This window comes from Episyrphus balteatus, chromosome 4 (genome assembly GCF_945859705.1).
Source record: "Episyrphus balteatus chromosome 4, idEpiBalt1.1, whole genome shotgun sequence".
Classification (NCBI taxonomy): domain Eukaryota; kingdom Metazoa; phylum Arthropoda; class Insecta; order Diptera; family Syrphidae; genus Episyrphus; species Episyrphus balteatus.
The window spans coordinates 39,410,270-39,482,358 of NC_079137.1; the positions used below are offsets into that span (position 1 = coordinate 39,410,270).

The following is a 72,089-nucleotide window of genomic DNA, read 5'->3' on the forward strand; positions in this document are numbered from 1 at the left end:
ATATCTGCTCCCGAATGTAACAAAAAAAAGTTTCGATTGGAATAATTCAGCAACCAGACCTTCAAGAAACTTTTGATTTTCCGTTGTATGTACCTATTATTTTTAGGCAAGGGGTATCCCTTGTATTTTTTTCGAAAATGTGAAAATATTAAATTTCTAATTTTTTCACCCGAATGCATAGGCCTGTTCATTGTGATCTCATATCTGTAAACCAAAACTTGTTTCGAGACTCCCGTAGTAAGAAGAAAAATTTTTCGATTTCAAATAATCCAGCATCCAAAATTTTGCTCCCGGGACCTACACCTCTAATTCATGCATTATTATTTAAAAAATAAAAAAAGTAATTTGCAATCACTTGACACGATGGAGAATAACATGTATGAAATATGCTTTTCTCTCGATATTTATTTAATTCACTTTTCTGAATAAAAGCCCTTATAAATTAATTTCAATAATAACAGTTGCAAACAATTGCTACATATTATGACAATTCAATTATACTTTTACCTTCGTCATAGTCCATTGAATTTTTGCAAAAAGCAAACTGACCTAAACGGAATATCATAAAAGTACCTACTTATTTTCCGTTCGTGCAACATTGTTGTACTTTAACTTTGAGGGCATATTGTGCAAAATCTACTAACCTATGACTATCTTAATCAACACCGTCTTATAAAATTACATAATATATGTTTACTATTGCATACACAATCTTCGTTCCGCTTTCAATATTATAATAAATATGTTGAGCGTTTCACTTTTTTTCTTTGCTCTAGGTAATAACTTAGTTTACCAACTTTATCAAGCAAACTAACAATTATGCACGCATTCTTACATTTTACAGTCAATATTTATATCAATCAAGTTCATAAGGGTTAAGATGATAATTAAATCATACAGCAAAAACCAGTCCTATTACGAGATAAAATATGTCTTTCAATGTAAATTTCGATGTTATAAATTGAAATATTCAAAAAAAAAATATTCTTTATTGTGTGACATTTCAATACCAGAAAATATTTTCAAGATCAATCTCGAAAAAAACATATTGATGAGATCAAAAATCAAACTATCTGATCTTATATCTCAAATTTACATGTCTTAATTTACGTTCCAATGGAAAATGAAAAATGACTCCCCTTTTTGTGAATAGATGCAGAGATATACATGTGAACATTTGAAACAAAAGAGATATTACATTACATTTTCATCACTTAATAGATAAAACAAAAAAAAAATGATTAACTCAAAATAAATTCTAGATACATCTAAAAAATTGATTGGGATAGAACTGTACACCATCAGAGGATACATGAATTGTCCCTCCAAAAAAAAAAAAAAAAAAAAAAAAAAAAACAAATATGAGAAAAGCTTTATAAGTTCACCAGGTCCGGATGTATAAAAGGAAATGGGGAGCACTTCCATTTTTTGTTGTAACTCACTGATTCGAAGTCATAGTTTTTGCTTTACCAACGAACAATGGACAGAATAACAGGAGACTAAAGAGTAAGAAAAAGAAAGTAAATAATAATTTAAAAAAAAAAAAAAAACAAAACCGACTTCCATGGATCAAAACCAAAGTTATGAGGTAACAAGGACAAAAAAACAAATACAGACGAATTGAATACCTCTTCCTTTTTGGAAGTCGGTAAAAAAAAAACGTTTAGTTGGAAATATCTCAAGAAGTCCACGAGACTTTTAATTTTCAGTTCTGAATAGAGCTTAAACAGACCTACCCAAGTAACAATTTGGCTTGCATAAGGTCCAGTTAGCTATAGTTTGTAAAGGCTTAGTTTAAGACTTGATTACGCAAGTCAACCATTTTGGAAAGAAAGGAGGTCTCCTTAAGACTTCCCAGAAGTGTTTAAAGGAAGTCTTGTAAAATTTAGTTAAAGAAGGCCTTCTTAAGAGCTTTTTGTACCGTTCTTAAGAAGCCTCGTATTTTCAAGTGACAGAAGGAATATAAAAGCTTTGTTCTTTGAAGTATGCAATGTTTTTATAGTTTAAGTATGCAATATTTTGTTTCTTCTTGTAATATTTCTAATGCATTCGAAAAAAACATTGCATTTCAATTGGAGGTATCAAGTAGCTCCCTATTTTTCACTCATCTTTAATGTTCGAGCACTGTCTACTGGTAGAGTACTAATTAAAAAATTAGTGTACATCTTATAACAACCTCTACAAGGCCTCTACGAAGCTATAGCCTAAAATGTTTCATTGTTTTGTAAAAAATCCCTGCATAAGGTCGTTTTACGCTGTTCGTCCCAAGCTTTTAGCTTGTGGATTGCCTGTTGGGGAAGGTCTTGAGGAAATTCGGTACTGTGCGCCAAAATGATTTGCATAAGACTTGTCCTTCTTCTTACACAAGCCAAAAATATAAATTATACAAGTTAAATTGTTACTTGGGTATCTTTTTATGTTTCACTCTTTGGATTTGGAGGAAATTCTTAAAAATGTATTTTTTTTTGCATTTGGCTTTGAATTGTAAGAAAAAGGAAGAACAAAAATGCTTGGATGCAAATAACTTAGCAACTTCTTTTTTTGTACTTGTACTTGTCTTATCATTGATTTCAATCTTTTCGAGTTGTCCAAATATCCTTGCCGTCAATCGAACCTTAATTGTTTAATTGATTTAATTGGCACAGCCTATAGCCACCGCAAAAGCAAGACGCTTAAAATGATACCTCATTTCTTAAATTATAGTAAGTAGAATAGAAGTTATGAGGGCACAAATGAACATGCATAGGGTAAGGTGGTATAAGAGTGCGCATTTTAGACAAAACACCAAATAAAACAATAACAAAAAGAATTTAACTACTTTTTGTATATATAGTTTTTAGTTTATAATCAAAGCAACGAAAAAAACTTAAAACTGGTGACAAAAATGTATTAATTCAAAAGTTATATACAAAATACCACGTTAGGTCATTTGCGCACTCTTATACATCCTATTGTGTAAGAGTGCGCAGCTTAGTTTGTAAGAGTGCGCAGCTGCGTACAGTTGTAAATTCGCACAAAAGTCGCAAATTAAACTGCCTATCTTTAAATAAACAGAGTATTTTTCAACCCATCACTCCTTGCATGAGGATCAATCAATTTAGTCTTCGATTAATGGTTCCGAGAAAATTTCAATATTTCCTAGTTACTTTCATTAGCTTGTTTTTTGTAAAACTTGTATTTGGTTTCTTTTTGGTTAGAATTGCTTTTTCTAGCTGCTGTTTGCTAGTATATGGACAAATGCCAGTTATTTTGAAGCCTTGGATAGCATTTACTGCTCTTTTAACCCGCGCACTCTTATACATCATCATGGTGCGCACTCTTACACGTCCAGACATGTAATCGAAGAATATACATATATGTATTTCACAATGCACTTTATGACCAATCTTCCGTGTTTCTCAAATGTTTCTTTTTGTCGACTTTTCAATGTCCCATACTTTGTTTATTGTTATTTTTTGTTGTTAAGCGGAAAATTTAATTTGTTTGGCAAGAAAAATTGGAAAAAAAAGTGCTAAAAAACTTAAACTTAACTAGCACCTCTGTTTACCAACACATTTGCATGAAATTTTGACAGCAGATCAAACTCATTTAGATCTTTCCAAAATAAGTGCATTCAGTCTTATATTCCCTTTCAAACCGTAGAAAATCGCTTTGCGCACTCTTATCAACCGCGCACTCTTATACCATCCTACCCTACTCTACTACCTGTCAAATACATAATTCTTCTACTTTCTACACCGTAATACATAGTATAAAAAAAACAAAACTGAAGTAAGAACTTTTAAAATTCTAGTCTTCGAGAAATATCCCCTTCTCAAATAAAAACCAATCCACGGGCCTGTTTTTTTCAATATATACATATTATTGTTGAATTAATTAATATTAATTAAATGTATTATTGATGTGGTGTTTCCTTTGTATTTATTATCATTTGGATATTTTTATAAATTTAATTTAAATAAATATTTTAATTTGGAATGTGTTGAGCTGTGGCCTGCTATGCTATACTATATTGCTGCTGACAGATAAACAAAAGCCATGTTAAGCTACGAGTTTTAGCATCGAAATTGACACAGTGGTAATTTATGACCAGCACTTTGTTTTCCTAAAAGACATAGCGTGTGGTTAATTTATTAATTCACATCGAACCTCACAATAAAGGAGCAGCAGCTGAGTGAAAAAATCATTTAGTTAAAACAAAGCAAAAAAACAAAAAAAAAAAAGAGTGTGTGTACACATGTACACGCGACTGAAGTTATACTTCTCATTCAGTATATGTATGTAAATGAATTTCATTTGATATTTTTAATTTCTATTATTAAATTAATTAATCCACACTTCGTTTTTTTATATTTTTATCAAGTGAACAATAAATTAATTCTTTCATCCTCCTTACGTCCATGTAGTTTTCAATTTATTCTGTGTGTGCGGTTCAGAACGTACGGTTTAACGAAAGTAAATGAATTTCGCATAAAATGTGCGATATGGTAATTTTATGAGAATTGTGTGTGCTTCAGCACAAGTAGTAGCAATATGGAACTTGCAGGGTTGCTACAAAGCTCAAAAGTGAGCTGAGCTCAGCTCACAGCTCAGCTCAAATTTTGAGCTATGTACCATAGCTCAGCTCATTTGAGCTGAGCTGAAAGTGAGCTGAGCTGAAAGTGAGCTGAGCTGAAAGTGAGCTGAGCTGAAAGTGAGCTGAGCTGAAAGTGAGCTGAGCTGATGGTTGAGCTGAGCTGTTGGGTGAGCTGAGCTGTTGGTGAGCTGAGCTGAGCTGTTGGGTGAGCTAAGGTAAAGTGAGCTGAGCTGAGCTGTGATGGGTGAGAGGATACATTGATTTTTATTTGGAAAGTATAATGAAATATGGTGATATTTTAAACTTTTATAAAGCACCATAGCTTAAGATGTTTGGTTCTAGTTATTAATGAAATTATTTTAACCCATGGATATTTTTATAAATAAAACAGATAATTTTTCGTGATCTTTTCTCTTGGGTTTTTTAATAGTAAATATATTTCTATTTTTTTTAGTAAAATATTTCTTTTTTTATCATAAAAAAAATTCAGGTACAATCCGATTTTTCGACTTTTTTCAAAATTCCGAGAAAATCGTGTTTGAAAGTTGGGGTAAATTTTTTTTTCGAAAAATCCCCGAATCTTTGAACGCTCCTGGAAGCTAAGCCGCTTGAGAGCAATTTTTGGGAGTGATGCCAAATGATAGCTTGTGTCATGGGCCTACGCTTTGCACATTGTCAGATTTTTTAAAAATCGCCTTGCATGTTAAACCGTTACATCATGCCTATTTTTTCAGAATCGGGCTTAACTTTTTTTTACCTTTAAATTCTCCTGGTTTGAGAACGCGTGTACCTACAGGGATGGAAGTTGTACCCAAATGTAGTTTAGAGTCCCCGCTACCTTTTGGCATCAAAAATTTTTTTTTCATTTTTTTCAAAAATCTGAGATATAGGCGTTGGAAGTTGGGGCGCTCACTTTCAGCTCAGCTCAAATGAGCTAAGCTATGGTACCTAGCTCAAATTTGAGCTTAGCTGTGAGCTGAGCTGTGAGCTGAGCTGAAATGTTAGCTTTGCAACCCTGGCAACTTGCCACATGTAACTTGCCACATGCAACTTGCCACACGCAACTTGCCACATGCAACTTGCCACATGCAACTTGCCACATGCAACTTTCCACACACAACTTGCCACATGCAACTTGCCACATGAAACATGTAACTTGCTACGTGTTGTGTGTTTTATGTTTGCCGTACTGCGGCGTACTGCATTTTTAAATACTAAAGTACTGCGTACTCTAAAGGTGAAACGACAGCCCTGCTACCCAGGGTGATCGCGTCATAATCCCTTTGACATTCTTGTCAAAAAGTAAATTTTCATACCCACCCTCCCATAAGAAGTATAACTTCAAAAACTGCACGTTGTCTCACCAATTGGGTTATTAATCGTCAGGGCGAAGGACATGTAACCTCATGTGACATTAATTTAATTAAATTTTGCATGCAACTTTTCTTTTCAAGATAGGAACGTTTAGGTATAGGCCTGCTCCTTCCATTCATTGAACAAAACACAGCTGATGGAAGGCAACAAGAAAAAAATTAAAATATCTAAAAAAAGTCAAGATAAAAATGTATCTGAGTTGAATAAATCTCGTGCAGAATACAAAATCAGGGGGACTCGTAACACATAGCTTAAGTACGATTACAGGTTTTGAAATTAAATCGAACACGCCTTTCAAGTTGCAACTGAAAAATATTTTTCCATATCAAAGTGTAGCTATCTGCATTTTGGTGTGTGCGCAGCAGCAGTTGCGACAAATGATTGCGCAGTGCAACAAATTCTGCCCGAGGAATTATTGTAAGTAGGTATATTTGGTAAAGGCTTTTGTTGTGTTTCTTTTTTCAGAGATTGCGCTCAACAGTTTTGAAATTTAAATAAATAGAATTATTTTCATAGACTTTTTTGGACCATTTTTTGTTGTTTTTGTTTTTTTGCCTTTTTGGAACTCTCAGACCCACAGATGAATGTTTGTGTGATATGTTACTAATGGGGTTATGTCAAATTGAAAGACAAGGCGAATGGTGGTGTGTGCTAGCGGTTGCGACGGGATTTGGGATATCAAGCTGTCAGTTGGACAAGGTGTTTGGTTTTGGAGGTTTTATGAATTAATTTCGACACTCGCTGAGGTGTTTTATTTTTGGGTGTGATTAGGTTACTTTTTTTTCTCTTTTTTATTTTTAAAAAGTTAATGGACATAAGTTGGAAGGTTTCGTTTTTTTTTTTTTTTTTTTGTTTTCTTTAAATGTGCTCATGATTTGTCAGAACAATGGACTTTAGAATGGTAGTGATTCATAGGTAATGGAACTCTTTAACTAATGATCTGTCAAGAGTTATATAGTTCGGTGAAGTCTTTTGAAGTTGAAACTTTGTGGTTGAATGGAATTCCATAGTTAGTTGAGTTTTGAGCCTGTCACATTTAGAACTAAAGTAAAAATATTGCAATTTTGCAGGTTAAAGCCACCATTTTTATAAGTTGTATATTATACTTGCTTGTGTTTTGGTCAGGTATATGAAATTATTTCGATTAACAACCCTCAACAACACAATTTTTTTATAGTCTCAAGGCCACCTACACACACAACCAATCTGTACAGTGTAGACTTAGTACTTTTCTCATACCTATTTCATGTTGGTCAGCATGAAGAAAAAAAAAAAACAAATTAAAAACAAGTGTCGATAACCCTATGAAGTGTTCAATTTTACTATAGCAACCCTGTGCCATTTGTTCATGAAATAATGTTGCCTAGATTTGTGCGTAGGAATAATTTATATTCGGACTCGATAAGGATACGACAAATTTATTCTCAACACATGGCAACATTGTTCCATGCCTGATAAGATTACAACCAAAATGCACAGTGACGTATACACATGCCAAAAAATTGTCAATGTGCTTCTATACCGTAATCCGCTTCAACAAAAACCGAAAAAAAATTGCAGGATAGCAAGTTAACATTAATATTCAATAAGAAACATTAATATTCGATAAGCAAATAGAAAAAGATTTTTATTAAAAAAATGTTCCACATACACCCCAGTGACCCAATATTTCAGAATTTTAGAATAGTAATCATAACTTTAAGAGATTCAATTTTGGTGTATGACTAAACTGACGGGAAAAAAAAACACAACGTAATATGAAATTATGATGATCATAGGTAATATTTGGTTCTACGTTAAAAAAAAAATTTACATGAAACATATTTAATAATTTAAATTTTGTATTAATATTAGAACTATCTCGTGGTGCACTGTTAAGTGCAATGTTAAATGAATTTTTTTTTTTTTTTGTTAAGAAAAACTAAAAATGCAGGCTAACTGAAATTGCTTTGTATTTTACATCTGTTTAGTCAAAATCGTTAGATAACACTGGTCAACAAAATTTAACTTTTTTTTTGCCACCAGAACCAAAATATACTTTTATAGTAGTTTTTGGGGTGTTGAATCCGAATCTGAAGTCAGAAAAACTTGATTGGCCTCCGTTTTTGAAATATTACCGTTATAAAATGCTAAAAACCGTCATTTTGACTGTTTTTAAAATTCTGTTTTTATGTGGGGTTATTCATTATAAACAAATTTGTAACGGTTATTTTAAGAACAGATATTCTTCTTTCAAAAACTTTAAATTTTACCGATATCTCTTTTATTGCTCGAGATATCTTAAGTTTCATTTAATAAGCCAAAGAGAAACTAAACTTAATCTAAAATTTAAGTCACTGGTCACAGAATTTTGCCACAAGAACCAAAATATATTTTTCTGAATATTTTCGAGTTGCTGAACTCAAATCCGCAATCGGAAAAATTCTATTAGACTCCGTTCTTGAAATATAATCGTTATAAAAAAAAAACCATTTTTTTTGTATTTTCTAACGGTAATATTTCAAGAACGAAGGTTAATAGAATTTTTCTGATTGTGGATTCGAGTTCAGCAACTTAAAAACCTTCAGAAAAATTTATTCTGATTGTTGTGGCAAAAAAAAGTTTAATTTGGTTGTCCAGTTTTGTTTCTGATTCAAAGACGTCTACTTAAATTTTAAAAATCTCTGACAATAAAAGAGATAGCGAAAAGATTTAAACATTTTTTGAAAGAACTAGCTCTTATAGGCATCGTTACAAATTTATTCATAATGAATTACTCCACATAAAAACATAACCTCGAAAACAGCCAAAATTTCGTTTTTTGACATTTTCTAACGGTAATATTTCAAAAACTAAGGCCAATCAAAATTTTCTGACTTTAGATTCGGATTTCGCACCCCAAAAACTACTAGAAAAGTGTATTTTGGTTCTTGTGGCTAAAACCTTGTTGACCAGTGTAATTTATATTTTAAAATGTCACATCAAAAAATTTTGTTTTTGTTATTTTGTACTTTTGTTTACTTTTTATACCTTTTTTTGCCTTTGTGTTTCGATGTAGTTCTAGCTTTCGCATTCTGGTGTTAGATATGACATGTGCTTTAGACCGCAATGGAATGTCCAGAATTCGTCTTTGTCTTGATCCTAAGCTCAGAGCACAGGGTCTTATTTCAGAGAGAGTGCCCTCATAAATCTAAAAAGCTGCTTCACAATAAAAAAGTTAAAAATAAAATACAAAAAAAAAGAGATGTTAATAAAAAAAAATATCTATGCAATATTTAATACAATGAGAGAAAAAAGAACAGAATAAAAAATAACGCTTTGAATCAAATTTAAATTGGAACAATTTGGGTCGAATATGTTCGATGTACTTTTTGTACAGTTAAATTTAGAATGAGTGTGTTTTTTTTTTACTGTTTTCTGAGAAATTAGTATTTTGTGTTTTTTCTTCATCAGAAATATATTTAAAACTTATAAATCTTTAACAAAATGTAGCAGACATGAATTTTAAAACCTATCTAAAGTCTCGTATTCTTTTCCTTTTTGTACCCTCTGAAAATATTTTTTTCAGTTTCTTGAAAAGAAAAGCCCTATGATCAAGAATCGTAAAGCTTAGTATTTAAAACACTCTATGTATCCCTTTAGATTTTTGAACTTAGATTATCGGAAGTAGGTACCTAGGGTTCAAGAAAAACTTAATTTTCATTATTTTTGAAGTGAAAACTTCTTTAGTATCGTAGTGATTTAAAACAAGATGAAACGAAAACGCGACACGACTTCAACTTGTTATAACTTTTTTGTTTTAATAGATAGATGAATGAAATTTGTACTGTAGATAGGTAATTAAATAAATTATCATTGTACAAAATTTCAATTAATTTCATATTCAAAATTCGGAGATAACGGTAAAAAGATGGTCTTTTCCAACACACGTTATATCTTTTGATCTAGTGCACATACAAATTTGATTTAACATGCATTTAATAGCGTGAGAAGATAAAAACACGTGTTTTTGCAAGAAAAATGATTTTTTAAGGTTTCACTTCTACCACGTGTTAATTGCACACATGATTTTTTTTTAAAGAATCTAAACCTTAGCAAAAATTGGTTTTCACTTAAAACTATGGGTCTTCTTCAACACCTCAAAGCCAACTTAGCAGATAAAGTCAATATAAGCTTAAAGATTTAAATGTAACATTTCCGGTTATTTAGTCTCTAAACTTATAACGGACTTATCTAAACTTTTTTTTTTCATTTACAATAAGGTGCGACTCTTTTCTTTTGTCGGGGGAGTTGAACATTTTGGGATCGCCTATGTCCATAAATATCCAACAAATTGAGATCACCATTGTTAATGGATGTTTGCATTTACACTTTGAATTGCGAAAAAATCAATTCAAACAAACAAAAAGATAAACCGCCTCAATAACACAACAAATCCGATAAGAAATTTCTGTCTCGCTATACAGAATGTGTAGTGAATGTACTCTGGGGCAAAGTTAAAATAAGTCGATGGATATGTCGCTCTGAGAAAATAATGATTATTTACTTTGTAATGAGATAAAGATATGAATTGCGTTCGATTTGTAACCTCATCCTTTTAATAATAATGTGACAAAAGGCAAATATTTGCACGCTAATATTTATTAACCCATAATCTACGAGTAAAATAATAATAATAAATGATTAAGTTTCTCAGAGAAAATAAATGTTTTAAATCAGATCATGTTGCAAAGTCAATATGTACTTCGGGCAAAAAACACTCAAACAGGCACGTTACAAAATACAGACACTGTATTGGAGTTGATAAGGAACAAGATTTACTTATGGATGCAATTCCATGACTAAATAAAAAAGGCCTTGAGATTTATCGTCTATCGGTCAGTGTAAGTAAAGTAAATATTGTAGCCAACGGCACAGTTATAAATAATAAATTCGCAATACAATTTTTTGTGAGCGGTGCATTTGTTTCAAAATCCAGAGCACTTTAGACCTTCAGAGATCAAATTACAAGTTCGCCTACATAAACAATTTTGCAAAACAATGCAAGACTGTATAGTAAGATTCTTTGTATTTTTTTTTTTTTAGGTTCTAGGTTACGTCAGAATTTATGTTACGAATGCGAAAAAAGTAAAAAATTGCTTGCGAAGAACAGCTGTGTGCATTGAGTTAGTTTAGGCTTGACAATTATTATCAAAAGAACCATGTTGAAATCTTTATTTAACGATCAGGATACCCAATTGCATTTCTAACACCTAACAAAAAAAAAGAGTGTGTGTGTACACATGTACACGCGACTGAAGTTATACTTCTCATTCAGTATATGTAAATGAATTTCATTTGATATTTTTAATTTCTATTATGAAGTAATTATTCCACACTTAGTTTTTTTTACATTTTTATCAAGTGAACAATAAATTAATTCTTTCATCCTCCTTGCGTCCATGTAGTTTTCAATTTATTCTGTGAAATTTACTCGTGTTGTGCGGTTCAGAACGTACGGTATATGGTTAACGAAAGTAAATGAATTGCGCATAAAATGTGCGATATGGTAATTTTATGAGAATTGTGTGTGCTTCAGCACTAGTAGTAGCAATATGGAACTTGCAGGGTTGCTACAAAGCTCAAAAGTTAGCTGAGCTCAGCTCACAGCTCAGCTCAAATTTTGAGCTAGCTCACTTTTGAGCTATGTACCATAGCTCAGCTCATTTGAACTGAGCTGAAAGTGAGCTAAGCTGATGGTTGAGCTGAGCTGTGATAGGTGAGGCGATACATTGATTTTTATTTGGAAAGTATAATGAAATATGAAGATATTTTAAACTTTAATAAAACGGGAAACCGAAGAAGTTACGAATACCAGAGTTACGGGCGACAGAGTTACGGCCGTCAAAGTTACGCGAAACCGAAGTTACGAAAAACTAGAGTTACGAATTCTAAAGTTATGTTAAGCTATGACATGTGATTTTTGGGTTGGCAACAATTGCGAGGAACGATATGGAATTATGGAAATACAAACAAGAGATTAACATTTTTCTCATTGGTCAGAACTAAATGAGTTAAGCGAAAATGGGTGTTATTTAATCTTGTAAAATTTTGATTGCATAGGTATAGATATACAAAGTGGGTATTACAAAATACGCTATGAATAATTATATTAATTAATAGAAAAAAAAATACGTAGGTGCAATATTAGTTGGACAAATAAGAAGTTAATTTCAATTATGTAACCCAAACTTACATAAGCATATTTATGTTTTTTGTCTAATTCAACGTTTTTGAGATCTTCTCACAAAAACAAGATTAAATAACACCCATTTTCGCTTAACTCATTTAGTTCTGACCAATGAGAAAAATGTTAATCTCTTGTTTGTATTTCCATAATTCCATATCGTTCCTCGCAATTGTTGCCAACCCAAAAATCACATGTCATAGCTTAACATAGCTTTAGAATTCGTAACTCTAGTTTTTCGTAACTTGGGTTTCATGTAACTTTGACGGCCGTAACTCTGTCGCGCGTAACTCTGTTATTCGTAACTCCGTTACCATTTCTTATAAAACACCATAGCTTAAGATGTTTGGTTCTAGTTATTAATGGAATTATTTTAACACATGGATATTTTTATAAATAAAACAGATAATTTTTCGTGATCTTTTTTCTTGGTTTTTTAATAGTAAATATATTTCTATTTTTTTACTAAAATATTTTTTTTTTTTTTTATTATAAAAAAAAATTCCGGTACAATCCGGTTTTTCGACTTTTTTCAAAATTCCGAGAAAATCGCCTTTGAAAGTTGGGGTAAAATTTTTTTCGAAAAATCCCCGAATCTTTGAACGCTCCTAGAAGCTAAACCGCTTGAGAGCAATTTTTGGAAGTGATGCCAAATGATAGCTTGTGTCATGGGCCTACGCTTTGCAAATTATCAGATTTTTAAAAAATCGCCTTCCATGTTAAACCGCCACATCATGCCTATTTTATCAGAATCGTGCCTATTTTTTTTTTTTTTTTAAGTTCTCCCGGTTTAAGAACGCGTGGACCTACAGGCATGAAAGTTGTACCAAAATGTAGGTTAGAGTCCCCGCTACGTTTTGGCATCAAAAATTTTTTTTTCATTTTCTTCAAAATTCCGAGATATAGGCGTTGGAAGTTGGGGCGCTCACTTTCAGCTCAGCTCAAATGAGATGAGCTATGGTACCTAGCTCAAAAGTGAGCTAGCTCAAATTTGAGCTGAGCTGTGAGCTGAGCTGAAATGTGAGCTTTTTGCAACCCTGGCAACTTGCCACATGGAAATTACCACATGCAACTTGTTACATGCAACTTTCCACATGCAACTTGCCACACGCAACTTGCCACATGCAAACTTACCACACGCAACTTGCCACATGCAGCTTGCCACATGCAACTTGCCACAAGCAACTTGCCACATGCAACTTGCCACATGAAACATGTAACTTGCAACGTGTTGTGTGTTTTATGTTTGCCGTACTGCGGCGTACTGCATTTTTAAATACTAAAGTACTGCCTACTCTAAAGGTGAAACGACAGCCCTGCTACATAGGGTGATCGCGCCATAATCCCTTTGACATTCTTGTCAAAAAGTAAATTTTCATACTCACCCTCCCATAAGAAGTATAACTTCAATAACTTCTTGTTTCCTCTTGGTCATTCTAATGAGTCATGATACCAATGATCCCATAATACAAAGTTGCAAGAATATACTGGACCCGCATTTTATTCACTTTTAGGAGAGTCACACCAATTATTTCTCTCCACTGAATGTGTGAATTTTTATTTTGTTGGTTTGTCTAATTCCACTTTCCGGTTCAAATTAAGACATTTTTCGTTTTCTTGGACGATTGGACAAAACGACAACGACACCGATGCTCAGACTCGAATGTTTATTTAGAATGTGTGTTTCGTTTGGATTCAGGTTTATTTTTGGGATATGTCGTCTTCAGTGTTTGTATATTTTACCCACCTAATTGGGATTCATATTGAATCTAAGATGTTATGGTTTTTTTTATTTATTTTGTTGCGGGAAAAAAGAAGTATATCCAACTAAGAACACATTCAAGTCCAAATGTTGAACTAAAATTAATTGGTCCAATTGGATGAAAACGATTTGTTATTTGTTTTGATTGAGAAATGTGAAACAAATTGAAATTCAAGAAAAAAGAGGCTTAGTTTTTGTATTTGAGTACCAATATCGACAAAAAAAATCGATCGTTAGACAGAAGGTTAATAATGGTGATCGAAAAGAATAAAGGTGGATGTTTTTAGGAGGTCAAAAAAGGTTTGATATTGTGTATGTTGGAATCGATCTAATCTCCACATCTATTGGAATCGAATTTAAAAAAAATATCAATATAAAAAAGGGTCTTTCAATTTGAATTTACATAAATGCATTTTTAAGGTTACTTGTATTAAGATCATTTTAGGTCGCATAAGATATTATAGAACAAATTTTGATTTTTTAACAAAATCGTTCTCAAGATGAACAAGGCTACAGCCTTCATTTAGGTATGGGATTATTTACTTCAAACAAAATGGAGTAAACGACAAATATTCTTAAAGCAGGCTCTATGTATTATTTGTTGAAAAGTAAATATCGCCCCCACATAGGTCAAAAGCATGAATTTAAAAATTTGAAAACTTGGTTAGGTCGTTTTTTAAAGCTCTAAACGCTTTTGTACGGTTTTGGTTGAAATCGGTTTAGTCGCTAACGAGAGAGTCTTAAATCAAGACAACAGTTTTATGGCAAGTAATTTTTATCATAAAAAAATGTCAATTTCGAAAATAGCTACCCAAAAAATACCTTGAACTATCAAGTTTGAAGAAAATTGCTTCAGTGGCCTGGCTGCAACTTGAGATTGAGACAAAATTATATTTGGTGTGTTATTTAGTAGCAAATAATAAAATCAACACCTAAAACGAAAATTAAAAAAAAAACAATGTCCCGTTTTCGAAAATTTTATTTTTCAAAAATTATTTTTAAATTAAATTACCTACTTAAACAACAAAAATATATTTTTAATTCTTAGGGCCAGTTTGTTGACACTCGATTATTTTTAATTAAGGATTATTCCAGTTGATATAATCGTAGATTTCGTTTGTTCACAAAAATTTTAATCAAGGAATCCATGATTTGAGCAGTTAATTTGAGATTTTGTTAATCATCCAATTTTGCTCGATTAGCACCATTAAATCAAGGATTAACTGGAATTCAGTTTGTTCATACTTGATATTTTTACAAAGTTATCAGCCGGTTATTTTCCGACACTTCTTCAAGCCAATACTTCATTGAATGCATCTTAAAATCAATAAGATATACAGTGTTGGCAGTGTTGGCCAAAACAAAAGAAAATTAAAGAATCAAAAATTTTGATATTTGTATGTATAAATTTACTTTAAATTAATTGAAATTAGTACATTTTTCAACATAAGTACATTTATTTCCTTTTTATTAAGTAACAAAAAATAACTTAAAACAAAATTAGAGAGTGTCAAAGCGAATACTTACCCCTATTATAGTTGGCGGTTGTCATAAAACGACACAAAAACGACTAGCTCTGGAATCCAAAATTGAGGCTTAAGTATAGCAATCATCGTTTCATAAGGAAAAAGGGAGGAGAGCGTGGGAAACTGCAGAGTTAAATTTTTAATTTTACAAAAATTGGCGCTTCTAGAACAAGTCGTTTTCTTGTCGTCTTATGACAAACACCAACTGTAATAGGGGTGATGGCTTAAAGCTCGACCTCCATGATTTGCATTTTAATGCGGTGCCCCTCCAAGGCGTCCAAAAGCTTTTGGTGGTATTCCTCTTCGTAATATTGCAGTTGTTGCTGCTTTAAAATTTGTTGTTTTTTTTTATTTCGTTTGCCGTCAGGATCTTCGATTTTTTGATACATTTCTGAAAATAGTATAAAGGTACACATTCACAAATAAAATAATATAAAAAGATAGATAAAAAAGTATTAATTTACTTACCTTCTACTGCTAGCGCTTTCAAATTCCACAAAATAATAACAAACTTCAAAAAATGAAAGAAAAAACTTAATTCCTGATTAAGTTTCGACAACCAAACTGACAGATAGATTGGAAAATGGAACGATTTTTGGAAAAACTATGATTTGTTGATCAAGGTGAAAAAAATATGTGAACAAACGTTCTATGATTATCAAGGTTTCTTAATTCTCAATTTAGGGGAATCCATATCTATCCAACTGGCCCTAGCCTTTTAAAACTAAAGTAAAAAATACATGTTTTTTAAATTAACCTGCTACAGGTTTTCCCAATTATCATAAAATATTTGGTTTTCTGGCAAACTTGTAAATAACTTTTTTGTGTTTAGGTAGGCATTGTTGTTTTTTTTTAACTTTTTGTTAACCTAATTAACTTAGCACTTTATTGCATGAATGCTGAACTTAGACAAATCTCTTCCTTTAAATTTCTTCATTTACATCGCATGCTTTCTTTAATTCATATTATTTATTATTGTTCTTTTTATGTCATTCTCTTATACTTGATCTATGCAGTGCTTTAGTAAAGTGGCGAATCTATGTAGTACAATACCTAAGACATATAGGACAAGTATGACTTGTGTTAACAATTTTCATCTAATTTTACTAATCTATAAATAACAAAATCATTTGTAGCTGCGAAACACCAAATTTTCTTTGGTCACAAAACAATGAAAAGTAAAAAATTACCCGAGTAAAAATAGAAATTGAATCCTCAAAGGAAAAAAACAAACAAAAATCTTGACCGCCGCTGCACCACCACCGCACCACGCCCAAACCTTTTCATTATGTACGAAAAAATAAAATGAAACGGTGCGGACGTAGTGCGGTGGTGGTGCGGCGATTCAGAAGTTTTTGATCATGGTGCGGACGTTGTGCGGTGGTGGTGCGGTGTTTTACAAATCATTGATCATGGTGCGGACATTGTGTGGCGCAAAAGAAAGCCGTAAGGCAGTGGTGCAGAAGAGGTGCGGCGGAATTTTATTTTTACTTGGGTATAACAAGCTTTCTACCTTATCTTTTAATGTATTACAGCCATATATTTTTTTATAAAAGACATTTTTTTTAAGTTTTCATTTTTTCTTTGAGTAGACAAGTAGGTATCTACATAATGTCTAATTTTTCAAAAATAAAAAAATAAAAACTGATTTTAAAAATTTTTTTGAATCATTGGACTTAAGCTTAATGTGATCCACAAATATTTTACTACCTAATATTTCTAGCTTTTTTTCAGTTTAATAACCCCATTCTCTATGCATTTCTCAGTTTTCCAAAATATATAAAAAACAAATTTAAATTTTATTTCCTGTGGGGTTAAAACCCCGACTAAAGTATCATATATTCCTCTTGTTTTTTTTTTTTTCATTAATCATCTAGATACTATGCTATATAATAGCTAAGTAGGTATTCAAAAAGGCTCAGAAATTTAGATCAGAATCATTTTATTCATTAAAGTTCTTATATGTCTTCATTGAGCTTGTCATCAGTTCAGTTTCAGTTTTGACTAAACATAAAACTGCTCAAATTAGTTGAAAAACCCCTCAGTAGGGGATTTTTATTTTGTATGTCCATCCCAACCACTGCGCTGCTATTAAAGGGAAAAATTCCTCGAATTTGATCTATGGTTTGGTCATCGTCATTTTTTATGGAAATTATTAAAAATTAAATGGAAAGCCCCCTCCCAACACAATGTAAATAACTAACGGCACATTCTTTCATTTGTGCAATAAAGAATTTCATATAAGTATACATTGGTATATTTCTATGGCTATTCAAATTAATTGAACAAAAATTCCCTACAAATTTATAAAGATATAAAATTATTCTACTTGCATTTTTGCATTTATATGATATTGCACAAAAAATTAAAAAATCAAATCACATTCATAGAATTTTCGAACTTAAAAAAATAATACAAATACAAAAGAAAAAAAAAACAATATAGGCTCCCTGGCAAGTTGTTGACAACAAATCAATTTGATTTACTCACCCGAATCATGTGCCATGGCAAACATCATAAAACCCTGCACGCAATAAATAACGTGAATTTCACATTACGATTATTATTATTATTTTATACCCAAACAGGATTTACACACCACGCCCGCGGCCATCACAGATATGAAATTTTCCTATTTCATATGCAAACCAGCAAAACCTCGTTCCCAGAGTTTTAAGCTTCGAGTGCGCAACCAATTTCTCTACCTTCTTTGTTCCTATACTGGCTTGACTCTCTCAGTATTTTAACTTTTGTTAAACGAAAAATAACATAAAAATATAAAAAAAAAAATAAAAAATCGCATAAAATCAGGAAGATAACGCAACATGCATGAATTCATTCGATAAAAAACAAAAAACAAAAATGAAGAAAAACAAAATCAGAGCTGGAAAAAAATTCGCATTGCAAAAAAATTTGCATATCAGGAGTTTTTAGTTTGTTTTTGGTTGAAGAATGCATTCAGTTCAGCGCGGGGTATTGAAGAATTTTCCAAACTATTTCATTCATCGGGTACTTCTCACGCTTATCGAGCAGCCGCAGCAAGCTCACATATATGCAAACAAGCAACATACTGAAGGCATATTAATCGGCGCCAAATTTAAATACTTATTCTTCATCATACAACTCCACTCTGCTGCTTTAAGCTGAGATATAAATTGCAAATTTTATTTTTGGATTCATTGGAATTGTATGGTTGTCATAGATTGACATAGTCGCCGTGGTGTTCAGCGCGTTTTATGAATTTCAATATAGGTACAAAAAGTCTTTTGCGATTGAAGAAAAAGGAATTATACGAAACTAGTTTGAGATACTTGCGACACCTAGGCGCGAAGTGCGAACAGCTGTGACGATTGATATCGAAGAGAGGATGACATGTGAAAGGGTTCCTATTATGGATATGCATTTGGAAATATCTATACAATCTTTTAGGATACAACAACACGTGTGCCTCTTTATTCAATATTCAAAAGATACTAAATTAAATGCACAACAAAGTACTTAAAATTCCTAATCAATTGTTTCCTTATGAAGGTGTAACTGATACCAGTGGTGTACTGGAGTTAAGTGGCGCCCATAAGGAACATTATAAGAAAAGATCTGACAACCACAAAAGTTAAAGTAAATGAACAGTATAAGGTATCTATAGAAATAATGTTAAAATAGTATGTTTTAAAGGTTTTAGCTCGAGTTTTAATCTAAGGCAGAATTTCTATATCGTTTCTTTCGAGACTTTGGTCCGCAGGTATTTGCTTTCGAATGTAAAAAAACCATGTTTGTATGCAAATAAATTATTATCAAACAGATCTGCAAGAAACTCTTGATTTTCGGACATAAATAAAGCTTAAAGAGACCTTTTGATGTCTCACTCGATGAGTTTTGAGAAATTTTTTAATTTGTAATTTTTGTACCCAAATGCTTAGGCCTAATCACTTTCAACTGATATTCCCAAAACTTGTTTCAAGACTTTTTTCCGCAGATATTTGTCTCCGAATATAAGAAAAAATATGTTTGGATGCAAATAACTCAGCAACAAGACCTCCAAGAAACTTTTAGTTTTCACTTATAAATAAAGATTTGAGATCTTTCTTTTGATGTCTCAATCGATAAATTTGGAAAAATGTATTATTTTGGCAAAGGGTACCCCTTGGATTTTTTTTTTCGAAAATCTGAAAAAAAAAATAAATTTATAATTTTTCTACCCAATTCTTAGGCCTAATCAATTCAAAAACTGATTTCTAAGTGTGAACCAAATCTTGCTTCGAGACTTTGGTGCGCAGATATCTGCCTCCAAATGTAAGAAGAAATATTTTTGGATCCAAATAACTGATCAACAAGACCATCACGAAAATTGGCTTTTTGGGACCAATTACAAATTTTACTGTCTCTTCGAAAAAAAAAACACCTAATTTGTTTTTATGAAAACTCTTTCTTCTTGCTTTCTATCAGTCAATGGGGGAAAAATCTGAAAAAAGTTGTGTAGGCAGCAAAATTCAAATGCAGTATTGATAAGGGGTTTATTCTGAGTATTAATCTCAGTTTGCGTCTTTCGGGGCGTCCGCCATTTTGAAAAACGCGTTAGTCCCAATATCTCGAGAACGACTGATTATACAGAAAATTTGCAAAACTTTTAAGATTGGAAATATCGTTATCTTTCTTTTTATAACACATCATTTTTCTCTAGGAGTTATATTTTTAGAGTAAGAGACCCGCAAAGTATCTCATTTTCAGTTATTTCCCACTTAACTCTAAGGGTTGTTTAAAATATTTAAAATGTCAAAAAATACACTATTTGCGGTACTGTTACTCTGAAAGTAAGTACTATAGAAAAATGATGTGCTAGAGAAAGAAAGATAATTATATTTCCAATCTAAAAAATCCTTGCAAATTTCCTGTCGTTCTCGAGATATTGAGACTAACGCGTTTTTCAAAATGGCAGAGGCCCAACAAGACCAATCAATTCGTAAACTGAGATTATTACTCAAGATAAACCCTTATTCTTACCAAATTTTATCAGGGTGGCCTATCATTTTTGTTTTCTCTAAGAAAAAAACACCCTTTTAACCATGATATTCTTATAGACACTTTAGATTCTTGTTCTTGTTTCTAATCTCAAAAGTAACACTAACTTTAACACTAATTTTATTCGTAGTTCCCATTGGGAAAACAACATTTTTAATAAATTTCATAACCGTACATTTTATACAATTTATTTTATCGGACTTATCGATGATTTTCGTTATTTAACAAAAAAAAAAAAAAAAAAACACCCTTACACCTAAAATATTTTTATAGACTACTTACCTAGATTCTTTGTTTTCTGTTATAAACGAAACATTTGTACCAATTATCATTGGTGTAACAATTTTTTTACAGTTTTTGTGGTAGGTACTAATTTCGAATTTTATCATTTCTTAAAATAAAACACCCTTTCACTCAAGATAATTTTGTAGAGTCTGTTTATTTTACGTTCTTATAACAATCATAATTTTTTTGAAATGGTAACGGAGTTACGAATAACAGAGTTACGCACGACAGAGTTACGAGCGTCAAAGTTACGCGAAACCGAAGTTACGAAAAACTAGATTTACGAATTCTAAAGTTATGTTAAGCTATGACATGTGATTTTTGGGTTGGCAACAATTGCGAGAAACGATATTGAATTATGGAAATATAAATAAGAGAATATCGATACGTAGGTGCAATATTAGTTGGACAAATAAGAAGTTAATTTCAATTATGTCCCCCAAACTTACATAAGTATACTTATGTTTTTTTTTTCTATTTCAACGTTTTTGCGATCTTCTCACAAAAACAAAACCATATTATGTATATCTATACCTATCCAATCAAAACTTTACAAGATTAAATAACACCCATTTTCGCTTTACTCATTTAGTTCTGACCAATGAGAAAAATTTTAATCTCTTGTTTGTATTTCCATAATTCCATATAATTCCTCGCAATTGTTGCCAACCCAAAAATCACATGTCATAGCTTAACATAACTTTAGAATTCGTAACTCTAGTTTTTCGTAACTTCGGTTTCGCGTAACTTTGACGCTCGTAACTTCGTCGGTTTCCCAATTTTTTTCATTTCTCACATTTTTTATACTTATTACCTGTACTATAAATATAAATCAAAATTTTCAAAAATTATATATTTGGATTTTTTAAAAAATATTTTTTTTTTTTTTTTTTGTAAAATCAAATTTCAATTTGAATGTTTTTAAAATTTTGGTTTTAGGTTTTCATAAGTACCTAGTTGCTAAAAAATGGCATATCAACTTTATTTATTTTTGTTCTAATTTTTTGTAAGAAAAAATATTTTTTAGAAAAACGGCTTCCTAATAAAAACATACTGCATACTTTGTTTGAAGTTCAATTTCATTTGAAATTTTTCTTTTTTCAAAAGAATTATGTAGTTATGCTATGCACACCCCAACGCTTAATTTTTTTCAGCCCAAGTTAAACTAGAAGTGCAAATTGATCCTATACAAATCGCGGTCCGAAAACCGGTAAAAACTATAAATCGTATGAAAAGTTACCTTTTTTCGATTTTCTGAAAAATGACAAAAAGTGTGGGAAAAGTTACTCCCCAAATGACTTTATTTAAACCATAAAATTAACTATCTTCGTACTACCCGCAGGTAAGTATCATGCTTCAGATCGAATTTGGCGCCCAGGCCTGGGTTGGTGGCCTGTTTAACCTAGCCAACCCTGTCTGACCCATGGAAATAATAATTTTTTCTAATTATAAATTCAACTCAGCATATTTCCCTAAATAAAAACTATGTAAATACAACATGCATATAATATCCTCAAAATAATAATAATTGTTCAACGGTAATATAGATGTACAAAATACACACGGAATGTCATAGATAGCTTTTGGTTAAACCAACTCTATAAAGGTTACCCCCATTTGCATTCTAATTGATTGGAAATTTTAATAGAATAAAAGATAGAAAAAGAAAAATAATAATCACATTGTTGTTTTATTATTGTGCGCAACAAAATATTTATCAATAATTCTTTTTTTTCTTTCAATTTTAAATGTTCATAATATACGCGTACTCAAACAACAGATAGTACTTTGCATTGCAACGTATAAAATGATTTTTTTTATTTTCTTTCTTTTTCAAAACCTAATGCCCGATACGTGACATCCCGGTTATGGTTAAAGTTGTGAATACACGTTCTATCAGCCCAAGAGAAAGAGAGAGGTTATGTTAAATGGGTTAATCCACACCTCGAGGTAAATTGAAGTTTTGTATACAAAAATCCACCTGTTGCATTTTGAGCTAATGATTATTTCTTTTTTTTTTTTTTTCTTTTTAATTTTCAATTTTAATGATTCTAGCTGTGATGAGTGCACATGAACACAGCGCCTCTATATGCGGACTTATTAGTGAAATCGAGAGGCGGTAATTTGATAACATAAAACATGCCTACAACAATAATACATGACTGCAATGTGTTTGATTAATTGGAAAATTGGTGACAAAGTATTTAATACATTTATCGATAAATTTACCTACAACAATATTGTGTCAATAATAAAATAAAAAAAGAATGAAATTAATATGCAAACATTGGTGTTAATGGTAAAAATGCACATTTATTGAACTCGATGGAAGGCCGTTTTGAGTATTATAATGGTTTTGTGTTTGATTGCGGCTTGTAACGGGGACAGTATATTAGCACGTATTTAAATCATAGATCAAAGTCAACATAATATTATTTGTCTTTGAAGGTTTATGAGATATTCAAGTTAAGTATGTCTAGACAATTTTTATTGAAAAGAATAAGAAATTATAACGGTTTTTGGGAAAAATTTTAATGTCAAGAATTCAATATTTTCACCAACGTTATTTTTAAAAAGAATTTTAAAACCTTCGGTGACTCTCCTTTTTATGTATTTTATTACTAAAACTTTAGTAAAACTTTAGTTTTTGTAAATTTGAACTTAAGGCGTGACCACGGGTCCATTTTGATGTACAGAGAAAAAATAACGCAGGGATAACTTTACTTCTGGTATATTTAGCTTTATATCTGGTATATTTATTATTCCAATTAAATATGGGTTTATGTTTTCTTCTTGTGGATTTATTAGGATTTCCAGGGCTATGTGAAGTTGGCACCCCAAATTCTAATTTTTTCAAAACTGCCTGGTTCGATTGCCCAAGGTTAGTCCAGGATAGCCCAAGGTTTTTTTTTCGTTAGCCCACCCTTAGTTCAAAAATTAAAACCTAGTAACCGCCAAGTCTTGAAATTCTATTGTTCTAACCAGTTCAATGCGTATGTATAGCTATTTTAAAAGGCTCTTCAGAGGGTTTTTTATGATGACTTGCTCTATAGAGCAAGTAGGTACCTATTGGATTCTTGACAAAAAAAAATCGAGGTTTAAATCAAAACAAAAATTACGATTATGAAGAATTCCAAAAAGTGGTTTTCGTCGTGCCGACCGTCTGTCTGTGCGTCCATCTGTACAAAAAGCTAGACCCTAAAAGAGTGGACGGATTTGCTAGGAATTTGATACAGATATTTTGTTTTTAATTTCATAGGTTAGTTTTTTACTTCTCTTTAAAAAAAGTTAATCTCATTAAATGCTAAATATTTGTTGCCGAAACCAAAAAATTGTAGATTGCATGGTTTTCTAGTTATTGAATTTTCCGTTATATGTATAAGAGGTTTCGTCTTATTTAAGTGGAATCCTGATCGTGAGTAGCAAGAAAAGAGATCGGGGTACAAAATCGAGGTTTAAGTACCTATGTATGTATGAGACTATAGGTTACTACAAATTTCTGCAAATTTTTTTTTTTGAATTTTGCATTTTTTTGGATTTTGAAAACTTGGTTTTGAGTTTACTTTTATTAAAAAAAACCTTGAATTTTATTAAAAGGGTTTAAGCTACAAAATTGTGGCTTAACCCTTTCCAACCCAACGTTACTCTCATGTAACATATTTTTAAAAATTCGTAAAAAATATTCCATTAAATATTTTTTTAGGTTTCAATGGCTTAATTGAAAGATAATAATGTCTAGTTACTGGATTATTACAAAATGTTAGTCAAATATCATACTTTTAATTTTTTTTTATCGAAAAAGGAACTGAAATTCACATTTTTTGTTTTTTTTGCAAAAATTTTATTTTTATATAGGTATGGCCATAATTTTGAAAAAAAAGATAGGTATAAAAAATGTTAATCCAGAAAGAACGTATTTTGGCTTAGTAGAAGTACCATACATTATTTATTGTTCCATAAAAAGTTATTTTCTCAGTTGTCCGACTTTTTTTGGTGGTCATAGGCAGTGCATGTTACTCAAATGTAACATGAGAGTAACACATTAGTTTTGCTATTTATTATTTTCGAAAATACCTTTTTGCTATTCATATTTCTTAGTTATGATATTTTTGACACGATAATACTGAAAAAACATTCTTTAATATGGATTTTCATAGCTGAAAAATTTGTTTTCAAATGCTACATTTACCTATACTCAAAAAAAAGTTATTCTTTTAAAATGTCTCCGTTAGCCTGATCAAACCGGAATCGGAAGTGCACTTCTGAAACCTTAGGTAAGTTAGAATAAGAAATAAAAGCATTTAATTGGCTACAACATCAAAAAATAATAATTTTCCTTTTTTTGTCCGCTAACTTCAGTCTTATTATAGCGGAATTTTGAAAAAAAAAAACACAAGCTATAAAAACGAAGTTAGTGGAATTTAAAAGCATTTAAAAAACTACAAATTTGGATGTCAGTCAAATCTATTGTTTTTAGTCATTTCAGATTTTATCCGCTAGCTTTAGACTTATTTTAGTTGAAAATTCAATAGCTCGAAAACCATGCGAGCTACAAATTAGCATTTAATTATCTAGGTACATAGCTACAATTAATTAGATTAATTTTTTTTCGATTCCGCCACAAATTTCCTTGTTTTTTTTACATATCACTTAGAAAGCGTATCCCCATACAATTTTTTTGTGTATTTGCATTTATTTTAAAAATGCCTCTAACGATTTCGACTAAATTTTGTGTAGGTACGCAATGGTCTAAGCTATTGTAACAAAACCACGTTTTATTACACTTATTAAGCTGGAAGTTAATTGACATGAAAAATTCTGTGGGACGTATACTTTTATTAAGTTCTCTGTTTTTGTGATACCTTGTGATTTGTTCTGATATTATTAATTTGTCCACTTTAGCATTTAGCTCGTAACCTTTAATATCTGATATTTAAATGATCAAAATTGTTGCGCTTAATACTAACTTAACTATGATTCATTTACATGTTTTTATTTTGCCACTAAAAACAGAGCAATCAAAAGAATACTTGCTTGTATTCTAAACAGGTACTTACATACATTTTTATTTGAATATTCCTGTCCTCCTACAAAACAAAATATGTATGTAACTGTGTATTAAAAGGAGCACCTTAATTTGTGCACGATCCACGTTTCCATCATGTCAACAACTTATCCAAATCCCATATCCAAAGTTGTATCGCAAGAAGCCTGTGTTCAATGTTCTTGTTCATTCATTCATTCATATATATCCTCAAAAACCAACACAATATTAACATAATTAACATTAAATATGCGATAGATTGATTAAAAAAAAAAATTATTATTGCTTTTGTTCCATAGCAAATAATATATTATATCGTTCTGCATGATAAGTATGTTAATATACCTCACCTACACCTACACATACTCTATTAAACATTTTGAGCTAACTCTGTTATAACGTGGCTCTTTGAAAATCGTGACTTTAAACGACAAACTAAAAATTCAGAAAAATTGTTCATTATACCTATAAATGTATGTATAAGTAGTATATAAAACGATACGAATGCGTTCTAAAAATCAAAAGCGTGTTCACACTTTTTCGTGACTAAAGTATTAATTTATTGTAACTGATATCGACAAAAAGGCTCGTCAAACCAGAAGCAAAATACAAGACAACTTGTTTCCAACATATCTTGCTATAGCGTAGTGATCGTAAGTCTTGTATAAAAAAATATAAGAAAAACCACCAACCAGCAACATAATCTGGATTAAATCTCAATATGGTGGCTTTTAATTAATTATTATCTCTTTATCTCCTTCCAACAACAAAAGCAACGAAAAAAAATCTCCAACCAACGATAAATACGGAAAATCCAACCCAGATATAAAATAAGACAAAAGTTTTATTTTTTAAATTTTTTCATAAGAAAATTTATTTTATTTTCAGTTTTTTTGTTTTTTTTAAATTTGTTTTTTAGGAATTTTTCCCGAGTTTTTCTTTCTCTCTTTTTTTTTTAGAATTTTTCTTTTTCATTTTTAGTAATAATAATTCAATTTTATAGAATACATTTAATTTTTTCTTTTTTATTTAAATAACTATTAAACAACTATTAGAATTATTAATTTTAATTTAAATACTTAACAATTAATTATTTATATATATATTTTTATTTTTTTAGGCGATGTACAAAAATTAAATAAAAATAAAAAAAAATAATAAACAAAAATAAAAAGAATTTATTTAATAATAAGTTTCTAGCTAATTTGAAAAATTTAATTTTTTAATTTTTATTGTTTTTTTGTTTGCTATTTACAACATGAGCGTATAATAATAGTTTATTAATGTTTTTTTTTGTGTAAAATTTTATAAAAAAATATTTAATTTTTTACAATTTTTTTTTTTTAAGTTTTTTTTTCTCGTTTAGAAATCTATCAGTCCGCTTTTTAAGAATTCAGTATTTTATGTCTCGCATGGAAATATTTACAAGAAAAATGACACACACTTTAATGATTAATAATACTAGAACTACTATCAATTTTTATAGAATTAATTATAATTTTTTTTTATTTAACTTTATACAAACTTTAATACATTATTTAATATCACATTGATTTTGTTTTTTTTTTTATTTAAGAAGAATTGTAGTATAAGTTGTTATGGGTTAAACTAGGAACGCCTGATTGTTCGCATTGGAATTACTCGTACTTGGTGCTGGTGGTGCTGATGCTATCGCCGCTGATGAAGCTGGTGGAGCTACCGACGATGACGTCACAGCTGCTCCCGCTTGGGGTTGTGCTTGAGTTGACTGAATAGCTGCCGACGTGGATTGTGTCGAAGTCGAAGCATTACTTAAATTGCTATTAGTTCGAAGATGCACTGGAGCCTGTTGAATTGGGCGCCATTGTGCTGACGACGAAGGATGATGGGGATTCCTTAGATTATGCTGTCCACCCGATCGAAAATGTGGGTGACCTAACAACTGCTGTTGTCCACTTGGAATCATGGACAAATTCTCCTGTTGATCATATGCACTGTATTCTGATTCAATGCTGGAGTAGATGTGTTCAGAAGGTGGTCGCATGGCGATGCTTTCACAAGGACGAGCAACATGTCGGCTAGGACGAGGACTGGGAGTAGCAGTAGTTGCGGACGAGTAGTTGGCTTCCATGTCCTCCTGGTAGTAAGCTGGAGGAGGTGGAGCCTGTCGGAAGATCACTCCAGGACTAACAGGTTGTTTGAAACGTTCGTGATGGTCCAATGTGTAGTTGTTACCTCGTGGTGACAGCTCAATTGGAATAGCATATCGGAGCTTCTCCCAGAAATAACGATCGCAAGTCAATAAACGATTTGATGGCACCGATTTCAGATATGGAGCAAGTTCAGGAACCTCTTCAGCTTCGGCACTAACAGCGGTCTCTTCGATGATCACCAGTTTACTCGCCAAACCCCGAAGTGCTTCATGGAAGGCATTACGGAATTCAATGCGATTCCATTCAGTTTGGATGAGATTTCGGGTTAGGACAAGGATGATCTTGCGGGATGCTCGAGATGCTTCAACAATCTGCAAATGTGAAGCCTCTGGTGGAAGATCTCTTTGCTGAATACACAATCTGAATGGTGGACGACCGTGTTCAAGTTCAGCTGCAATATTTCGGCACACAAATTCGTAATCCTTCGCGGAGTGTAAAATAATAGCATCGTACAATTTGCCAGCATCTTCGAAACGAGGTTCACACACACGAACACCATAATGGGCAAAAAGCCACATCCTAACCGACTCTCTGAAGACAAAAACCACGATCAGAACGACAATTAGGAAAATTAACACCAAAACTGCAGCCAAAAGTGGTACATATCCACCATTGATGTCCTGGGAGGCCAAATTGCTGCTATTTTCAAGAAGTTCACTACATTCAGCTTGAGCAGTAAGATCCAACTCACGTTTAACAGCTCCATCGACACAGTAAATCTCTGATGCATCCTTAATGATCATGGCATTATCAGAGGCGAATTGAGAGAATTCTTGAAGGAAACGACACCGACATGACCAGGAATTACGTCCAATTGTCAAAGCTTCCAGACCATTGCGATATTGAAGATTGACAAATTGTGGAATGTTGATCGAAACCAGTCGATTATTGTCCAATCGGAGGACTTTTAATGACACTAATGGAGCAAAAGTTGCATTTCCAATCTGGGTAAGGAGATTGTTTTGAAGATAGAGCTCTCTGAGAAGGGATAGTTGCCCGAATTCATGACCAGCCAAGGATTGGAGTTTGTTGTTTTCGAGATGAAGAACTCGAAGCATGCCAAGATCACTGAAAGTCTTATTTTCTATCGTCATTACGTTACTGGAATTCAAATACAGAGCTCTTAGATTTCTCCTGGCCTCGAAGACATGCGAGTGGAGAACGGGTAGGTTATTTCCATCGAGATACAAGTCTGTGACATCCAAAGGAAGCTTACTTGGCAAAGTATTGCGATTCTGTTTGCCACAATCGACGATGTTGGTGGACCATGTAGCATCATGGAAACAGGAACAATTTTGAGGACACTTCATTTCACACTGGCAGGCTTCAAAGTCACAGCAATGGCAGGATGTTGGGCAATGGGATTCGTATTTACACACGAAATCTTGGCTACTCAGAGAAGTCAATGGGCGAATTGGTGAATTACGGCTATGTGGCATCAAACATTCGATATTTGTGAGATCAATGATCTTAGGATGTTGCCGAGTGGTAAGATTGTTGATCCTTTGCAACCATTCCATGGAGCAATCACATTCAAATGGATTTCCACCCAAATAGAATTCAGGAACTTGCTTTTCACTCGAAACTGGAGCAACTCGAAGTGAATTCAATGGAATTTTTGACAGGACATTTGCATATAGATCAACTCGTGCAAGTTTGGTTTTATCGACGAAAGTGTTGGGTTGAATGGAACTGATGATATTGTTGTTGATGAAAAGAAGTTCAATAGAATTTGGCACTGACATTGGACCGATTTCTGTGATGCGATTGTGACTAGCATCAAGAGTTGTCACCCGGATTTCCTCCTGGAGTTTGTAGTAGTTACCCAAAGCTTCGATATAATTGCCATGAATATCAAGCCATTTAAGGTTACTTGGAATGAATGCATAATCAAACCAAACCAAATGATTCTCTGACAAATTCAACCATAAAAGTGAGGCCAAAGTTGCAAAAATTCCATTAATGTCGGTTAGGAAATTTCTATCTAGACGAATTGCTTCGATTTCAGTATTCTTGTCCAAAGCACCTCTTTCGATAGCTTGGATACGATTCTTGGCTAGATTGAGCACACTGAGTCTTGGAAGTTCGGCAAACATATCCTTCGTGATGTTACCGATTCTATTATCGATCAATCGAAGACCGGTGAGTTGATTTAAATTCTTGAATGTGCCGTTTTTAAAGTCGGATATTTGATTTTCACCGAGGTCAAGAGTTTTTAGCACTGTCAAGTCTTGGATAGCTTCTGGAACTTCGGCAAGCTGGTTGGAACTCAAATCAAGCTCTTTCAAGTCGGAGCAATTACGGAAAGCTTGACTTTCAATTATGCTGATTAGATTGTTATTCAGAGTCAACTTGGTCAAGACATAGAGACCATTGAAGATGTGATTATCCAAAGTATGTAGACGATTTTCGGCCAAATTCAAGGTGTGAAGATTGTACAAAGGCAAAAATGCACCATCTTCGATATGACCAATGGAATTATTGCGCATATCAAGGATCTGGAGGAAATATAGTTCCTTGAAGGTCTTGGAACCGATCCTGGTCAAAGCGTTATTTGCCAGATTTAGAACTATCAAACGGATTAAACCAGCAAAAGTTGTATTATCGACATGATGACTGGTCAATTGATTACCAGATAAATCAAGAACCAAAAGTTGTTCCAAACGATGGAAGATACCCTTTGGAAGATCATATAACTCATTCGACTGTAAGTGGATTTCCCGAAGTTCTTTGTTATTGGCGAATGCATCAATTGGAATGGTCTCCAAATGGTTATAACTCAAATTCAATGTACGTAAACTTGTTAAACCACTAAATGCATCGGCAGCAATACTTGTGATATTGTTGTGTTGGAGTTTTAGTTGCTGCAAACGGCGCAATCGCGATGCACCCCAATTTTCCGGCAACGAACGTATCTCATTCGAACTCGCATCGATAACTTGCAATTCCGATCCCGAACCTTGCATTCCACCGATCGAACATAATTTCTCCGAAAAACCCAAACTATCGGCCGATCGAATACGATTCGCAGTCAAATTCAATACCTTCAAACTGTGCAACGGACACCACACACCTTCAGGCAATTGTCTAATATTATTCTCACTCAGCTCCAATGTTTGCAAATCTCGCAAACCGGCAAATGTATTTGTTAAAATGTCTAAACTTTTACCCGGTCCCCAAATCGAATTTCGCGTACGAACTGTTAATTTCTTTAACGACACTAAACCTTCGAATGCATTTTGTTGCAAACGTTGCAATTTACACGAATCCAATTTTAGCTCGGATAACTTTTGCAGACGGACAAATGCATTGATTGGTAATTCGGACGCGTATAATAAATCATCGGCGCACTGTATATCCAAATTGTTGGCTGTTTCGGCCACTTGTAGATCTAATCCATGTGGGGTAGCATCGATAATTCGTAAATTGCACTTGATATCCATTGTTGTGCGTACGAATTCCCACGAGCATTGCGCAATCGCACTTGCCACTAATGTTAAACACAGAAATATTTTGATTTGTGACATTTTTGGAAATTTATTTTTTTTTTTGTTAAAAATTAAAAAAACTTAAAAAAAAACTATTTTGGACCACAAAACAAAATTTTGAAAGGTCCAAAATCTTTTAACTTTGATGTTTTGGACACACTTTTTCTTCAATCGCAATTGGAATTTTTTTTTATTATTTTTTGCGATTTTTTATTCAAAATTTCTTAAATTTGTCAAAAATTGACATTTTTTCGAACACTCGCTCGCTTCTCTCGGGCAAACAACCCCGCAAGTCGTTTTCGACGTCTTTTTCAATTCAAAAACTTGGCGATTTTTTTCTAACTTTCAAAGTCGATATATTTTTTTTTTTTTTTTTAATTTTTTTTTTTTTTATTTTCAAAGTTACAAGTTGCGCGGCGGTCTTAAGAAAATATAAAAAAAATTATAATTATACGGTTTTTTGTAGTTCTATAAATGCATGATAACCGCTCAACGATCAAACTCAAACTGATTATTCGGTTTGCTGCTCTCGAATCCATCGACTTGGTGTCTTTAAAAATTTTCTGCTGTTCCAAAGTAGAATGTATCTCACAGATACAATATCTATACTATACACATGCAAAAGAGAATATAAAATATAAATTGTAAGTAGGTAGGTTTACATATATTGAATCTGTGTGTCCAGTATTATAGAGTATAGTTTCCAGTTTAGCTTGTTGGTAAAAAACGGGGAAAGGGATAGGATTTTAGGTAGAGAAGTTTGTCGAGTCCGTCGGAATAACATAAACACACACACATACACACAGAGATAATGTTAAGGGCCTGTGAGAGTCCTCATAGTCGTCGTCGGTTGTTGCAGTCGGTCGAACTCATAAATTCGATTGTCAAATTGTCCAACAGGCAAACAACATTGAGAATAACAAAATTTGTGTAACTGTGTGTGTGTTAGTTGTTGGGTATAATTGCGGGAGTGCATTTGCATCATATTCACATATAGAAAAGTTATAGTGTGCAGTGGAGTGAGAGAGGCAATAAGGATTTTACTATACATTATTACCCCTCAAAAGCAAATGACCCTTTTGTTCATTAACACACTCCGGTCGCGCCGCCTGTGTATGAGACTTTAAAACTCTCTTTCTCCTACACTTTGTAGTATATTCTCTTGTAGTATTAGTGTCATACAGAGTTTTTGTGCATGGAAAATGTGCATTCGGGCTTGTTTGTCACACACATGGTGTTTTGCAGAAATATACTACATACAACAACTATTTTATAAACCGCATGTATTTGTATGTTACAGTTAAATAGAGAGAGACAAGAGAAAAGAGAGTGTATGTTGTGTGTTTTTTGTTAGTCTTCTCACTAGAATATGCCTCCCATCACCCACCCCCAAGTCTGAATTCACCTTACAATGCAACAGATGCAGCACATTGCATACACTGTTTTTTAGCATGATAGTTTAGGGGAGTCATGGGGTAAATGGGGAAGTAGCAGTTTTTTTTTTTTATTTTTTTCTTATAAAACAGAGAATACTAAAAAGATACAAGCAATAGATACAATACACTTGTAGTTTTAGAAGAAAAAAAAAATATATTATCTGACATACAAATACTTGGGAATATAATTTTTCTCTTTTACTACACATTGATACAGTTTGTTGTGACTTTTGTTTTGTTTTTGTTTCGTATTTTTTTTTTTTTTTATTTTTATTATTTCCTTCGTTTTCTACACACTTGACAATTTTTTCTTCCATCATTTTCTTGTCCATTTTTCTTTTTCTTTTTTTTCTGAATTTCTTGTTGCTTTTTGATATTATTACTTCTTAGCCCCACATTGCCCATTGTGTGTGGTGTATTTTTTTTATTTTTATATTTATTTTGTTTTTAGATTTTGTTTTGCCTGTGTTATTCTTGTGCAGAATTATATTGCAAATTATAGTACAAGTTGTTTAGTTTGAGACAATCCAAAAGGGGGCGCAGTGCATGCAGGCAGGCAGTATGCAATGCACTCGCACTCTCCATATACGAGATCGAAGAATTTTTGTGATACTTTTAATGTTGTTATAGTTATCTATAGTTTTTGTGGATATAAAGTAGGGACTTTTTTTTAGCACGGATTGAGTTGAGAATAAAGTGAACTATCTATCTATCTATTATGCGGGCAGAAAATATTTGAAATTATGTTGATTATTATTTTATGATTGAGATAGTGGTTTAGTTGTTTTTTAACAATTTAAAGATGATTTTAAAAGTTATTTTATGGCAGGATACCTGCCTACGTTTTATGGTGAAATGGATATAGTGGAAATGATTACATAGAGTTAAGGAACGCTATTATGGGCAAATTAATTTTACTTAATTTGTTTTTACATATAGGTAGTTAATAACTAATAATGTAGGTAAATGTAGGTTAGGGTGGGTCAAAAAAATCGAAATTCTTTTTTTTTTATTTGGTACTCCGAAAAATCGATTGCTAGACCTCTCTAGAATATACACACCAAATATGAGCTCTTTATATTAATGGGAAGGTCCTCCTCTTTTCAATTTTCCATTTTTACATCAAGCTTCTACTAAAAAAAAATAATTTTTTTATTAATTGACTTTTTAGCAAATTTCTTTTCATATCCTTGTAGGAAATTGAACGCTCTACAAAAAAAGCCTCATACACTTTTTTCGTTTATCCAACCGTTGAATAGATATTTGAGGTCCAAAAATCGAGAAAATCTTTAAAAATTCGTTTTTTGTTCTTAATTTTGTAACAAATTGAAAAATTATAATAATCAAACGCGCAAGACATATTCTTATTAGAAATTGATTGCTCCACAAAAAAGGTGTTGTTAACTTTTTTCATTAATCTAACCATTCGAAAGATATTCGAGGTCAAAGTTAAAAAAAATTATAAAAACATTTTATATTTTTAAAAAATTTCCAATTCCCTGAAACTTCATTATTTTCAAATTAGCAAGATATATTCTTGTAGGGGCTTAAACGTTCTACAAAAAATTCCTTGGAATCAAATTGATTGATTTAACCGTTTAGAAGATATTCGTATCCAAACCAATGCTCACTGATTTCAATAGTTTTCTTATGACCCGTATGCATTGCGATTTGGAATTTTTAAAATTTCGAAAACCACATTATTGTAAATATTGATATGAAATTTTTCTTGTAACCCCTGGCGACCGTGCTAACACCACTCGAAAATGTTAGTGTACCTATGAGCCTAAATTCAAAATTGTATTTTTTTTTTTTGTTGAAAATATTTATTATTTTTCAATTTTGCTGCAATTGCAATCTTAAAAAAAAAAAAAAATTAGAAAAATGTTCGCTAGTTTTGCTTCCTTCAGGTTGGAGGCCTCGACGTGACAATTTTTTTTTGTATAGCTTAATTTGATAGAAGACTGCAAAATTTTGAAAAAAAAAACACAATTTTAAGGGTCATTTATAATACAAGGGCATGGCAATTTTTGTGTCACTATTAAAAGTCGTCAATAATGATAGACAATGGCAACATTTAAAGCAAAAGAGCATTTAAAAATAATTCTTTTTAATTGCGTGTTTTTTAATAAACTGTTGCGACTTTTCTTCAATAATTATTATAATGAATTCATTAATGAGGGACCTAAACTAAAATATCATACCCTGGTCCATGTTAATAGAAATTGCTATTTTTATACAAAAGTTAAAAACTTCATTTATAATCTTATTCATGGACCAAATAGTAGATGTTGTATGCAACTCCATTTGACTTAATTATGTCAATGTCCTGCCTCAGTCTCGAGATATACAAAATATACATAATTGCTTATATTTTTCGCATTAGAATTGTTAGAATTCATTTCATTACAGTTTTTCTTAAAATTGTCGATTGCCAATCAATAAATTAAATTTAGAAGCTGTTTTACTAACGGTTATATTGTTCACTTACACAATTTAATGAGTTGATCTGCTCTAGTTCTGCTTTGCTTGCGCATCATGTTAAATTGTACAATTTTGACAATTTTCAAAATACCCTAAAATCACACGTACCAAACCTTGAATTCCGAATTTTTTTTAAAATTTGGGACTTCACTTGTTATTTTTTGAAGGAAAAAATTATTTTATTTTTTTTGAGAAGTGTTGGAAGAAATTTAATTTTGCACCAAAAATATTTGGTTACTGGCCACAAAAAAAAAATCAGATGCGTTTCCGCTTCAGTAAAAAAAATAGCATTTAACTAACTACAATTTTAAGGAATCAATTTTGATGATTCGACAAAAACTTGGTATCTAATGGACGTGAAATTCCCAATGCAAATTATTTTAACGATTGTTTCTGTTGATTGAAAACATAACTTTATTACGTTAAATTGAAACTTGAAAGATTTCCTTTAGTTAAAATATATTTAAATCCTTTTTCATTACAAAAGTGCATTTGTTTTTAAACATCTAAATATTATATTAAATTACATTTCCAACACCCTGATCTGATATTGAATATGTAATGTTAAACTGACATTCCATGGCCTTGAAAACAACACAACACTTGAACAAAAAAAACAAAACTACCTATATAAAATGTCAACCTAAAGTTCATCTCTAATGTCATTAATCGATTAAATTTCATTTTAAACAAATGCATGCAAAAAAAAAAAATAATTGCACATTAAACGCATTAAATTCAATTCAAGCAAGAATGTTTGCAAAATTATACACATCATATCGAATTTGATATCCAAACCAAACCATGCATTCACATACATACTCTTGTATGTATAATATTTGTATGTTTTTATTTTATCAGGTATAAAACACTATTATCTGTAATCTAAAATGCACAATGCACAAGTTCACTGCACGCTTATTTGCATAAATTAACCATTAAAAATTGATAAGTTAGTATATTATTATTTCTGCTGACAGTTGTTATGAATAATTATCTATATTGCATATTTGTCATATTAATATGCATTTGAATGCCATAATCATTGACATTATAAATATCGTAATGCATATCAATATATTTCTTCTACCAATAACGTATGTTTGAATGAAGGTATATCTATAGAATGTAATTATATAAGTTTAAGTAAGTATCGAATTAAATGATTAATAATAATTATAAACGCCTAAAGGCAAAATCCAAATAAAGTATCTTATGGCGCTATGGTAGATATGCATTATTGTGTGCATATAGTGTCAATGTCTGACCAAAATAATTTAGGTTAAAAGTCTAATATTTCTTTGTGAATTTTTCCATTTCATTATAACGATTTTATTGTTAGGAAATTCGATATTTTATTTAAAATTTTCATTATACCTTTGATTTTCGATCGAGGTTAAGTTCAACAGAAAGCTGCTTTTCGGCAGTTTTTAGTTTGTTTCATATAGAGATATTAGACATTTTTTAAGGTGCCTCGCAAAGTTCATATGAACTTTGTTACTTCTTGAGTTTAGAACAAAATACATTACATAAAGAAGGTCTCGCAATTTTGTTTTTGGTTTTGTGGAGCTGAAGACAAACTTGATAAACTTCAATATTGGTATGTAAAATATTTCGTGATTCAATTTTTTAATAACGAACTCATGATCTCATTAGTTATTATTTTCTTTTTACTCAAAAAAACTTTTCTTATGGATTCTTCAAATTGACTGACGGAAAGGCTGTCAACATTCTAGGAGACTGCGGAGTAGTCTTGAGCGTGTAAATTGGGATCTAATCTCTGCTTGCTCTGCTTTTTAGTATTTGGATTATTAAAACGATGTGAGGGGGCTCTTCCGGAACTAGTCTTTAGTGAACTATGGAGCTGGTGGACTATTATACTACTTTCTTCAACAAGCTTATAAAGATTGCTTTATATCCGATCTTCAAGAGCGGACTTGGCTTCGGTTTAGTCGCTATACGAAATAACTGAGGGCGGATTAGGATTTTCTTTCTTGACTTTTATTTATTATAGACTTTTAATCCTAACTCAAACTGATTTATCTTAAAACTTCCAGTTGAGATCATCCTGCGAAAATACATGACACCAAAAATATTTCTGTTCGAAAAAATGAAAGGAAATAGAGCGTGTGACCTACGCAATCGAAAAAGTTCATGTTTATGCGAAAATCACTTTAATCCAATAAGATTAAGTTAATCACCAAAAATATGAATTAATCTCAAAGACCTTGATTTCTTTAATTCTTCTATTAATATTTCCTGTTTTTTCTATCTATCACAACTTAATCTACATTTCCTAGCAAATCTCTAATCAAAATTAAGAAAAAAAAAAAAACAATCTATAACTAACCAAAAATCCCATTCAAAAAATTACTACAAAAGCAAAACACTTCTCCACAAGAGAACAGTTTAATCTTCAAAAAAAAAGATCAAAGCAATGTCATAAGGTCTCCTATCATCTCAAACATAACAAAAATAATAAATATATTTATAATTTTAATAACAATAAAAAATAACCACACACCACTCCCAATTGGACCAAAAATAGAAGAAAAAAAAAAATGAAACATAAAATAAGACGACTTCCAACAAAATAAAACTTAAAATGAATAAAAAAGTAAAAAAAAAAAAAAAACTAGAATAAAAAAACTCTTAGAATCCATTTAATTCCCAGACTGTATCTCTATCTATCTATCTGTAGCTTCTCTCTTCGTATAGTAGTGTGTTGTGTGTAAAAGATCATTGAACACCACATATCATCATCGTGTTGTCTTCATATTATTATAGTAAAAGGTAGTGAAGAAGAACTTTGTCGTCTTTGCAATGTCGTTCTGTCGTAGAATATCGTCGTCATCATCATCATCATCAACATCGTCAATTCAATTCAATTTCCCAGAGTCCATAGAGAAGATCTTCTTCTTCGTTTGTTGCCCATCATCATCATCATTTTCTTCAAACGTCTTATATGTCTCTCGTCTAACAAACTATACGATCTTACCTCTGAAAAACTCCTCTAAATAACAAATACAACAACAACAACTATGAAGCATAACAAATTTCTATCTATAAAAGCCCGCACTCTGACTAAAATGTATCTTTTTTTTTTTTTACTTATTTTTCATTCTTGTTCTACAACCCAACTTATAAGATAGAAAAAAAAAAGAATTATATCTTTTTCCATTTAATTTTTTGTTGTTTTTCTTTTCCACACACAAGTTTTGCGTTTATTTTTTCATAATTCATAAACCCGTTGAACAAAAAACAGCAGGTAGACAACAAGTCGATGGAATATCATGTGAGATAAAATGACAAAAAATCAAAACACTACCACAAACAATTTTAAGGGGAAACACACAAATACAGTCATGATAATCCTCTCTCACTAATACAGTCACAAGAAAGAGAACCTCTCTGCAGGAGTCTCTTTCGATCGTCATAGATCGTGTATCTTGTGTCTCACGTTGGGCGCCATTGAAAAATTCTCTGAGAAGATCACCACCACAATCAAATTTACTAAGAAAATCTCTCTCACTCTCTCGATGGATGTGATCTTTTTGTACTATTTTTCTGCAAAAGATCCCAACTTGTCCACCGCTAGATGTCGCTAGTTACATCGATCTAACATGAATTTCAATCGAAATTCTTCTTTCTCACCGATCTTATTGTATCTTGTTTTTTTTTTTTTTGTTCTGCAGTAGGTAATTTGTGGTGGCTTTTGTGGTTTTTCAACTTTTGCGATCAAACGATCTTTTTGTTGTTGTTAATTTGCTGTTTTTTTTTTCTCAATCGCTTGGAATTTGATCGTGCGGCAATTTAGTGAGCTTGAGATACATTATATTTTACACAAAAAAAAAAAAAATATTTAAAGCCTCTGTGTTATATTTTTTGTTGTTGTTGCCATTTTCACACACACTTTCTGCTTAATTAAGTTATTGCAATTCAGGTTTAGTCAGTTGTCTACACAGATTTTGACAGTTTTTGGTAATTTTTTTTTTTTCAGTTTTGGTTTTTCGATCTTCTATATGCATGTCGATCGTCTGCATTTTATGATGCTGTCTCAAATTTCACTTCCAACTTCCATAACAAAAGGCGCCACAGTTCATTGCATCTCAATTAAGAAAACCGAAAAAAAAATTTCAAAACATACTATCTGGCTGGCCTGTCCCGGGTGTTTGTATGATTTTTTTTTTTCAATATTTGCTAACAGTCTCGACTCTCGACGGACCAGATAGAGATGTAAACAAACATCAAGAATGATGAAGACTTCTTCCATGTTGAAGGAGGATACCGCCACAAGTGGTTTTTAGAAAGAAAAAAAAAAAAAAAAACCGGCGGCAGGAATTCATTAAATCAAAATTTAGAAGAATTTCGTGGGCAAATATTATAAACAATCTATCTATGCATCTTATCCTAGAAAATGATGATAGCGGTGGGTCAAAAAAAGACCAAAAAGATACAAGGTAATGTATAAAAGATACAAACGGTAGCAATAAAAAAAGTGTATCTTGTGTGCACTTCTAGTTCTTGAGAAGAAAAAAAAGGACAAAAAGAAGAAGATACCAACTCTCGGACAGGACATGGTTTCCCACTGTTTTATGGCTCTATTTTTCCTTTTCATTTTTATCAATCGTGAAAAAATTATAACACACAGGGAAAATATTCAAAAAAAAAAAAAAATTTAGTACCTACACCAGACAGTAGCTATATATCTGCAGTGAAACCAATGAAAGAAGTAAAATTAATGCCTCTGAAGACAATAATAACAACAACAACATTGACAATGAGATACATATCGACGCGAACGTGTACTGACTTTTAGGACTCATAAAAACCCTTCTTGCTTATATTATACCTTTATTCGCAGAATTATCCTAACGCAGCCACCAAATTATTCACACGACACTGGCATGTTGTAAATTCCAACAGGAGAGTAATAAAAACAAAGAGACAAAAACTCGATACGAAAAGGTATCTTTAGAAGCAGAGCAAAGCCCGCCCGCCTGCCTCCTGTTCGTTTTTGACATATTTTTACGAGCGCGCTTGGAATTTCGCTTGAATTTTTGAGATACATCGCGCTGCACTTATGGGAAACTCATTTTTGAAATACATACAAGAATAAAAAAAAACGTATCTTTTTTTTTAAATACTCCCAGAAGATTGTTCTAATTTTTATTTCATTGAACAACGAGCGATATGACGACGAAAAAAAATAGAATGAATATGAGAAAAATGGAATATGGCAAAGGTCATTTGAAAAATAAAGATGGGTCGTTTTTGAATATCTGAAAACGGTTTTTATTGCCACTTTTGTGTGACAGCGAGTATAGAGTATATCTGCTGCTACTGTCACGCGAATGAAATGTGTATTCTCCCTTGTATCTTGTATGTATAGATATTTTTTTTTTTTAGAGGGCTAAATGTTTATTTTTATGGACGCGCGAGAGCAATTGAACCTTGATCCTCAATGATGCATATATAAAAGAAAAAGGGATATTTTGTCGTTTTTGTATATGCGGTACGCCTCTAAGCTTCTAAATTGGTTTTCAAATATTTTGTCTATACTTTGTTCTATAGGTGTAAATTTTTATTATTTTTATTGATGTTTTACATCTATTCTACCTGAAGGTATCAACATAGATAGATACTTTTTATTTATGATTGTAAATTGTGAGACAGCTAGTGACAAATACAATATTTTGTTTAGATAGTTACTTTTTCTGTATATAGCAAAAAATACCTCTTTTATGACATTCATAAATCATTTGAATGTGAGTTCGATGGAAAAAATGTATATTTTCAGTAGCAGCAATAGCAGATTCCGAGCAGTGTCATATAGCCTTAAAAAAAGTAAGCAAGAAAGTAGCTATAAAGGTACATACACGAATTTGGTATATTTTCTTAGAATTTTTTTTTTGTGAAGGATACATTCATTTTTGAAATATCCTGTTCCAATAGTTCAAATAAATTCATGCGAAATTTCATAGAAAAACTCTTCATATTGGGACATGAAAAGTGGTGTTGGAGTTTCAATATGTTTTTTTTTTTTTTTAATACAATTTTTTATGTTTTTCAAAAAAATGAGTTTATTTGGTTGAAATGTGTTTTTATTTGATTTTCAAATGGTATGATTAAAAAAAAAAATCATGTGTGCAATTCACACGTGGTAGAAGTGAAACCTTAAAAAATAATTTTTTTGCAAAAAAAAAAATCGAAAAAGTCTACCTTTTTTTATTCTATCACCTTTAAATCAACCCAAATATAATAAATTTTATATCACCCAAAAGCTTATTGTTTCAGCTCAAAATATTTATATCGACAATATCTATACAACATCTTCAAAAAGAGCTACAATTTTTTGAACCCAATCAATTTTTTCATCAAAAAAGTACAAAAATCAATCTTTTTTCTCCCATTAAATCTATTTTTTTAAATGACAACCTATGATAAAATATCATCTGAAAGCTTATTTCACTTTTTATATGACATATCAATCATATTTCTACCATCCCTACAAAAAACGTAAGATTTTTTTAAATCCAACCATGTCGATATTTAAAACTGAGATAACGGTACTTCCTACACTGGTGGCTGGTCATCGGCAAGAGATCTCCACAGGTGTTTTGAGGTATATTAAAATTTCAATTTAAGATTGTGTAACTTGTAGAGCACTTACCGTTATGTGTGATAAATAAAATAAAAGGTTATGTTATCAGCATGCGTATTAACCCTTTCGGACCCAGCGTTACTCTCATGTAACATTTTTTTAAATATTCGTAAAAAATATTAAATTAAACAATTTTTTAGGTTACGATGGCTTAATTGAAAGATAATAATGCCTAGTTACTGGATTATTACAAAAAGTTAGTCAAATATCACACCTTTAATTTTTTTTTTATCGAGAAAGGGACTGAAATCCACATTTTTTTTTTTTTTTGCAAAAAAAATTTTTTTTATATATGGTCATAATTTTGAAAAAAAGATATAAAAAATGTTAATGCAGAAAGTGTTTTGTTTTTTTGCTTAGAAAAAGTAGCATACATTATAGTTTCATAAAAAGTTATTTTCTCAGTTCTCCGACTTTTTTTGGTGGTCATAGGCAGTGCATGTTACTTACATGTAACATGAGAAAAACACATTAGTTTTGCTATTTATTATTTTGGAAAATAACTTTTTGCTATTCATATTTCTTAGTTGTGATATTTGTGACACGATAATACAGAAAAAACATTTTTTAATATTGATTTTCATAGCTTGGGTTCGAAAGGGTTAAAGTTAAATCAAATTTGTATGTGCACTAGATCAAAAGATATAACGTGTGTTGGAAAAGAACATCTTTTAACCGTTATCTCCGAATTTTGAATATGAAATTAATTGAAATTTTGTACAATTATAATTTATTTAATTACCTATCTACAGTACAAATTTCATTCATCTATCTATTAAAACAAAAAAGTTATAAGAAGTTGAAGTCGTGTCGCGTTTTCGTTTCATCTTGTTTCAAATCACTACGATACTAATATAAAGAAGTTTTCACTTCAAACAAATTATTTAAAAGTAGCAATAAAAAATTTAAAAAATTCTTTATTTCAAAAAAATTTAAAATTCTAGAATTTTCTAGAAAATTCTGGAAAGTTTGAACAGTTCATAATCAGATTTCTGAAAGATTTGGATATGTTTTTTTTAGTTTTTTTTTTCTAAAAAAACCTATTTAAACTCATTAGTTCTTCAGCATGTGATTCATGAAACGAGGTGTTAAATGGTAATACAGAAACTTTTCCAACATCGCATTTGCTGAGCTTACGGAGTAAAAATAATCCACGCCTTTCTGTTCATCACCAATTTTAAAGACATCATTAGACATTAGAGATTGAGATCAGATTCGTAAAACCCAAAACATAGCAAAAGTAACGCTTCCGCAGAATGATAACACATCCATTTTGACCTTGTTCTCTCCCGTAGTGGAACATCTTTAGTTGAACCTTCTCGCAGTCTCGTATAAAAAATAGTAATAATTTTAAAGCTGCACGCTGCATGCGACTGTGGTTCGCTCATAAGCCCGATCGGCGCGGTTTTGTCCGGTGGAAATCATTTTACTCGGATACTCCAAATGTTTCAAAGAATTTCACGTTTTCGAAAGTGTTCTTGAGTTTTATGTCTTCTTTTAATGCTCCGCGACAATGATAAATAGCCATATAACGAAAGGACTTGCTTGCATATTCATTTCCGTACAAATCCATGTTTTCCTTACTTAAATTTCTTTTTGTTTATTTGAACTTTTTTCCGACAACTTTCGAGTTGAATAGGTAAGTGCTCCACCAATTTTAATTCAGTACCCAATTTTTAGAAGAAATTTGGGAGTTTTTTCAGCAAAAAAGTTACAAAATTACTAAAACAATTTCTTTTTTTTTTAATTCAATAATTTTAAACAATAATTTCAAAGAAACACCCTATTTTTCGAAGAAATTCCCGAGATATTGCTGTCAAAATGTTTCTAAATTGTCATTTTCGGCATGTTTTTTTTCTATTACTCAGTAGCTACTCACTTTTCATTTTATTCACAAAACAATAATAAAAATTACACAAGAAAGTATTTTTTTTTATTGTTTTTCGAATAAAATAAAAAAATGAGTAGTTACTGAGTTGTATAGAAAAAACACGCCTTATAAAACATTTTCTATTAATTCGAAGCCTGTGCGAGGTTTGTGACAGTGTAGATATGACTTTTAGCTATTTGACCAAACTATTAACTTTAATAATAAATTTGTATATAGGTACAAATGTTTAAAAAAAGTTTTGAAAAAAAAAAATACCTAATTAAAAAAAAACAGTTTTTCTCTTTCTCCTACTATTTTGCATTTTTCTTATAACAAGAAAAAAATAAAATGCACAACTGGTTCGCACTAACTTGCTCTTAGAGTTCAAGTTGCTTACATTTTTAAGACTTCTATATAGAAATTTGGAAAATGTAGATACTATTATATAGGTATACAAAAAAAAAAAACAAAATCTGAAATCAAATGGCCCTCTAAAACAAGTATGCAGTTTTGATTGATATATATTGAGATGCATTTTTAGAAAACAAATTTTCAAAATCGTAAGAGACGTTTTTTTAAAAACTAATTTTTTGGAAAAAAAGTTTTAAAATAAAATTGGTATGCCATTTTGTAGAAATCACTAATCAACATGTATAAGAAAATTTAAAAAAAATTCAATGTCCCGTTTTCGAAAATTTGATTTTTCAAAAAAAAAAAAAAAAAAATTAATTTCAAATTTTTTTTTTTTAAATCCAAAAACTATTTTTTTTAAAAAAAATTATATTTGGCTTACCTATATTAAAAAAAAATATACAAATGCTTTTTTACAAAAACATTCGTTGAAATCGAATAAGTAGTTTCGGAATAAATTGGATTAAAAAAAAAAACGGTTCTATGGCAGGTTTTTTATTGAAAGATAGACCTTGTCTTAAAACTTACATCTGAATTTTTTAAACAAAATCGTTGGAGCCGTTTTTGAGCTATTTCAATTTTACTAAAATCAATTCCAAAAACCAATCTGGAGAGTCGCCAAATAATGCTACATACCAAGTTTGACATCAATCTGTCCATTCGTTTAGGCTGTACAGTTAGTTTACAGACAGACAGACTGACAAACTGAAAGACGGACAAACAGACAGACGGACTTCCGGGACCCACTTTTTTGGCATTCTCTATCATTGTAATGTCATGGAAAAATGCTATCTCAACTTTTTGAAGTTATACTTCTTATGGGAGGGTGAGTATGAAAATTTACTTTTTGACAAGAATGTCAAAGGGATTATGACGCGATCACCCTGGGTAGCAGGGCTGTCGTTTCACCTTTAGAGTAGGCAGTACTTTAGTATTTAAAAATGCAGTACGCCGTAGTACGGCAAACATAAAACACACAACACGTTGCAAGTTACATGTTTCATGTGGGAAAATGCATGTGGCAAGTTGTATGTGGCAAGTTGCATGTGGCAAGTTGCATGTGGCAAGTTGTATGTGGCAAGTTGCGTGTGGCAAGTTGTATGTGGCAAGTTGCATGTGGCAAGTTGCATGTGGCAAGTTGTATGTGGCAAGCTGCGTGTGGCAAGTTGCATGTGGCAAGTTGTATGTGGCAAGTTGCGTGTGGCAAGTTGTATGTGGCAAGTTGCATGTGGCAAGTTGCATGTGGCAAGTTGTATGTGGCAAGCTGCGTGTGGCAAGTTGCATGTGGCAAGCTGCATGTGGCAAGTTGCATGTGGTAATTTAAATGTGGCAAGTTGCCAGGGTTGCAAAAAGCTCACATTTCAGCTCAGCTCAAATTTGAGCTAGCCCCCAACTTCCAATGCCTATATCTCGGAATTTTGAAGAAAATGAAAAAAAAATTTTTTGATGCCAAAAGGTAGAGGGGACTCTAACCTACATTTGGGTACAACTCGCATCCCTGTAGGTCCACGCGTTCTCAAACCGGGAGAACTTAAAAGTAAAAAAAAAATAGGCACGATTCTGATAAAATAGGCATGATGTGGCGGTTAAATATGGAAGGACATTTTTTAAAAATCTGATAATGTGCAAAGCGTAGGCCCATGACACAAGCTATCATTTAGCATCACTCCCAAAAATTGCTCTCAAGAGGTTTAGCTTCCAGGAGCGTTCAAAGATTCGGGGATTTTTCGAAAAAAAATTTTACTTCAACTTTCAAAGGCGATTTTCTCGGAATTTAAAAAAAAATCGAAAAACCGGATTATACCACTATCGGGTAGCTGAGAATATAAGCTTTCATATGGCACCACTCCCCTGTCTCTAGATCAAAGCGTTTGAACGCCTATATCGCGGAATTTTGAAGAAAATGAAAAAAATTTTTTTGATGCCAAAATTTAGCGGGGACTCTAACCTACATTTACGTACAACTCCCATCCCTGTAGGTCCACGCGTTCTCAAACCGGGAGAACTTAAAAGTAAAAAAAAAATTAGGCACGATTCTGATAAAATAGGCATGATGTGGCGGTTTAACATGGAAGGCGATTTTTTTTAAATCTGATAATGTGCAAAGCGTAGGCCCATGACACAAGCTATCATTTGGCATCACTCCCAAAAATTGCTCTCAAGCGGTTTAGCTTCTAGGAGCGTTCAAAGATTCGGGGATTTTTCGAAAAAAAATTTTACCCCAACTTTCAAAGGCGATTTTCTCGGAATTTTGAAAAAAAAAAAACAAAAACCGGATTATACCACTATCGGGTATCTGAGAATATAAGCTTTCATATGGCACCACTCCCCTGTCTGTAGATCAAAGCGTTCAGCTCCCAGAAGTTTATTCGCGCCTCAACTTCCAACGCTTATATCGCGGAATTTTGAAGAAAATGAAAATAAATTTTTTGATGCCAAAAGGTAGCAGGGACTCTAACCTACATTTGGGTACAACTCCCATCCCTGTAGGTCCAAGCGTTCTCAAACCAGGAGAACTTAAAATTAAAAAGAAATAGGCATGCTTCTGAAAAAAAAAGGCATGATGTGGTGGTTTAACATGGAAGGCGATTTTTTAAAAATCTGATAATGTGCAAAGCGTAGGCCCATGACACAAGCTATCATTTGGCATCACTCCCAAAAATTGCTCTCAAGCGGTTTAGCTTCCAGGAGCGTTCAAAGATTCGGGGATTTTTCGAAAAAAAAAAATTACCCCAACTTTCAAACACGATTTTCTCGGAATTTTGAAAAAAGTCGAAAAACCGGATTATACCGGAATTCAAATGAGCAAGTTCCATATTGCTACTACTTGTGCTGAAGCACACACAATTCTCATAAAATTACCATATCGCACATTTTATGCGCAATTCATTTACTTTCGTTAACCATCAACCGTACGTTCTGAACCGCACAACATGAGTAAATTTCACAGAATAAATTGAAAACTACATGGACGCAAGGAGGATGAAAGAATTAATTTATTGTTCACTTGATAAAAATGTAAAAAAACTAAGTGTGGATTATTTACTTCATAATAGAAATTAAAAATATCAAATAAAATTCATTTACATAATACTGAATGAGAAGTATAACTTCAGTCGCGTGTACATGTGTACACACACTCTTTTTTTTTTTTGTACGAATGCATAACTTGATATATAGTATCTACCTGTATCGCAAGTAAAAAATGCTTAGTAAGACTAAAACATAATCACGAATTCCAAAGTATATGAATGCCTTTCCCTCAGTTATGACATTTATAATTTTGGTAATACGATCTAAGTTCCTGAAAGAATCACTTCAAAAGAATTCTTTTCAAAAAAAAAAACTTATTTTTTTATCAAATTTTGCGATATTGGATTCTAAACAATTGATATCCTTTCACATTTCACATTCATTTAACAAAACATTCAAAATGACAAATTGTTTTCAAACACTTTCCCCCATGTGGTGATTCAAAAAAAAAAAAAAAAAAAATCTAAAAATAAAAACGATTTGTTTCATCTAATTAAAACACTTAAACTTTCGTGTCAATAGAGTTCATAATAAAAGCTACTGTTATCGATCATCTAGCCCTAAAGCTATTTTAATTTCCATCAAATTACCTACATTCTACTAATAAACAATAAATAAAATACAAATCGACAGACAGAACAGAATAAAAAAAAAAAACAGAACACATTAGGGAATTAGTAAAAATATCTCCCAAAAAAAAGATAATAAACAAATTGTCAAAACTATTGTTTTGTTAATTCAATGACAAATTAAAAACCTGTTGACCAGAAATTCAACTCAATGGGATGCCATTGCCACTGTGCTGGAAATATGTATATATGCTGTTGATGACCGGCGACAGAACAAAAAATTCATTTATAGATTCTTTTCATATTTTAATTAGACCACTCCCCTTTTGGGCTGTGAATTTGTTTAATTTGAATGAAAATGAAAAAAAAAAAAAAATAGAAAAAGAAAAACCAACGAAAAGAACCATTTGTTTAAATTAATTAAAAGAAAATTTATAAAATCAATTCAAAATATATTCTAATCTTTTTGAGATTGAAGATTTAAAAATTGAAAAAAATTTATTTATAAGATAGAAAGTGCAAATCTATCTTTAAGATTCATCTTCATCTTCAAAAACTTAAAAAAAAACTAAACAAAAGAGATTGGAAGAAAAGTTTATGACATATCAATGTCTCATCCAAACAATTACTGAAATCGATAGATGTATCTTTTGCTATTGAATTGAATTGTGAAAGTATCTGAATGGCATTAAACCAACTTAAATGAAATTCTCAACAATCCATTGACTGATAGATACATGTTATCCAATGAAAGATAGATATAAATTTTGTGTGTGTATTTTTCTGTTTTTATTTGCTTTTGTATCTTTTGTAAGATGCTGGCGTTACAAATCGAATACTATCTACTCTACTCTGTTGCACACACAATGGTATCTCATTAATGCATCAATTGTATGAGCCAAGTGTATCGAAGCAGGAAGCATCTGGAGTAGCGTGATCCAATTAATATATTTTTTGGGAGCCTCCAATAGAAAGACACACTGGAACAAGAAAAACGAGTCTATATGAATGCAAATGAAACAACAAACAAAAAACACTTCTAATGACTCAGCATGCAATTCCCTGACAAATTGCCACGCGATAAAAATATGACTTCATCATTACAAGCCTAGCATGGTCTCTCTAGCTTGAGTCTGGAGTCTTGCAGAAAACATCGAGAGAGATTGGTGATGGAGTTGGTTTTTGTTGCAAGAGACACACCGTGTAGTTGTATAGTGTCGTGATGATGTCGCGCCCAGGATAAGAAGGACTCATTAATTATCAATCACTTTTCTTTGGTCCAAGTGAAGGCGCCTTTTGCATTCGATAAGCTTAAACCTGGTTGAATAGAGGGATACCTTTTGGCTCAGAGAGAAGAAGGAGAATATTGGGAGAAAAGTTCCTTCCTGGTTTTATTATTTTTTTTTTTGTCTTGATGCTGCTGGACCTCACTGATACCATCCTCTTCTCCATGACATATTCTGGGGCAGATGATTTATTACTGCGCCCCAGCACATAAGCAGTTTATGACAAATTTGTTTTTGCGTGTGACTTGAAGAAGACGAGTGTTGTTATTGGGGGGGGACGTTTAAATTGGATCACAAATCTTTCGATCGGAAGATTACTTCATCCGCAACTACAAACTACCGGCAGATTGAGTTAATTATTGGTGGCATTTGGGAAGAATTTTTTTTTTTTTCAACTGTAAGAAGAGGCTTAGAATAAAACTGGTCATTATAAGGGTGAAATGCGGTTGAAGTTCTTAAGTGCGAGCACAATGTTTAACCATGCGAAATAGCATGTTAGAGTTAACATTATGTGTTTTAAACGTCGGGAATATAAAAACGAAGAAAAAAAGCAAATTTTATTTCGCTGTTTTTGTCGGTCTTATGAAGACCGATGATGATACAAGGAGAAATTAATCTTTCGGAATGAAAACAAGGTTTATTAAGGGATTTGGTAAGTGGTTTATCATCTTTCAAGATGTCTTTTTTGTCCAATTTTGAAGGTAGGTGACGTTGGGTATGACTGATTAATTAAAAAAATATAAGGAGAACTGAAATAGCTTGGAGTAAATTTAACGCTCAATTTAAAGCCAATGTGGTGCTGATATGTGAAATTTTCAACTAAATTGTTATTTGATAATTGAATAGGTACTTAACTTGTGAATTAGGTGTGGAGACATTCCTTCCTCCTCTTTAAAACCAATGCAAGCCATATACAAAACTAAGCAGCCAAAATAAAATCCACTTGAAATGTCAAAAAAAAAACTATTTCCATTTTCCCATAAAATTTTAAATTAAAAAAGGTTACACATACACCACAGTGACCCCTGAAATAATAATAAAAAATTATATTAATTGTACAGTCGAATTTTGTTGGACCCCTCAAGTACCAACAATCGCAATCTGAAAAAGGTATTTTAGTATTGTACAGTAGGTACCAAAAGTGTGTTAAAATAAATCAGAAAAAATATAGGGCGAAGAAATCAGGTAAGTATGTTTTTTTGAAATTTTATTTTTTGTATTGATTAAAATTTAAAAAAAAAATATGAAAACAGGGCTTTTGAATTGTCATCAATTCAAACATTTTTATCGATAGAAAATATACGTGTCTCAAGATTTTGAAAAATTATTGGATAGGTATTACAAGATAGTGTTCTAGGTCCAATTTTGTACCTTTTGCTTACACAAAAAACACAATTGTAGCTAATTTAGCTTACGACACCTCAATACTGGCAGTGGGCAAAACGATTGACAAATTGAAAATTAAATTGTAAAATTCATGGCGAATAGCTTTTAACAAAAAGCTGAATTATTGTCGGTTGGCATAGTGTCACACTTCTATGAGCAAATGTTTTTCACTTTGGTAAAGTCTTTTGAAAATTTTAATTTTTTTTGAAATAAAAAAGCCATTTTTAGACCATTTAATATCTTTAAAAAGAAATTTGTCGCATGCAAATTATTGGCTTCCTAATTCAATTTCGTATAAAAAAGAACACTTTTGAACATTAAATAGTCAGTTTCTAAACGAAAAATATATTTGACTCATTTTCTTACAAAATCCATTTCAACTTTGTATTCTAAATGATGTCACCCATGTCTTACTATACGAATTTGAATTTCAACAACTACTTTTTTTTTGCTGTTAGTACCTACTGATTTTTAACATAAGTTCACACAAACTCCTTACAATCCCCCTTTGACACTAAACCGGAGTTGGTTTTTATTCTTTGTAAGAAAAAAAAAAAACCTTGGGCTCGTTAGCACGTTAAACCCATATTTTACAACCAAACTTACAATAGCCTTTTTTTTTTCCATTCATGACAATATTCCTTTCATCTAATTCTCATACATCCTAAAAATAAAAAAAAAAAACCCTTTAACAAGAATAACAAAAAAAAAACACATATGAGTTAGAGATATGCCTTATACAAAAAATAGGAAAAGAACAAGCTCAAAAGCTTGCCGCTTCATCATGATTTATGGCCCATTCACTGAGACAAATCTCTGTTGTAACAATTACCACACATAAGTAGACCCCTTTTTTTTGTTGTATATTCTCAAAAAAATAAAAAGAGACAGATTTTTTGTCATTATTTGGTCTAGAAAATTCAAAAAAAAAAAAAGATACTAATTTTCGGCACGTAATAATCTAACAGATATACTTTACTTTTACCAAACCTAGAAATAGACCAAAACCTCTCCCCATATCGTCATCAGTCCCCAATTCTCAATCCCGCTCCATAACTAAACAAAACGACAATAGAACAATGAAAATTCAGAATGTTCCTGGAATTGTATCTCTGTGTCCACAAAAACAAAAAAACAGAGATACAGAGCAGCAACCAGAGATCCGCATGTAGAATCTAGTGTAAATGCGGTGACATTATTATAGAAGGTAAAAACCTTAGATACTATTCCAAATAATGGTACATTACCAGCAACAGCGGGTTAATCCAGTTTCCTTATAGTCGTCTTGTGTATACGAGTTGAAGAAGTATCTTTAGCAATTTATTTCTTTTTTTTTTTTTTTTTTGGTTGTTAGTTTTTCTGTCTCTGATTGTCATCTCCTTTTACCTCTCGGAAACCTCTTGTCTATGTGTAGAGTTCTTGGTTTAGTTTAAACGTGTACAACCTTTTTAAACCTCGGCAAAGAGTTCTTTGTACTTTTGTCAAACTCCGGGAGGATGAAACTGCACAGCCAACAAATGGCTTCACGTTTATTATTTACGACCAAAAATCTTTACTCTCCTCTCTGTTCTCTACTACGAGTTTGTTTTCTATTCTATGGTCGGTCGTCTTCATTGCAACCTTGCGCGATGTGTATTTAGTTTTATTACGCTCAGTTGCGCTTATGCCATGTATCTGGAGCAATAAACAAAACATCCAAATGTCTATGCGATAAGAATCTTCTATGCTCTCTTCTAAAAGAGTCTAGCAGCTTTGGATAACCTACCTTCGTTCATCTGGCAACCTAACCACGTTAGATTCATAGTCCTAGTAGAAGTAGCCGGAGTCGTAACAGCCACCACCACCGCCACCGCCATTGCCAACAACTGCCATCATAGTGGATGTATCTTATGCATGTCACATACAACTTGAGAGAAGCAAACCAAGACTAGTTGATGATGATATGAATCTTTTTTTTTTTTGTTACTAAGAAAAGCCTTTGTAAAACCTTTAGAGAGTCTTTCTAGTATCTGGTGTATCTTTTGGTAAGCGGCGAGCATCTGGATTGATCTGTAGCACGAATCCATTGCTACTCTCCAAAGCTGGACCTGATCATCATCATAATCATGGGTCATCGCGGTGCTGAGCGAGTCCAGAAGCAACTACGGCAGAAGAGAGGGGGGGGGGGATCAAGCTATGCTATCGTATAAGTAAAAATGTGACTTCGATTGAAACCGAAGATTAAGTTATATGATTTGAACATAACGAATATTTTCAACAAAAAAAAAATAAACAAAACAAAGAAAATAAATCAAAAAAAAAAAAAAATGCCGCAAGGTTCATCAATTGGACCGCAACTCTTTGTATAGCGAAAAAACAATTTGTTTTGAAGTGTCATTCGAATGATGACACAAAACATTAAGAGGTCACCCTCTAGTGCAATTATGTGATGGAGAATTCTATCACGTTTTCACATCTTTCTTCTTTCTATTATTTTTTGTTATTCTGTGTTGGGTCCCAATCCCAATGGAACGGGCGCGTGTGACATTGACAGAGCACTTGGGACAATCGACCAACACTTCATAGACACATCATAGTTGTCTTTTATGCGCATAATGTCATGTTAGATAGATACTTTTTTGTCTTCGTTTTGGTTTGAAAACAATTGTAAATGGATTGGAATTTACTTTTTAACGGATGAGAGGTCTTTGAAATCTCAAGACTGTTTGGAACGATAGATAAACTATGGAGATTGAGAGTTTGCACCTTTCTTTCTTTGGTTCGTTTATGTCAGAGAAAAAAGAATAGGTACAAAGGAAACGCTCGCGACAAATAACATGACATCTTCTCTATAGAGCAGAGGGTCCTCTCTCAGTGTAAGAGTGGGTAATCGCAACTTATGCATTCATTTCCTAGATACACACAGGTGGATTGGATATGCAAGTATCTCAAATAGTTGGGGACTGATTTTTTTGTATCTTCAAAAAAACTTTCGAAGGAGAGAAATCTTATCCAAAAAAGATTTCTGATGAAGAAAGAAGAAAAAACCACGAACTCTTGAGATTTATCAATCTGTCAACTAGAGAGTAAAATGCATGTCATTTGGGACGAGCGACAAGAGAGAGATGCTGAGTCGTCAGTATTTTTCTTCCTGCGGTTTGATGGTTGTTGTTGCGATAGATTTCCATAGATACACACAATGACAGTGACGATGAAGACAAGTGAAGTAGTGTGGAGAGAAATCTATTTTTTTTTCAAACGTTTGTCGTTAAATTAAAATTTTTTTTTTCTTTTCTTTTTTGTTTGAAATAATAATTTTCTCTTATATTCAAAAGATAGGTGAATAAAAGTGCAGTGGAATTGGTATGTTTTTTTTTGTTCAAGACATTTCTGACTGGTAGACGATGTGACTTCATGTGGGAGAATGAAGTATTTATTTCGGGGAGACTCTTATTGGAATTATTTTTTGGGTGACTGTAGGAGCGGTGTATATGTATATATAAAGTCATGTGGAGGTGATTTGTAATGATGTTACACAAAATTACCTACTATTAATGGGAATGGATTTTTGAATGCATTAGGTTATTTCATTGGCACAAAAAAATGTGAAATGACTTGGTTGACAGTTGTATTCAATCATTTTGTGAAAATGATAGATATTTGGAAGTCAATCAGAAATTCCCTCCAACCAAGAAATTAAATTAAATTTGTAGGGCACTTTGTGGTAGATTTAAATAGTTCTTATTCTAAAGCTATTTTTGATACAAATTTTGTCTCTGAACACTTTATCAATTCGAGTCTATAGCGGTGATAAAAAATGCAATCAATCAAATAAGAAAAACTGATAGTGTTTTGTTTTCGTCTTAAACTTCGATGACAATATTAGTTAGGTGCGAGTATAGGGCTGCCAGATAAAAGACAACAGGTCTCAAAAGTCGGGACAAATCGGGACAGCAAAAAAATACATGAAATTGAAAATAAAAAAATAATAAAAAGAACTACGAAGGTAATTACAAGCTTTTCTATGCACGACTTGCCTACTTCTAAATTTTTGTGGACTTCTATGAGTTGGTTAAAATTCAATTTTTTTGAAAATCTTCATTTGAAAATAATAAAATCTTCATCCATGAAATATATACACGCTTAAAAACTGCTCCAAATTTTATTTTCAACAGTTTTATAATTTTGGAGATTGAATGAAATCGACCTAAAAGTTTTTTCTTGTATAATTTGGGTGACTTTTCTTGTATTTACAACAATTTATTTTTAATGCAGGCTTTAAGTCATTTTTATTTTACTTTAAGCCTTAAATGTTAAATTTAAGAAAACCTAAGTTTTTGGCATTTACAGATTACCTTAAATTTTCTGAACTCTTACAAGAGTTATCGGATCGCGCTTATTAATTTCAACACATAACAAAATGTCTTAAAAACATGTTTCTTATGAATGTCAGGACGGACGGTTAAAAAAAAAAAGAAAAATAAAAAAAAAAAAATTGAAGAAAATAAGAATATATTTTAATTGTGAATGTTACATATCTCACTTACATAAGTAACTATTAAATTCTCTTGTGTGAGTTTAAACAGAAAAAAAATCATTTTCATCAATTTCAAGAATAAAGTCTTACATTGAATTTTAACATTAGCTCCCGGTCGCTGATTAAGAAACGGAATGTCGGGACAAAACCGGGACATTCTATAAATCGGGACAGATATCGGGACAGGGTCTAAATGTCGGGACTGTCCCGGCGAAATCGGGCCGTCTGGCAGCCCTATGCGAGTAGCTACTTGAAACGCTTAACATTTACTTTTTTTTTGTGTTTTATAATCAATCGCTACGTCCATGGTTCTTTCGAAAAAAAAACTTTCTTTTTAAAATCATTCAAAATTTTTACTCATTTCTGATAGATTTTAGGCTCCGTTTCTTACCTATTTACTTGCATCCACTATTGTTTTATATCCATGGGGTTTCACTTTAGAGGTACAATTTATATGCGTTAACGTGTTTAGTTGCGAGAGATGTATATTGCATCAATTCAAATCTTCTCTTCTTGCTTTTTTGAATGGGCCCATTGCATTGCCACATTTCTGGAAACATACCTACGATCTACTTTCTCTTTGATTCTCCAATAATTCGGTTCCCAATCGGTTTTCAATTTTTTTCGACATTCATGACAGTTTTTAGCTTATTCAGGGTGGCATTTGCAAACTCTGCCATATCCTTTATTTTAAAGAAGCAATCTGTTTCGCAAATATGTACTTGGCATTGATTACCTTCCAAGTTGTTGATCTAGGTCCCCTAATGACACCAATGATATTTTTTTTTTTTCAATTAATTTTAAAAAATAAGGGTTAGAGCCAAAAAACAGTTTTTGACCAACATTTTTTGTAAGTTGTTTTCCAAATTTTTGGATCCCTAAGTTTTGCAACAAGAACATTTTGGACTGCTCTTTTTCGATTTTATAAGTTTTTTTTTTTCAACTTTTAAATTTGAAAAACTTTAGATTTTGAAATTGAAAGGTTGGAAACTTTTTTTCAAAAAACTAAAAAAAAAAAAAACTTTCAAATTGTATTTTCCAAAAATTTGTTTTGAATTCGAATATTTAACCATTACCATATTATACTCTGAGTGCCTTACTTCAGTGCCTTACAGTAAGAATGTCAACTTGAAAATTCACTTTCAAAATATGTCGTGATGTTTTCACATTTTCATAATTACCAAAGGATCCCCTTACTCGAAAAACAAAATACCAAAAGTGGTTCCAAGTTGAACATTTAAATTTCTCAAGCCAAAATAAAAATCGCTAAGTAAAACAAACAACATTTAAACTAAATGAATCAATTTAAGTAAACTCTTACCCGACTGTGATTTTCGGCTTTTCTAAAAAATGTTGAAAAACATTTTTTTCGGTCCATAATTTTCGAAATATTGAACTTAGAGGTCAAAAAAATTGGAACAACCTTTCAAAACCTGGAACAACTTTCAAAAATTCAATTTTCGAAAAATGGAAGCTGGCCAAAAACCGTTTTTGGCTCTGAAACCCCTATTTTTGAAAATAATAAAAAAAATTTAATTTTTCAGAACAAATCTGAAACAACTTTCAAAACTAAAGATTACACTAATTTTTGTCAGTAGGTAACAACTGACGATATTGAAACTAAATTATAAAGCCTTTCAATCTAGAAACAAACTAATCTGAGATCTGAGATAAAATATTCGACCTTATTCGGTATAAGTATGTGAATTAAAGGCTCCTTTGTAATAATCCCATGTCCTTTCAAAAAGTCAAAATATAAAAAAAAAAAGAGTGTGTGTACACATGTACACGCCACTCATTCAGTATATGTAAATGAATTTCATTTGATATTTTTAATTTCTATTATTAAATTAATTAATCCACACTTCGTTTTTTTACATTTTTATCAAGTGAACAATAAATTAATTCTTTCATCCTCCTTGCGTCCATGTAGTTTTCAATTTATTCTGTGAAATTTACTTATGTTGTAATATGGAACTTGCAGGGTTGCAACAAAGCTCAAAAGTGAGCTGAGCTCAGCTCACAGCTCAGCTTAAATTTTGAGCTAGCTCACTTTTGAGCTATGTACCATAGCTCAGCTCATTTGAGCTGAAAGTGAGCTGAGCTGATGGTTGAGCTGAGCTGAGCTGTTGGGTGAGCTAAGGTAAAGTGATCTTAAAGCTGTGATGGGTGAGAGGATACATTGATTTTTATTTGGAAAGTATAATGAAATATGAAGATATTTTAAACTTTTATAAAACACCATAGCTTAAGATGTTTGGTTCTAGTTATTAATGGAATTATTTTAACACATGGATATTTTTATAAATAAAACAGATAATTTTTCGTGATCTTTTCTCTTGGTTTTTTTAATAGTAAATATATTTCTATTTTTTTAGTAAAATATTTCTTTTTTTATCATAAAAAAAATTTCGGTACAGTCCGGTTTTTCGACTTTTTTCAAAATTCCGAGAAAATCGCGTTTGAAAGTTGGGGTAAAATTTTTTTTTCGAAAAATCCCCGAATCTTTGAACGCTCCTGGAAGCTAAACCGCTTGAGAGCAATTTTTGGGAGTGATGCCAAATGATAGCTTGTGCCATGGGCCTACGCTTTGCACATTGTCAGATTTTTTAAAAAATCGCCTTCCATGTTAAACTGCCACATCATGCCTATTTTTTCAGAATCGTGCTTATTTTTTTTTTACTTTTAAGTTCTCCCGGTTTGAGAACGCCTGGACCTACAGGGATGGGAGTTGTACCCAAATGTAGGTTAGAGTCCCCGCTACCTTTTGGCATAAAAAATTTTATTTTCATTTTCTTCAAAATTCCGCGATATAGGCGTTGGAACGCTTTGATCTAGAGACAGGGGAGTGGTGCCATATGAAAGCTTATATTCTCAGCTACCCGATAGTGGTATAATCCGGTTTTTCGATTTTTTTCAAAATTCCGAGAAAATCGCGTTTGAAAGTTGGGGTAAAATTTTTTTTCGAAAAATCCCTGAATCTTTGAACGCTCCTGGAAGCTAAACCGCTAGAGAGCAATTTTTGGGAGTGATGCCAGATGATAGCTTGTGCCATGGGCCTACGCTTTGCACATTGTCAGATTTTTTAAAAAATCGCCTTCCATGTTAAACTGCCACATCATGCCTATTGTTTCAGAATCGTGCTTATTTTTTTTTTACTTTTAAGTTCTCCCGGTTTGAGAACGCCTGGACCTACAGGGATGGGAGTTGTACCCAAATGTAGGTTAGAGTCCCCGCTACCTTTTGGCATAAAAAATTTTATTTTCATTTTCTTCAAAATTCCGCGATATAGGCGTTGGAACGCTTTGATCTAGAGACAGGGGAGTGGTGCCATATGAAAGCTTATATTCTCAGCTACCCGATAGTGGTATAATCCGGTTTTTCGATTTTTTTCAAAATTCCGAGAAAATCGCGTTTGAAAGTTGGGGTAAAATTTTTTTTCGAAAAATCCCTGAATCTTTGAACGCTCCTGGAAGCTAAACCGCTAGAGAGCAATTTTTGGGAGTGATGCCAGATGATAGCTTGTGCCATGGGCCTACGCTTTGCACATTGTCAGATTTTTTAAAAAATCGCCTTCCATGTTAAACTGCCACATCATGCCTATTTTTTCAGAATCGTGCTTATTTTTTTTTTACTTTTAAGTTCTCCCGGTTTGAGAACGCCTGGACCTACAGGGATGGGAGTTGTACCCAAATGTAGGTTAGAGTCCCCGCTACCTTTTGGCATAAAAAATTTTATTTTCATTTTCTTCAAAATTCCGCGATATAGGCGTTGGAACGCTTTGATCTAGAGACAGGGGAGTGGTGCCATATGAAAGCTTATATTCTCAGCTACCCGATAGTGGTATAATCCGGTTTTTCGATTTTTTTCAAAATTCCGAGAAAATCGCGTTTGAAAGTTGGGGTAAAATTTTTTTTCGAAAAATCCCTGAATCTTTGAACGCTCCTGGAAGCTAAACCGCTTGAGAGCAATTTTTGGGAGTGATGCCAAATGATAGCTTGTGTCATGGGCCTACGCTTTGCACATTGTCAGATTTTTAAAAAATCGCCTTCCATGTTAAACCGCCACATCATGCCTATTTTTTCAGAATCGTGCCTATTTTTTTTTTACTTTTAAATTCTCCCGGTTTGAGAACGCGTGGACCTACAGGGATGGGAGTTGTACCCAAATGTAGGTTAGAGTCCCCGCTACCTTTTGGCATCTAAAAATTTTTTTTTCATTTTCTTCAAAATTCCGAGATATAGGCGTTGGAAGTTGGGGCGCTCACTTTCAGCTCAGCTCAAATGAGCTAAGCTATGGTACCTAGCTCAAATTTGAGCTGAGCTGAAATGTGAGCTTTTTGCAACCCTTGCAACTTGCCACATGGAAATTACCACATGCAACTTGCCACATGCAACTTGCCACATGCAGCTTGCCACATGCAACTTGCCACATACAACTTGCCACATGCAACTTGCCACATGAAACATGTAACTTGCAACGTGTTGTGTGTTTTATGTTTGCCGTACTGCGGCGAACTGCATTTTTAAATACTAAAGTACTGCCTACTCTAAAGGTGAAACGACAGCCCTGCCAGTGGCGTATCCAGAAAAAAATTTGGAGGGGGCTGGAAAATTTTTCAAAAATTTTTTAGAGGGGTACGAAAAATTTGTCTCTCTAATTTATTCATCTTTGATCGAGAGTGAAGCGCAGTGCTGCGGTACTGAAAGTAGTATAGTAGCATTTAACTGCTCTTGACGAAGACAGCTCCGTACTACTGTCTCCTATTTTCAAAGTTCTTGTGTCCCAAACATTTTACACAAACAGCAAGAAGTTGAGTCAAATTTAAAAAAAAACACTTTATTTTGTTTGAACTTTGTCATGTGCTGTGTTTACAGATTTATTCCTTTCACGGTGTAGTTTTTGAGCTATACTCATCACCATTTTCGATATGTTCCGCAATTCGACCGCAAGTTATTTGAAATCACTTTTCAATTTCACGTGAAATAAAATATCATATTCTTCATTTCGATCGATTTCGAAAACTTCGAAATTGCTTCGAACTGTCAAAACTGAAGGATCATCCATTTTTATTTTGTTTCTGAAGTTAAATTATTACTACTGGATGCAATTTTATCGGCAATTTTAATGGAAAAAAAGAAGAATTCAAAAGAAAAAATAAGAAGACACACATAAGTTTTGATAATATTTTGTCCAAAAATTACAGTACGTATTATATGTACTAAAGAAGAGATGTATTCCGAATTGGACTTAAATTCGAAAAAAAAACTACCCCAACCCCCAACTTCAGCTAAGGCTCTTACTCAAACAAACACAAATAGCAGTTTCAGAGTTTGGAGGGGGCTCGAGCATCTGAGCTGCCTCTAAATCTATAAGATTTACGAACAAGTTTCAGTATTCATTACTATGAAATTAGGTAAAAAATAACATGATCTTGAACGCTTGGGGGGGGGCTTGAGCCCCCTGAGCCCCCCCTTCAATACGCCACTGAGCCCTGCTACCCAGGGTGATCGCGTCATAATCCCTTTTACATTCTTGTCAAAAAGTAAATTTTCATACTCACCCTCCCATAAGAAGTATAACTTCAAAAACTTAAATTCTGAATTAAAATTACATACCTTGGCCAACTATTTTGTTATGTCGTGTTTAAATAACCCAAATATTGGTATAACAATTACACCTTGCTTTGCATTAAAAGCTCATAAAGTTAGCAAAAAATCTAACTTTTTCAAATTAACGACAGGTAATTAAAATCTAGCTCCAGTTTTTTTCCTCCTTCCTTCATATAAGCATGTTAGTTTACTTTTAATCCCAATCAAATTTCAATCACAACACGACACAAAAAATCCTTTTTTTTCTCAGGAAAAAAAAAAATAAAAACCAAAGTCAAATAACAACAACAAGAAAAATAATAAAATAAAGTCTTCCTATGTTAAAAACTTTGCCAGGATTATCGCATCGCACATAGTTAATATGAAGTAACCGCCCTATAAAAGAGAAAGAGAACAAAACCATCATATACAGCAGCTATTGCGCCAGGAAGTCAAATAGCTACAAGAAAACCAGCTAAAAAGCTACTTAGTCAACACGCAAGCATATAAAAATGTTGCTCCCAGAAATCTAAAAAAACAACAACAAGCTTAAGGTATGTACATATATGAAAAAAAAATAAACAGAAACATTTCATATACCTATATAGAAAACTAAAATGAAAAAAATAATTTCAGCTTTAAACGGAATCCCTGTAAAAAGGCCATAAAAATCCCCTTAAGAGAACCTCGACTTGTTAATGGCTGTTAACACGTCATTTGGCAATACACCTGTATGCAGCTTGTGTAGTAGATTACCAACTATTAGGTACCCAAACCCAGAGCACCATCATATCGGCGGCGGCGGTGGTGGTTCTCTGCTCAGAGCTCGCACAGCTCATTTGGACGCTTCCAAGGAAGTCTCTCAAAATTGCCGGTTTTAATAGTGGGTGCGCGCAATGTAGGTAATGTTACCGGCAACTTGCGGTACACATGCAAATCTCTTATACACTTCACATTCATGTGAGAATTTTTCCGATGAAAGATTGTGAGTGTATGTCCCGGGAAGTGACCAAAATCAGAGAAAAAAAAAGAAGAGTTAACCCAACCATTTGGCGACAAAGTATTATGCCAAGCCATCATCATGTCGTTCCTTTCCACCTAAATGGGCAACTTAACCGACCGAGATATCCAGTTGCAGTCTATTAAACTGATTTAGGTTTGTATAAAAGGCAAACTGTAGCACTGCAAAGCCTGGGTTCATCTCTCTCCATATAATACCGAAGGAGATTCCCAAGTTCCCATAGTACATAAAAATGTGTATGTGTGTGTGTTGTGCCGTGTTTGGTGACCATATATGAGGTTGACCAAAAATGGCAAACTACTTGGTCTTGTTAGAGGTTGTTAGGGCTTCTGAATGGCGATGATGATGATGGTGAAATGGCGATGATCTGCATCCCAACACACAGGTTCATTGTGTGCCATTCTTGTGTTCTCGTCATTTGGACTCAGTGATATGTGAAATTGTGGGAATTTTGTTATAGGTCCCTTCTATACTTCGGATGGAGCTGGAGGGTGCGTATATCTTTGTCGTCGTCGTAGGTCTTCTTCCTTTTGGTCTTTTGTTATAGGTATATTTACCATACACCCACATACAAAAATTCAAAGAAGATTATGTGGGCTAAAAGTGTATATTTTGTGTCGAAAGTGCGGAAGTTCGTGTGAAGTAGAAAATTACTTTGTGTTTGTCCTGGATAACTCTAATATGAATTATGATAAGGACCATCGACCATAATAATATATCTAGGATTCAGTTCATTTTGAGTTCATAAAACTTTGAGATGGCCTAAAAACGTAATCAAATGAAACATAATTCAATTTTAAAGTTTTCTTATATATGTAGAATGCGCTTCTGGAATGAAAATAGGCTAAAGAAGAGCTATAGGATGAAAATTAAGAGTAATTTCTAAGAAAACTTTCAAAGGATTTCGCTCTTGGTAAAGTTTTGAAATTAATTTTCATAACAGTATTTCATATGTTTTGCATTATGCAAAGAATTGACCTAATTTTTAAGTGAATAGGTATATTGTTCTTTTTGTTACACTGAATGCTAGTAAAGACATTAACAGTGTTTTATTGGTAACTGTGCACGTAGCAGAGTAAAATTTTCAGTGAAAACCAACAAAAATTAAAATTTATAGAATTTGCTATAGCAGATTCGTAATATTTTTATCCTCATCGTGTGCTGTCATAAACTAAGTTTATGAAGTTGACGATTTGGATTTTGTGTATTCTTTCTTTACATGCATGCAATTTCGTTAATGTTCTTCGGTAACTGATTTCAATTTTGGATATAAATCATAAATTTTTTAATAAAGAGTCCTACAGCAAGTATCAAGATATTATATCTACATTTTGAATACATTTTTGGAAATCTTTATTGTTTTTGTTTAAATTTGTGTTTAAATGCAATATACACCAAATAGATGTCGTATTTTTTTTTTTTTTTTTAGTAATTTTAGTATAATATACCGTGATATTCTGTAACGATTTGCGCTCAGTAAGTTAGATTTAATATTTGTTTTTGTAATTCAAAAAAATTTGGTTGCTAATAGGCGCTAAACGAAATTTTATGAAAGTTTTTAGTTTTTCGATTTTGTGTGAAAAAAATTACTCATACGCCATACAACGGTTTTTTATGATTATAGTTATTACAACGTTATTGCACTTTTTTTTTTACCGTCGAGAAACATATGTATATTTTGGGATATATTTTTATTACAGCAAAAATGTGAACTGGTAAAGAATCGGGAGCCGCAGTACAAGTGAATCGTTTATTTTCAGAAACGACATAGTAAGGCCATGAGCATTATCTTTTCAGGAGCAAAAAGTATCATTTTTTTATGTTAAAATTCCACAACACTTCAAATTGAGTGTCGGAAAATGAAAAAATTGAAAAAAGCTTAAATTCGAAATTTTTGTTATCGTTATTTACAATTTTGGCCTATTTGTTAAAATGTACACTTTAATTACTCAAAAACCGTAACATTTATCAATGTAACATAAAATCTTATATACATAGCTACGTGTTGGCATCGGACAACTTACCTCAAGGGTCTGGAAAAATCTCATGTCGCCAAGTCGCTTGATTCTGAGGGTGATGTAGACTTTCAAAATTAGCACCTTTAGAATATGATATACACCACCATATGATACATTATTTAGAGTTATTTTTTAATGTTGATTCCTAAAATTCCAAAAATGAAGGCAATCTGACGTCTCTAAAAAAAGTATAATATCTCTTTTAAAATATTATGGTACAGTAACTAAATTTTGCATTAAGGATTTAATATCCATTTTAATTAAGAATCAAAACAATGTAACTTTAAGAAACTTAAATACACATGCGCGCAGGAAGGGGGGGTCCTGGGTGGGCCAGGCCCACCCTAGAAAAACCGACAGTTCTACGGAACTTTTAGTCTGGTATTAGCTCCCACTAACATTTTTTTTTAATATCGCTTGCTGAGAATTATAGGGCTGTAGGTATGTTTGATAATTTAATTAATTTTTTAATTAAAATTAATTTTTTAATTAAATTTAATTTTTTACAAAATTAAGATTTTTGCACGTCAAATATCTTTTAAACGGTTTGATAAACGAAAATGGTGTCCAAGACCTTTTTTGTAGAGCGTACAATTTCCTACAACAATATGTAAAGAAACCTGCTAAAAAGCCGATTTATAAAAACATGATTTTTGAAGTGAAAACTTCTTTAGTATCGTAGTGATTTGAAACAAGATGAAACGAAAACGCGACACGACTTCAACTTGTTATAACTTTTTTGTTTTAATAGATTGATGAGTGAAATTTGTACTGTAGATAGGTAATTAAATAAATTATAATTGTACAAAATTTCAATTAATTTCATATTCAAAATTCGGTGATAACGGTAAAAAGATGTTCTTTTCCAACACACGTTATATCTTTTGATCTATTGCACATACAAATTTGGTTTAACTTTAATACGCATGCTGATAACATAACCTTTTATTTGATATATCACACATAACGTTACGTGCTATACAAGTTACACAATCTTAAGTTGAAAAAAATTTAAAAATACCTCAAAACACCTGTGGAGATCTGTTGGCGATGACCAGCTATACCAGTGTAGGAAGTACCGTAATCTCAGTCTGGAAATTCGACATGGTTGACTTTAAAAAATTCTAACTTCTCTTGTAGACATCTTTAAAATAAGATTTAAACATCATTATACAAGGTGAAACAATAAGCTTTCACATGGTATAAAATTTTTTATAGGATGTCAAACAAAAAAATTGATTTAATAGCATGAGAACATAAAAAGAAATGTTTTTTTTGCTTTTGGGATGAAATTTCATCGAGTTTAAAAAATCTAGCTCTTTTTGTAGATGTCTCATAGGTCTGATCGATATATATATTTTGAGCTAAGAAAATAAGCTTTCAGATGGTATTAAATTTTTTATAGGTTGTTAGGGAAGCGTGAGAAGATAAAAATCGGTGTTTTTTTTGCTTTTTTTTTTTATGGAAATTGATCGAGTTCAAAAAATTCTAGCTCTTTTTGTAGATAGACCATAGACCTGATCGATATATATATAAAAAGCTTTCAGATGATATAAAATGTATATAGGTTGTCATATAAAAAATATGTACATATTTGAAGGTGATAGAATAAAAATAAGTAGATTTTTTCTATTTTTTTTCAAGAAAAATGATTATATAAGGTTTCACTTCTACCACGTGTAAATTGCACACATGATTTTTTTTTTAGTAGAAGGATAATATAACAAATGGAAAATTGCGAAGCGAAGGACCTTTCCATTAATACAAAGATTTCATATTTGGTGAGTTGAGTATATTCTAGAGATGTCTGGCAATCTATCGGAGTATAAAATCAAAAAATAAAATTAGATTTTTTGAACCAGCCTTGTGCTTATGTATATTTTTCTTAGTCAGCGATATGTATAAATACCCCGTTTATATGAGCAGTCTAAAAGGTCGGATTCAATAATTATCTTTTTCAATTTAGGCCGTGTGTGAATTGCGTTAAATAGTTAACAGCATGTAAAATTTTTGACACTATTGAGGTTAATACAAAATTTTCAGCTGTTAAAAATTTATTGGACTCTGGCACCTGGTTAAATTTGAGTTAAATTTTTTTTGCAGATGCTTTTTTTTTTTTTATTAAAAAGGAGTAGGTATCATGGCAGAAAAAAGGCAAACATTGCAGAATTTTTTGTTAATATTTATGCTTTTTTTAAATCATTAATTCTTTCGATTTGCAGAAAAAAAATATTTATCTACGTTAAAAATGTATCCAAATTCACACAGCTAAATTAAGCCAAAGATATTTTTTTATTCACCAGACATTCAAATGTCAAAAATGTATCCTCTGCTAAATATTTAACACACGGCCTTAGAGTCAGATAGTCACCCGCATACAACAACTTTTATTTACAAGTTTTTATTTTTATATGTACCTACACTTCTGGCTTAAGTTTCAAGAGCACCTTAAACAAAAAAATAAAGCAAATAAAATTGGGTAAGGTCAGTTTTTAAAGCCAATCGCTGTCATAAATTGCGACTGAATTCAACTTTTGTGTCTCTCAAAATAAAAGTGATGTAACTCCATCCAATTGCATTTCTATATAACAAGCTTTTAAAAAACGGAATACCATATTGCACTACACAATATTAAAAGAAAAACCAGTAACTATCAAAAATATATTGCGTATTTGGAGTTGATTCCTTTTTATATTGAAAGATATTAACAAAAATGCAGTTTTACGCCTGCAAAGTTTAATCAAAATCGTTAGAGCCGTTTTCCAGTTATTTGGTATTACTTGAAGAATTTGTATGGGGGTACACTTTCTAATTAAGGTAGAAAAAGAACAACAACAAAAAAAAAACAACTTTCAGAATTCTATAAAAATCATCTGTACCAAATTTGAAGAAAATCAGTCCACTGGTTTATGGCTGTGGAAATGTGTACAGATGGACGTACAGACGCACGGACAGAATTCCTAGATCCACTTTTTCTTAATTCTCCACCATCGTAATGTTGGTTTTGATTAACACCTCAAATGTTTTTTTTCGACACGAAACCAATACTTGCCTTATATAGACCTTGTAAAAAAAAATTGCACACTCATGGTTATGGCTTCAGGTCGATGATAACATCTGGCTCACCCTAGATAAAATCTCCAGCTACGCCCATGTAAATACACCGACACACGAAATAAATGAAAACTCCCTTATCAATACAATTTGTAAGAATCAGACTTTTTGAGAGTTTTTTTTGGTTGAAAATTGGCAAATTAGAACCAAAGACGAGAAATAAAGCTTGTAAAACTAGAAAAAAAAAAATGTATTCATGGCCAACTTCGAAATGCTCAATCTGCAATATAAGTGGAAGATTTTTTAATAACATAGAAAGTGCCGCTGAATCTTGATCTTTCGGTTTAAAGTTATTCCAATGGTGATTTCAAGTGATTTGTAATCACTTGAAATCAGAAAAATTTTGTTTTAATGCTATAGTAATTCCAATCGTAATCGAGTAATATCAATGGCATCCTTTGACTCCGACTATGCATAACAACTAAGTGTTCCGGTCTAAAACTATAGAAAATGTACTCCTTTTCTAATTGGTCTGCTATCGCTAGAAGCAGTGATTTGAACCAAGATTTCCTTAATCGATTGTTGTTCAACTCTGATCCTTTAATCATTTTTCTTAGAAATTCGTACCCGAAAAGAAAAATGCCATTTTCCAAGAGAAGGTGAGAAATCCTTCTTTTAGATAGTTTAGATCAGAATATTGGAAAACATATAAACATACCTAAAAAGAAGCAAATTAACAAAAGTCGCTCCTATTTCACAAATTGAAAAATAATTTTGGCAATGTTTTTGATGCAAAAACTCCAACTTGCTCCTTTTTTTACTTCCAAAGCATACTGGTTTACCAATTCTAGAAACAAAAACTTTGTATCATTTTTGTGAATTTAGTTCATTTTGTTTTCGAAAGAATAAATGGAATAGATCTACCATAAATAAATAATGAAGGTCTAAAAGACTATGGTGTCTAGCCGACACAATAAGAAACCACTCGCATCCTGCGTTCCAGATGAATAAAACCGCAATATTATTTTCTCGGATTTCATCAATCTCAAGGAGTTTGTTTTTAATAAAAATCCATAAACAATGTTAAAATCTGGCCATCATAAAGTCATCAAATTTATTCAAACTCATGCACCTTGCAACAACATCTTTACATAAATAAGCAAAACCAGACGAGGCATCAAATTGTTTTCCTATTTGGCCTTTCCGGTTTTTGTAAACATAACCAACATCAATATTCTCGAGACAAACGGAAACAACAACTAAAACACAAGTTAAACAAGCAAACATCAATCGGAAAGGGACATTGAGAGAGAGGTCCTTTCCATATTACACGCATACTCGATTCCGGTATCAAATATCTCTAATAACGAAGCGGGTGGTGTTTTTTTTATTTTAAGAGGCAGGTCGGCGGCATTATCAAAAGCAAGGAAATAAATGTAGTCTGGACTCTATTTTAAAGTCCTTCAACCCGGAACTGTAATTAGAATTCTAGTCAGTGTGAGACTATATTTTAACTCACGCATTTTCTAGTGATTCCAGGACATCGTCATATGAGGGAGGAATAATGTGCGTATGGGTGTTTTAGTGAACGACATCAAAAGTGCACTTCCGACAAATGGACACTTAAGAAATGCAATCGCCTATATTGCTGCCCTAAGGGCTGCTGATGTGATGCATGTTAAATGCATGTGCACGTTTTTTTTTCATGTTCTTAAAAAAAAAATGTTCTCAAGTGTTTAAAGGTGTTCGTAATTTGCCGGCAAATGCTGCTGAATGTTGTTGTTTTTTTTTTCTTGTTCAGTTGTAAGACTTTGTTCTGGGCCTCTTTTCTATGGAAATCAAGCGCATCGACTAAATTAATTGCTCACTGATTTACGAGATGGAGTAATGGAGGTATGGAAAAAATCAACAAAATCGAGGGCGATGGAGCGTGGTAAGTCTTAAGTGGACGTGTGTGTTAAGGTTGCTTGTTGTTTTTTTTTTTTAATTTTTTTTTTTTTGTTCAATATGATTGAGTCATTTCAAAATTTATAGGAGGTAGGTCGTCTAAGGCCACCGAGGAATAAACAAATTCGAGGCATGATGTTGTTCTATTTATGAATGCATTTTGAGGAAATCTCTGTTAGTTATGGAAATGTGTATGTTTATAACAAATTGTAAAGGCTTTTTTAATAAAAATTCTCGGTCACTTATGTAATAGACAAAACGGAAATGGGAACAATTTGTTAATTGTTTTAGGAACAAGTTAGCTCAATTTAAAATATAAAAAAAAAATAAATTAGGGAAGTGAAACTGTTTGGACATAACGAGGAATTTTATTTTTAGCTGAATAAAGATTTCTGGAAAAGTTTATTAAATTTCATATAAAGTCCACTCCCTCTAAGTCAAATTTTCAGGGCACACCAAAATCGGTTCAAATTAGAGAGAAATTCGAGTAAGAGGGATAAATATAATGCTTTTTCTTTCAAATTTTTTAATGAAAATGATGACAAAATTAGAGTTAAAGGGAAATTATATAATGTTGTTTAAATTTTGATGCAAAACAAATTTTTATATTCATTAGGAATCATTTCAAGCTCTTCTATAAATGAAGAAATCAAAAATACCTATTTTGACATCAAGATATTTCGTCTTCAGTTCAATAGATTATTTTCTTGAATGATTTAGTTTTAAAGATAAGCAATTTCTCAGTAAAATTTTATTTTGTCGCTTTTTTTTCTGTTTTCTACAGTGTTATTAATATGGGCGTGCAAATTAACGAGATACGAGATTATTTGCCACCATTTTTTTCGTTAATTTTATGTCGATTTTAGATCGTCAAAAATTTTAACGCCCTTACACTATTAACATCCACAAGAAAATAAAACAAACAAATGATAGAAAAACAATTAAAATTGAGGTAAAGTAAAAATCACATAATTTGGAAGTAAACAGGGGCGTACACTCCCTTGGGGCAAGCGGGGCGGCGCCCCGGGGCCCCCGACCGACCCTAGGGCCCCTACTGGAGACAATGCAGAGAAATAAACTGTTAGCATAAACTGAGTTTCGAAATAAATTAAAATGTATTTGAATCACTTCGGATACAAGGGGAAAAAATTATGTCATTCAGTGTAATGTACAATGCATTGGTAGCCACACAATATATATTCATTTAATAAAAAGGCTACCTCAGGGGCCCCAAAAAAATAAACTGCTTTTTTAAAAGAAAAATTATAATTTTATCTTAGGGCCCCCAAAAATATTACTTAAAAAATAATTGCAACCACAAATAATACATTAGGGGCCCCAAAAGCCTTTACTTCAGGGCGTCAAAAAAAAATTAAATTAAAAAAATTGTTTTTTAAATTAGGGTAAAAGCGGGTGAGATGGCATACCTTTTTTGTTTTTGTCATATTTTTCAAAGTAAACCACATTTCATATTTCTAACAATGCAAAAATGTTCTATATTCAATATCCAACGTATCGTTTGTTTTACAGAATTTTATATTTTAAATTTATATTTTTAAATTAATATAGAAAAAAAGTTTAAAAAAAACCATCTCCCCCTATAGGGTGGGTGAGATGGCGCATGAGTTTGTTTTAGGTTTCTATAGCCAAATTCATTGCAAAAATGGTTGAACGATGTGAAGGAGTCAAGCACCAATGCATGCTGTATAATAGATAGCAACTAGTCGTCTTTTTTATAAAATTTGAACTTGGCTTAATTACTTAAAAAAATATTTTGAGGGTGATATGGCACATGCTAAAACTATACTCAATTAAAAAATTCTAGTAGGGAATGCGCCATTTCACCCTCAAAAAACTGCGCCATCTCACCTTTTTGTGCATAACTTATATTCGTAAGCACCCATAAAAAGCAGATAGAACTAGAGCTCAGATTTCACACGCAATGCATAACTTATACTTTCTTGTATGTATTGGTGTATCAAGGGCATCTAAGATCCCAACAACTCACAAAATATCGGAACAAAAAAAAAGGGAGAAAAAAAAATTCGAAAAAAATCATCACATGATTTGCTTTGAAATTTTTTTTTATTTTTTGTATCACAGGTAAAGAGACGATTACTGGCTACTTCGATTTAAAATATTTAAAGAAACCTAAAAATATTTTTCTTACATTTTTAGAGCAATAAATGTAAAAGATATTTAAAGTGCGCCATCTCACCCGCCGCGCCATATCACCCGCTTTTACCCTAAATTACATTTGTTGATGGATTACTAAATATTTCCTTAGGAGCCCCAAAAAATATGACTTCGGGGCTCCAAAAGTATTATATGAAGGGTTCCAAAAAATAAGTTTTCAGGAACCCCGTTAGTTTAGAGGCAATCAAATATTAATTTGGGGGCCCCAAAATCTATTACTAAGGAGCCCAAAAATATTCATTAAATTTTCAGATGACATGACAAATATTATTTGAGGATCCTCAAAAGCTTTTACTTCAGTGGTTCAATACAATCAAATGGAAAATTAAATATCAATTCAGGGGCCCCAACATAAATATATCAGGGCCCAAAATAAAAATATTACGTTATTGGTGGCATTCCGAATATTACTTCAGAACAGAGGCACCAATACCTATTAATTCTTGGCTCCAAAAATATTATATTATATTTTAGGGGCCTCTAGGCACTTAATTTTGAGGCCCCAAAAATAATTTTTCAGGGGCCCCGAAAGAAATAAACTATGTTTGATGATCAAATGTAATGTGTACATATGTATTACTTCAGAACAGAGGCCCCAAGAACTATCAATTCTAAGCTAAAAAAAATTTATTTAAGGGGTCTCTAAATATTTAATTTAGGGGGCCCCTAGTACAAGTATTTACTTCTTTTATGATAGAAATTTTAAGTAAGTGGGTATATCAATGTGCATTACGAACTTATTAATACATTAAAATAAACCTAAAAATAAATAAGCCAACAAAAAAAATGTATGGCGTACATATACGTATTTGTTTTTTTTTTGTACCTAAGGGGCCCCAAAATTTATTCTTGCCCCGGGGCCCCGGTGACTCAACGTACGCCACTGGAAGTAAAATAACAGAAAAACGAAGTAAATTATGTGTAACTAAATTAACCAAAAACAAAGTTATAAAAAATTAAAGTTACAAACTAAAAAAGTAAAAAAAAAACGAAAAAAATTAAAATTTTTAAGTTTTGATCACTCTTTATCAAAATTATGAAAAAAATCTTCCGAGAAAATATTGTTCACCTTAAAATTCTCTACAACTCTGCTATAATTTTTTTTTGTATCGCTATAAATACAAAATACAGGGTGT

At 32.1% G+C, this 72,089-nt stretch overlaps 1 protein-coding gene across 1 annotated transcript; it reads right to left on the minus strand.

Moving 5' to 3' along the window:
- Positions 1–27,344: 27,344 nt before the first annotated feature.
- LOC129918726 (toll-like receptor 7) lies at positions 27,345–31,651 on the minus strand. Its single transcript, XM_055999426.1, has one exon. The coding sequence runs from the start codon at positions 31,508–31,510 to the stop codon at positions 27,395–27,397; it is 4,116 nt and encodes a 1,371-aa protein (XP_055855401.1). The 5' UTR covers positions 31,511–31,651; the 3' UTR covers positions 27,345–27,394.
- Positions 31,652–72,089: the final 40,438 nt, after the last annotated feature.

Coding starts and splice junctions, on each gene's coding strand:
- LOC129918726 (XM_055999426.1), bottom strand. CDS start 31,510: ATGTCACAAATCAAAATATTTCTGTGTTTAACATTAGTGGCAAGTGCG.